The sequence below is a fragment of the Canis lupus genome, chromosome 4 (genome assembly GCF_011100685.1).
Source record: "Canis lupus familiaris isolate Mischka breed German Shepherd chromosome 4, alternate assembly UU_Cfam_GSD_1.0, whole genome shotgun sequence".
Lineage (NCBI taxonomy): Eukaryota > Metazoa > Chordata > Mammalia > Carnivora > Canidae > Canis > Canis lupus.
Window position 1 is genome coordinate 58,482,386 of NC_049225.1, and position 60,948 is coordinate 58,543,333.

At 46.8% G+C, this 60,948-nt stretch overlaps 1 protein-coding gene across 2 annotated transcripts; it reads left to right on the forward strand.

Annotated features, from left to right (window-relative positions):
• The first annotated feature begins 37,606 nt into the window (after positions 1 to 37,606).
• On the forward strand, positions 37,607 to 60,273 carry SPARC (secreted protein acidic and cysteine rich). 2 transcript variants are annotated; one of them, XM_038534972.1, is made up of 10 exons: positions 37,607 to 37,747; positions 47,816 to 47,885; positions 49,139 to 49,201; positions 49,719 to 49,806; positions 51,078 to 51,199; positions 53,024 to 53,144; positions 55,266 to 55,399; positions 56,096 to 56,244; positions 58,520 to 58,668; positions 59,079 to 60,273. In XM_038534972.1, the coding sequence occupies exons 2-10, from the start codon at positions 47,829 to 47,831 to the stop codon at positions 59,105 to 59,107; spliced, it is 912 nt and encodes a 303-aa protein (XP_038390900.1). In that variant the 5' UTR covers positions 37,607 to 37,747; positions 47,816 to 47,828; the 3' UTR covers positions 59,108 to 60,273. The 2 variants fall into 2 exon arrangements, with proteins under 2 accessions (XP_038390900.1, XP_038390901.1); XM_038534973.1 differs by lacking the exon at positions 37,607 to 37,747 and adding an exon at positions 43,327 to 43,529.
• Positions 60,274 to 60,948: the final 675 nt, after the last annotated feature.

Sequence of the window (60,948 nt, forward strand, 5' to 3'; positions counted from 1 at the left end):
GGGTGGGGAGGGTGGGTGTCTTGTGCGACTGAGGCTTTCACCTGTAGGATCTGACACTATCTCCAGAAGGATGGTGTCAGAATTGAGTTATACTGTAAGACACTCAGCTGGTGTCACAGAATTGCTTGCTGTGGGGGAAAAAAACAAAAAACACAACACCCCACTCCCTTGATGACCGGATGTGTCCAAAGTGTTCTGTGTGAAAGTAGAGAAGAAAGACACAAGAAGGGAACTAGGATTTTCCAGTACCACCATATATGGTACAATATTAAGATTCGTAAAAATTAGCAGGTAGACACAAAGTTTTTTTGTTTCATTTTGTTTTGTTTTTAAGTAGGCTCTGTACCCAGCATAGAACCCAATGCGGGGCTTGAACTCACAACCCTGAGATCAAGACCTGAGCTGAGATAGAAAGTCAGACGCTTAACCACCTGAGTGACCCAGGTGCCCCAATACAAAGATATTAACTTGAGGTGCCTGGGTGGCTCAGTTGGTTAGGCATCTGCCTTTGATTGGGGTCATAATCTCAGAGTCCTGGGATCAAATCCTGAATGAGGCTCCCTGCTTAGCAGGGACTCTGCCTCTCCCTTTGCTCCTCCCCAACAACTTGTGCCTGCACACACTCTCTCTTTCCTATCAAATGAATAAATAAAATCTTTAAAAATAAAAATAAAATAAAATAAACTCCTCTGAAAATCCATGATGAAGATGTTATATGCAATTTAATAACAAACAAGTGAAAAGAAACAAAGACATTAACTTTATTATTCTCTATACCTTCCTTGTATGCTTGAAATATTTCATAAGTTAAAAGAAAAAGCTTATATATAAAAATAGAAAATATTGCCAACAGTTCAAAAGGCTATATAATGAAAAATAAATAAATACCCGTTCATTTCAGATCTATGATCCTCCTTGGAGACTCTGATTATTATCAATTTCATATGTATCCTGCAGGAGTAGTCTGCAAAAGCAAGCTTTTTCTTTCTTTCCTTTCTTCTTTCTTTCTTTCTTTCTTTCTTTCTTTCTTTCTTTCTTTCTTTCTTTCTTCCTTTCTTCCTTCCTTCCTTCCTTCCTTCCTTCCTTCCTTCCTTCCTTCCTTCCTTCCTTCCTTCCTTCCTTCCTTTTCTTTCTTTCTTTCTTTCTTTCTTTCTTTCTTTCTTTCTTTCTTTCTTTCTTTCTTTTTGATTTAAATTCAAGTTAGTTAACATATAGTGTATTATTAGTTTCAGGAGTATGCAAATGCAAGCTTTAATGTCTGGAATTGCTGCTCCACTCGGAACCATATATACACACATACCCATGTACTTACACACCTGGATGTCTAATTCTATTCACCCATGTGGGAAGCAGGCCAACACACTGAAGCCTTCCATTTGGAAAGTCTACCTCATGACCCTTTATGTTGGACACTCACTAGAAACCACTCTTTGTTTTCTCTTTTAGTGGACCTGAACCCATCTGTGTATCTTTCCCAATTGGTGAATATATGGGCCTCTCTTATTAACTAGGGTCAACCTCTCTGGAGAATGACTGATTATCTTTCTGAAGTATCCTCCTCAGGCTCCTTAGCATGAAATTTTCGTATGCCGAACAGCTCATATTTTAAGTCAGACCATCACAAGCATGTTAGAATTTAGTAAAAATCAGTCCAGCAATTTTCTCATGATATGGTACAGAAGTAGACAAGAAGTCACAAACTTCACTTTATTACATGAATAAATCTTCCACTGCTCCCTTGCTCTGACCTTTAGGGGAAAAGAGAGAGAAAAAGAGAAAACTCACAAAATGAGAGCACACTTGGCACACTTGTTCTGTACCTTGCCTTTTTTTCCTTATTATATCTCGAGGTGGTTTTATGTTTCTTATCAATCCACACAGTTTTACTTTTGTATTTATAGTATAAATACTAGTTCAATTTCATTTGTGAACAAACTGGGATTAAAATTCATAATAAGCTTTTCTTTCTAAAATAAAGTCTTAATTTCTCTTCAGTGTAGGGTGACCAAGTCATCTTTTGGCTTGGGCTTTGCCTGGGATTTTATCATTTAAAATCCTATGTCCTGGAAAACCTCTCTTCGCGTTTGTCCTAAAATGAAATTATTAACCACATATTGTTGATTTGGAATAAGAATTTTTCCTAGGGCTTTTGCTAGTGTTGAGGGTTGCCTCACACTTTTAGGTGGCTGAGTCTATTCTAGTGTTTGACTCTATATAATTGTATTAAGCCTGCTTCCTACTAGTGGACATTTTGTCTCTTTCTAGAGTTTTGTGGGAACAAACAAGTCTTCCATAAATGTCCTCGCTTATTTGTTCTGTAAACTGGTAAATTCTGCATAATAATTTGCTTGGAAAATAAGGCTTTCCTGCTAAAAACAAAACTCAGAAAGCCACAAGATTAAAGACTCTTTCATCTTGAGCCTTCTGTGAGTCTCTTTTTCTTCAGGTGACTGACTGGGCTAAGGATGAGTTTAAAATGGGTTGGCAGCCAAGGTCTGGGAAAAAAGCCCAGGCACAGGAGAGGCTTCCTGGGGTGCATGAGGGAGAAAAACAGCCAGTGCTGTGCTTCCCAGCTCGGAGGGGGTGTTTATCAAGGCCAGTGGGAGAGGAGTTGGCCAGACTTCGAGGGGTCCAGTGTTGGCCAGGAGTAGGCCTGAGAGACTGAGGCCATTCAGCTGTGTTCCAAAATGAGCAGGGAAAGGAAGGAAAAACAAGCCCAGACACACACTGGGTGGCTGCCGGCTGGCCAGGGCTCTTGGTACAACAAGCCTGGTGCCAGGCGGTGAAGCCCCGCCAGCTATCCCCGGGAACCCACCCCAGACTGGGCAGGGTTCGGTCAGTTCCACAATTGCTTCTTGGGGCTATAAGGAGGATGGGATAATTCAGTACTTTTCCAAAGGGATCGGCTACCTGGGCCAGAAAGGTGATTTTCTAGTTACGTGGTATGTGTGATACATGTGTATTAATGCATCCTTTATCCTTCAGAGGGGCTGCAGCATCACTGGCCAACATGTTCTATGCAGGATGCTACTAGTGAAACACCAGATCCAAAAGTCAAAAAAAAGCCCTGGAAATGGCAAGTCAGTCAAAATCAAGTAAAATGCTTTACTGTGGGAATTCTCAGAGCCTTCAATATGCTAACACTGCACTTCCTGACTCTTCAAAAAGGAGATAAAGTATACATGGTTTCCTAAACATTGAGTCCTTGGAACCTCCCCTGCCCCTTCAGGGAACACGTAACAACATCTTTACTAAATGGTGCTTGCTAATTCTAGTCCACGGGAAAGCCAACAGGCCTACCTGTAAACCATCCAAGAATCTAGGACAGAGAGGGCTGTGGAATCTGGCTAATGAGGCGCTATCGGGTTCTGCTGTGTCCTACGCAAACGTGCAATGGGCATCTTTCACAAGATAAAATAACTGACTTTCATGAATGTAAAGGATTCCCCTGGAATTAAGTTAGGAGCATCTCCATGCTAGTGAGAACAGCTGAGTGAATGTGGGAGAAGAGCTCGGGCTTGCTCCAGCCTGTATCTCTGCCTCTCACTGCTGGGCCCAGAGATTCAGCATCATACTTCACCACAGTGATCTCTAGGGCTCCTGTGTGTCAGGCTTAGTGCACACAGCACCATGGGAGAGATGCCCACTTCACACTATTATCATCTCCGTTGTGTGTCCTCTGTCTGTGACTCCCACCTTTGCTGGTACATTTGTTTTTTATTATTTTATTTTATTATTATTATTATTATTTTTTACATTTGTTTTTTAGGTAAAAGGCAAAGCCATCCAGGAAAAATCACTGCCAAGTTCCTTAACAGCTTCTCTGCCCTGAGATCTATGCAGAAAGAACCAGATTCAGTGTGGGAGGATGGAACGTCCTATAGAAGAGGCTGTGTTGGCATTCTTTTCCCATCTTTCGGTCACTGGATAAGGCTGGTATCTTATATCAAGGGTCGTTTTCTCCTGGAAAGGACTAGAAAATGAAATGCTAAAGAGTTAGAGAGAACTTGAGTCTTAGTTCACTCTGCCGCTAATTTGCTGATTGATACTAGAAAGGTCTTTCCTCTCCCTGAGCCTTACATTCTTCCCCTGTAAAATGAGACGGTCAGACTTTCTCAATCATTTTCTAACTTTCTGATCAGAGGAAGACTACTGTCAAACAGTCTTAAGAGTCATCCCATGTAAAACAGATAAAAGCAGTCTTTAACCAAAGTGTTTTTAAGGTAATACTACATCATTAAATTATGGAAGTTTTTACTATAAAGGTCAGGATAGAGGTGCTTTTAGGAGCAAGTAGGTAGTTGGGATTAGGTCAAAGCACACAAAGGGCATTTGGGTGGCTACAAACTTCTTGACCTGAGTGGGAGTTACAAGTGGAAAATATTTTCCTAGAATCTTTCAGTAAACACTTAAAATATTACTAATATGTTATAAAGTCAGTCACTGAGAACACAACTGTGTTCAATTAGGTTTAGTTGCAAAAGACAAAAACTTCAAAATAAAAGTGGTTTAACAAGATAGAAGTTTGTGTTTCCTTCATGTTAATGAAGTCTGAGGTGAGCCATGTAAGGCGCTCAATGTGAACAGGTTAGAGCTCAATGATCGTCGAGGACCCGAGGCTCCTTCTCTCTCTTGTCCATCAACCTCAACACAAATTTCTAATCCAGAGCCCAAGATGGCTGACTGACCTCCACCATCACATCCACATTAGATCCAACAAGAAGAGGGATGAGAAGGGCACAGTCTCTCACTTTACCCCCTAGAAGTAGTGCTCACATCCTCAGTTTACATCCCATTGACAAAACTTAATGACAAAGCCTTACCTAGCTGCAAGGGAGGCTGGAGTGTGTAGCCTTTAATCTGGGTGGCCATGGCCCTACCCAACTGTAGTCTACAACAAAGGTAAAAAAGGAAGAGTAGATTTAGGGGACAACCAGCAGATCTGCCACAATATATTAATGGATTATGGTTTCTGATGTGTCAAAATTAATGGGTGACTAATGCGGGTGTCTTTGCTGTTTTCAGTCACAGTTGTAAATACAGCTTGAGCTATACAAAATGAGATGAATAGTAATAGTCTGTGGCACTGCAGATACACTCACAAAACACAGCTTAAATCCCCTGAACTAGAAACTCCCAAAGAGCTTTTCCAGCTTTGACCTTCTAAAATTCTATGAAAGCCCTGACCCTTGCCATGAGTTTGCAGAGGGCCTTCTCTCTGGGAACTGGCAGGGGACTTCTTGTTACCTTCAGAACTGAGAATTGTGACCATTGTTTCTTCTGAGCTGGCAACACCCTTGCCAAATATCTTGAAAAGCTGTCATTCAGCAGCCTTTCCTCTTGGGTTGGGAGTTCCCCAGAGGAAGTGTAGTTTACTGAGGCAGTGAAAAAGACTCAGCATTTCAAAGCAGGGGCTGTCTTAGCTGGGAGGAACTCAGACTTTCCGCAAGATTTTCAAGCTCTTTCCAGTAGAAGGGCCTACCTTTGGTTCAATTCTTATATTTTTCAGAAGAAGAAGCGTGGATCCAGAGAGGTTGAGAAGATTAGCTGAAGTCACTAGCAACTTACAGCAGGGCAGGGCCATGTGCTGACTTGTCCTGATGCTTTTCATCCACATTAATTGCAATAGTTTAATTTAATGTATGTGTCCTATGTGCCATGCCGTGGGTTAAGCACATGACATGCAAGATCTCATTTACACTTCATGAATACCCTGAGAGATAGGCATACTTTCTTCTTCTTCTTCTTCTTTTTTTTAAGATTGATTGATTGATTGATTGATTCATTCATTCATTCATGAGAGACACAGAAAGAGAGACAGAGACATAGGCAGAGGAAGAAGCCGGCTCCTCACAGGAAGCCTGATGTGGGACTCAATCCCAGGACCCCGGGATCACACTGTGGAGGCCGAGAAAATTAAGGCCATTCCACTTTAAGTTCAGTGTTAGCAGAAGTACAGCCATCCCAGGCCCCTGTGAATAAGAGCTGAACTTTACCTTACTTCAGTTACAGGAAGAAAACAGCTTACAGCTTAACATCCTAGAAAGCCCCATATTATTATTATTATTTTTTAAATTTTTATTTATTTATGATAGTCACAGAGAGAGAGAGAGAGGCAGAGACATAGGCAGAGGGAGAAGCAGGCTCCATGCACCGGGAGCCCTACGTGGGATTCGATCCCGGGTCTCCAGGATCGCGCCCTGGGCCAAAGGCCCGCGCCAAACCGCTGCGCCACCCAGGGATCCCGAAAGCCCCATATTAGAATAAGAACAGAGCCCAAGCCAAGGGCAGGAAGCCCCTATTAGAATAAGAACAGAGCTCAATGCCCTTGAAAGCCCCATATCATAATGTAAACAGAACTTGAGAAATTCCTCCAGCCCTTCTGGAGGTCCCCTAGACCAGCCCTTAAAACTAAGATGAAACCCACTCGGGGTCCAAGTCCCTGCTCCGCTGTGTTGGGTACACTTGGACCCAAGCTCGAGCTTGTAAATAAACCCTCGTGTGTTTGCATGTGTGTCGGCTCCTTGGTGGTTTCTCGGATTGGCAATCTTGGGCACAACAACGCCCTGAGCCAAAGGCAGACGCTCAACTGCTGAACTACCCAGGCATCCCCTTTCTTCTTTTTTTAAGTCATTTTATGGACCAGGAAGCTGCAATTTCGATTTACCCAAGACCTCACTGTTACTTGCTGTGGACCAGAACATGAACCTAGACAGTGCATCAGTGGAGACTGCACTTTGACCTCTAGGCTAAGAACGACTGCCTTCCACTAATGCTCTTGGAGTGAAGAGGACAGACCACTACGGAACAGGAGCACTTCATCACCTGGATGAAGCCAATCAGGTATCACATCCGTTCAGACCACCCTTTGCCCCAAATTTGTGCTCCATCATCAGCTGCTTGATGTCTAGTTCAAGATGTCTTTTTTTTTTAAATAAGATTTTTATTTATTTATCTGAGAGAGAGAGAGAGAGAGCGCACAAACAAGGGAAGCAGCAGAGGGAGAAGGAGGAGCAGGTTCCCCCCTGAGCAGGAGTCCTGATGCAGGGCTCTATCCCAGGACCCTGGGGTCATGACCTGAGCTGAAGGCAGACGCTTAACCCACTGAGCCACCCAGGCGCCCCTAATCCAAGATATTTTAGCACAGGGAATAATATGCCCTGAGGTGTGCATACCAAACTTTCCACTAGCGCATCTCTCAGATTTACCATGAGCACCTGCCCTATCTGCCCTACGCTATCTATGTGAGGCCATCCTCCAACAATGCAAAGATGACCAAATGGAGCATCAAAACTTGCAAATGTACTGTCCCTAGCTGTGGGGGCACATCTCACAACCTCCCCTATCTCTGGACTGTCTCTGGACCTTGCCCAAGCAGTCTGCAGCCGGTCCTCCTTTGTGACAGCTTGCTGTGTTGAATACAGTGGCACTATAGCCACAAGGCCTTTCTGCCCGCTGTCACTCACCTTTCCCCTGGGCAAAGGAGCTGAGGAATTGTCTGGCCTAATGGACAACAGGAAGCTTTCAAGACCAGGAGCATCATGAAGTTGCTGGGGAGACCTGAGCTATTTAGCTCACCCCCAGCTCTTTGGGTTTCTCCTTGTCCTCCAGCACAGGAAGCTTCTAATCTGTTCCAGAGGCCAAGGAAGGATGGGATGAGTTAATGGGCCTGAGAAACTTTATCTCAGAGAAGGTTCTAGAAAGGCCCAGGGGCCGAAGGTATTGTTTTGGTCTCTATTCTGACCACCTTTCTGAGAGGAATGTTGGTGGGGGTTGGGCATGCTGGGTAGCCCATTCAGACAGCGGGGTTGGGACAGTGAAAGGCCAACAGCATCGCTGACCTGCCTCTGTCATGAGCATAACCCTGGAAAATGCCAGAGCTTCACATGGCACAATCTGTGCAGCGTCCCAATGGAAGAAAATAAAGTCCCACCATCACAAGTCACTTTGAAGCTCTATGATCTTTACTTCATATATCTAGGAGCATTAAAAGGGACCTGATTAATAATCAATACAAAACTCTATTTCTGTCCCATCAAACTCCCTCATTTCCTCACTCCTAGTGCCTAACTGCCAGGAAACTGCAAAACCCCACAGCTAGGACCTGTGGATTTTTGTCTCTTCCTTTCTTCCTTCTTTTCTTCCTATTAATTCAAAAAACATCTCTTTAGAACTTCTTATTTTGAGCTAGCCATGGATTCACAAGAAGTTGAAAAGACAGCAGTACTCAGAGATCCCATGTACCCTTTACCCAGTCTCGCACAATGGTTACATCTTAACATAATTCTTTCCTATTACATTTTAATAGCTCATCTGATCCTTGCAACAACTCCATGAGATCACTATTCTCATGATCATTTTTCATAAGAAGAAACTGGGTCCCAGAAAAATTAAATACATTGTTCAATATCTCTAGCAATTTGGTGCAGAAATAGGACGTAGAGTCAGATTTTTTTAAAATTTATTTTATTTTATTTTACTTATTAATGATAGGCACACAGTGAGAGAGAGAGAGAGAGAGGCAGAGACACAGGCAGAGGGAGAAGCAGGCTCCATGCCGGGAGCCCGATGTGGGATTCGATCCCGGGTCTCCAGGATCGTGCTCTGGGCCAAAGGCAGGCGCCAAACTGCTGCACCACCCAGGGATCCCCTAGAGTCAGATTTCTTAATTCCAAAGTTTGTCGATGCTTACATAAATTTTTCTTTTTTCTTTTTTCTTTTTTTAGAGGGAGAGCAAGCGTGCACATGAGTGGAGTAGAGAGGGGCAGAGGGGAGAAGGGAGGGAGAGAGAGAATCTTCAGCAGGCTCCATGCTCAGCGCTGAGCTCAATTGACATGGGGGCCCAATCTCAACCACCCTGAAATCATGATCTGAGCCAAAACCAAGAGTCAGATGCTTAACAGGCTGAGCCACCCAGGCACCTCTATATTAATTCATATTCTTTCCCCATCCCCTCCCTGACCCTCTCTAGAAAAGAGGAAAAGTTCTAAGGAGGCCCAGCCCCTGGAGGAATGTAGCTCTTCACATGCCTCAGAGGAGTAAGAGCCAGAGTTTGCTGAAAGTTGGAGGAGCCTCCCCTACATAGCTTGGCTGAAGAGTCATTAAAATGATGCTTGTGACCCAGACAGCAGCTCCAGACACTGTTTCAGCCCTTTTCCAAAGCTGGAACAAATTTTCTCCTCCCCTTAAGGCTGCTCCGTGCCTGGTGTCTTTCTTCCTCTCTCCTCTGCCTGCTTTGATGTGTCTCTGGAGCCAGAGGGTTGGGTCTCCTTTGCCGTAAATGTCATGTCCTTTCTCTTATTTATTTTTTTAAAAAATTTATTTATTAATGAGAGAGACAGAGAGAGGCAGGGGAGGCAAAGACACAGGCAGAGGGAGAAACAGGCTCCATGCCGGGAGCCCGATGTGGGACTCGATCCCAGGTCTCCAGGATCAGGCCCTGGCCTGAAGGCAGCGCTAAACCGCTGAGCCACGGGAGCTGCCCATGTCCTTTCTCTTAAAGGTATGACTGTGGCTCACCTTATCTCACAGACACAAGAAATGGCTATCTGTCTGCTGCATAACCATGAGCTCTCCTCAGAGCCAGACATCTGGTTTCTTCTTCTGAAAGCAACAGAAAACCCAACCCAGAAGAACGTAAGCATAAAGGGATTAATTGGCTCCTGTTAACAAGAAGTCCAGAAGCAGGACTGTATCCACAAAAGGATTGCAATCAGCAGAAACTTGACTCCAAAAGCTTTTATCTCACATTGCAAAGCAGACTGGCCACCTTGGGATGATGTAGAGCAGAAGCCATCAATGGTGTGGCTGCATCTCTGTCAGCCTCCCCAGTTCAGCTTCCTGCTCCTGCTCCTCCACTTCTAGTCTCAGGTCTGCAATCTGAGAAGGAAGGGCAAAGCCTCTCTCCCTCCACAAGCTCCCCCAGCAGCCCCAGCCACTGACCTCTGCTGCAAGTCATTGGCCAGAACCAGGTCACACGGCCTCCCTGCACTGCCAAGGAGCCTAGGAGGCTGAACATTTGGGATTGGACATAGAGCTCCCTGAGAAAAACTGAGGGTCTGTTGATGAGTCCAAAGAGCAGACAAATAGCAGTGTCTGCCCCAGGCTGGTTCCCAGGCCAATGTCCCAGGGCCAGTCTCTGTCTTTCTCTGTCGTTCTCCTTCATGTTGGTGTCTGGCTCACGCAGGCCTCCGTGAGATGTCAGGAAGGATGCTGCTATTTTGGCTCTTACGGATGTAAGAGCCACTCCTAGTCCAGCCTGGAAGGAAAAGGCCAGATTGTGTTGAATTCCACCTCGAATTCCTCCCTGAAACGGTTCCTGGTTCCTGTGGCTGTGGAGAATGGGATGGTGGCTTAGCCTAGTCTCATGCTCTTTTTCTAAGCTGGATTTAAGAGTGCAGGAGAAGGTATTGTTGAGAAGGAAATCAAGGCATAGTTCCCCAAGAAGGGGAAAGGGGTGTTGGTGGCCCCAAATCAAACCCAACAAATCATAAACAAATATTCTACTGCTGAACCTCAGGCATCCTTACGTTCAGAGATTCTTAAGCCACAAAGGTGTGGGAGAACTTCTAAGTATTTGATTAAAATTTCAATGGTTTAGATCAGTGGTTCTCAAAATGGGATATGGGGTACCTGGAGGTCCCCTTAAGGGTCCAAACTATTTTCATGATACTACTAAGAATTGTGTTTTGCCCCCTCTTTTTTTCTTCTTTCTTTATTCTTTTCGGGAGGCGGGGGGAGGGGGAGGAGCTGGTAGGGCGAGGGAGGGGAGTGAGGGGGTGAGTTGTTTCGTTATTCGTTCGTCATTGTGTTCTTTTTTCTTATTTTTTCTTTCTGTTCTATTTTTCTCTCTTTCTTTCTTTCTTTCTTTCTTTCTTTCTTTCTTTCTTTCTTTCTTTCTTTCTTCCTTTCTTTCAGATTTTATTTATTTATTCATGAGAAACACATACACACACACACAGAGGCAGAGACAGAGGCAGAGAAGCAGGCTCCATGCAAGGAGCCCAAAGTGGGACTCCATCCCAGGACTCCAGGACCATGCCCTGGGCTGAAGGCAGACGCTAAACAGCTGAGCCATCCAGGGATCCCCTCGTTTACCTTTTTTTTTTTTTTAAATTTTTTTATTTATTTATGATAGTCACACAGAGAGAGAGAGACAGAGACACAGGCAGAGGGAGAAGCAGGCTCCATGCACCGGGAGCCCGACGTGGGATTCGATCCGGGTCTCCAGGATCGCGCCCTGGGCCAAAGGCAGGCGCTAAACCGCTGCGCCACCCAGGGATCCCTCGTTTACCTTTTTTATTTTCATTCTCTCACAAGTGTCTGGTGGAGTTTTCCAGAAGTTACATGATACGTGGCTCTGACACCTGATGAGATGTGTTTATATATTCTTATGTTTTAAAAAGGTCTTATTTTAATTTCTAATACAGTAAATACTGGTGTTTATAGCCCACTAAATAAAAGTTCTTTAAAGGCCACAGTAATTTTTAAGAAACTAAAGGGGTCCTGAGACCAAAGGTTTGAGAACCATTGTGAAGGGTAGCAGAACACACCACCCCATGTCACTTTGGCATATTTCGAAGTGGTATATTTCTGCTACTCTTTAGCTGTTTTAGATATTAAGTTTACTTGAAAATCTTAAATAAGACACTCTTAAATCTCATGTAATGTTACAGAACAAAGTTGTTGTTGTTGTTGTTGTTTTAAGATTTTATTTATTCATTAGAAACACAGAAAGACAGAGGCAGAGACACAGGCAGAGGGAGAAGCAGGCTCCATGCAGGGAGCCCTACATGGGACTCAGTCCAAGGTCTTCAGGATCACGGCCTGGGCAGAAGGCAGACCCTCAACCGCTGAGCCACCCAGGCATCCCATAACAAAGTTTTAACACATTCTAGGCCAACATCGGTTTAGCTTTTTGTATCAGACCGGTTTAACTGTGACAGAAAACCAAAAGTAACAATGTCTTATGTAAAAATTTGCTATGCTCTCCTATAAATACAATGTGGAAACAAGTTATCAAGGGCTAGGATTGTGGCTCATGATTATAAGAGACCTAGATTTAGTCAATTTTGTTGCTCTGTCACACCCAGCTTGGGGGTTAAACCTGATGTTTCAAAGAGCTGCTTAAAATGCCCACCCCAACTGCACCTGTCAGCAAGACATTTCCAGAAATTGCATTAGGCACCACTGCTTATACTCTTTTGGCCAGAACTTAGTCATATGGCCTACCTGCAAGAGAATCTGAGGAATTCAGCTTTTCAAATTCTGTTCATCATACTCAGTTAAAATCAGAGTTTTTATTCCCAAGAAAGAAAAGTATACAAAATATCAGGGGTCAGCTATTAGGCTAACTTGTTTGTGCAGACCTTGGAATAAAGTTTCTCCTTTATTCTCTGTTTCAAAGTGAGCTGTTTAAAAATGGTGACTTTACAACTATATCTCTTTAAGTTGGTATTTTTCTTAATATCAGGCAATAAATTATTGTTCAATGAATTAACGGCTGAGGCTGGTTCAAGTCTGCAATTGTCATCAAAAACCCAGTTCCAGTTTCAAATTTTTGTGATCATCAATGCCTATTCTTCTCTTTGACTGGTTTTAAAACAAAAATAAAGCAATATGTTTAAAATCAGAATATAAAGGCTCCTGGGTGGCTCTGTTAAGCATCTGCCATCAGCTCAGGTTGCAGTCTTGGGGTCTTGATATTGAGCCCTGAGTCCGGCACCCTGTGTAGCAGAAAGGCTGCCTCTACCTCCGCCCCTCCCCACTGCTTGTTCTCTCTCTCTCTCTCAAATAAATGAAATCGTTAAAAAATAAAATCATAAAATAAACTTATTTTGAAAAAACACGACTATTATTTATTTTTATAGCAGGATCTTGTGTCTAATTTCATTTCGAATTGGGGCATGTTATTATTATTATTATTATTTTAAGATTTTATTTATTCATGAGAGACACAGAGAGAGAGAGGCAGAGACACAGGCAGAGGGAGAAGCAGGCTCCATGCAGGGAGCTCGACGCAGGACCCGATCCCGGGTCTCCAGGATCACCCTCTGGGCTGAAAGCAGCGCTAAACTGCTAAGTCACCGGGGCTGCCCAAAATTGGGGGCATATTATTAAAGAAGTGGTTTTTTTTTTAAGATTTTATTTTTTTGAGAGAGAGAAAGTGATAGAGTACAAGCAGGTGAGTGGGTAGGGATAGAAGGAGAGGGAGAAGCAGACTCCTGCTGATCAGGGAGCCCAATGCAGGACTCAATCCCAGGACCCTGGGATCATGACCTGGGCCAAAAGCAGAGGCTTAACCGACTGAGCCACCCAGGTGCTCCTTAAAGAGTTTGATAACAATGATCTTCTGAAGGTCCCAAGCCAAAAGATGTATTTTGCCTGGCTATCACTGTATTCTTAAGCATTTTAAATGGCTTGAAATAACCCAGGTACTGTGCTTCACCACAGGCTCCATTCTATCCTCATAAGTTAAACTTCCTACTTCACCAAATCTTAACATTTGGCTGATTTCTGGAGAAATGCCTATCAGATTATAACACAGAAGGAAAGCACTTGCCTAAAGTCCAACAAGGAGGGGTGCCTACCTGGCTCAGTGGGTAGAGCATGTGACTCTTGATCTCAGGGTCATGAGTTCAAACCCCATAGTGAGTGCGGAGCCTACTAAGAAAAAAAAAAAGAAAAAGTTAAAGTACAACAAGGATCTGTTGAACTTGGGAGAAACCAAGAAGTGGGTGAGTGTTCTTAATAGAATTATAACTGAAAAAAAAAGAATAATAACTGAAGTATGAATCAAGCATAGGTTAAATAAAAAGATAATGGTGGAGGTTGAGGTTCAGGTGTTGGAGTCTTAGAGGTGAGCTGAGAATACTGGCCTTGACCATGTGGGTGATGGAAAACCACTGATGTTGGATTGTATTTATTTATTTATTTATTTATTTATTTATTTATTTATTTATTTATTGAGACACACACACAGAGAGAGAGAGAGGCAGAGACACAGGCAGAGGGAGAAGCAGGCTCCATGCAGAGAGCCCAGTGTGGGACTCAGTCCCGGGTCTCCAGGATCACACCCCGGGCCGCAGGCTGCACTAAACTGCTGCACCACTGGGGTTGCCCTGATGTTGGATTTTAAAGAGTTTAGAATTGTTAGGGAGTTCCTCTATAATTCCAAGGGTAAAATAATCTGTTCTGTACATGAGAGTAGAGCACTTTAAAATAAGGCAGAAAGGACCAGTTTGGGGTTAGAACTAATGGAGACAAGGGCTGGGTGTGTCTGCCAAGGGACTGGGAAAGCCTTCAAGAAAGACAAGGGGGCAGATACAGCCCAGCATTTGCTGGGATGGCCATTAATATTTTAATGAATGCACATAAACAAGAATTTGATTGATTTCTTGAGAGTTCTAAGCAAAGCTGTTTGAGCATTCAACCCAGAGAATGACTCAGGAGCCATAAGTTGAAGGAGTAAAGCCACTGTTGCATTTGCCAGATTCTATGGGGAGACTGGGAGCAGGGGTCACAGATAATGAACGAAAAGGTCACCCTCTAGGGCAAGCCAGGGAGTTGCTTTCTGGGTCTGTTGAGCTGGACTGGTGGACAAGAGGTACTGAAACAACTGCCATTTATTGAGCCTTTTTCATGTGCCAGGCATTGTGCTAGGCTATTCCTGTGAATTACCTCCCTGAGCCTTCTTAACTGCTCTATGGAGATAGATAACATTATTCCTATTCTACAGAGAAGAAAACTGAAATAGAGAGGCTAACACAGGTTTTTGGGACTGGTTCCCATTGACGGGGTTAGTTAAAAAGCACAACTAGATTTCTTTATGTTGCCTCTTCTCAGAGGAAATGGGAAAGTTCCATATATTTATTTTAGTACTTGCAGTGAGATAGGGAAGGCAGTGGCGCTGCTGCCTCTTGTCCCTCAGCATTCACTGACCTCCTCTCCAGTTATTGCACCTGAGTTTTCCCCTGGGGATCCCTCCTCCCATTCCTAGTACCTGTGAGGGGTTGGGAAGGCCCTTCCCCCGCTGGGAGACCAGAAGGGCCTCTCAGTGTGGCCAATCAGAGCATTGCTTGCTCTGGTCACGGAGGTATCAGTTGCTCCCTCCGCTGTTCTGAAGTCCAGGCAGTCTGGGAAGGCAGTCAGGACATTGAGAAGGCAGGAAATCTGGGAGGAAACTGCTTCATAGTCGTTCCAAAATGTACCACAATGCCAGTGTCTATTTTCAGAATAGTGAACATTCTCTTGGAAATGGCAGATTACAGCTAGCTCTGGGAAGGCAGGGAGTAAGTCCAGGTGCATCACAGCATGAAGCATAGTCCATAGCAGGTGTTTAGATGATTGTCGGTTGACTGGATGAGCTGTTAGGTACCTTGATCACTTACTGAATCACAGCTTGACCTGATTGGAGGGATCCCAGAGGTCTTTTAGTCTGATGCCTCCCATCTCACAGAAGAAATCAAGACAAGGGGCTTCCCGGTGAGACCAGCACCTAGTGAGTATTGGGTCCAGGACCCCCTGCCCCCCAGTCCAGGGCTGGCTTTGTAACACCAGAACTTCTCAAGGTCAGCATTTACCATGTTTTGTTCCCAAGAGTATTTTTGCATGAAATTGCACTGAATCCACAGATAAGTAAATTATCTCCTTTTAAAATTTTTGCCAAGCCCGTCCAATCACATCAAAGAGAAAGTCTTAGTTTGGAGCTATTGAGTTCCTAACACCTTTCCAGCACTTGCTAATCTTTGTTTTAACAGCAAGGGAGTCAACTTTAGGCTCAGAGCCTTCAGAAGTAACAATTTAACTTAATATTATTATCTTGAGGTTTTATAGAAATGTTCTAGCATGCTTCAAAGCAAAGAGTATAATCACTAACCTCCCACGTGCTCATCATCCAGCTTCCATGATTCTCAACATTTTATCAAGCTTATTTTACCTACCACCTCTGTCACACACTGTTTTTCAGGAGTATTTCAAAACAAATCTAATACATGGTAGCATTACACTCATAAATAGTTCAGTACGTGTAGCTAGCAGATAAGGACTTTCTTTTCAAACTAGCTATAATTCCCCAGCTCACCTAACACAGTTGAAAGTAATTTCTTAATATCACCCAAAACCCTGCCTATATTCAAAATTTCCAGATTATCTAAAAAATGTTTTATATTTGGTTGATATAATCAAGATACAAAGAAACTCACACACTACACTTTATTTTTTTTTTAATATTTTAGATAGATTTTAAATTTAAAGATTTTAAAAATATTTAGAGAGAGCATGCAAATAGAGGGAGGGACAGAGGTAGAGAGAGAGAGAGAGAGAGAGAGAATCCCAAGCAGACTTCCTGCTGAGCATGGAACCCAACTTGCGCCACCATCCCACAACCCCAAGATCATGACCTGAGCCAGAATCAAGAGTCAGTCCCTCAACCAACTGAGTTACCCAAGCACCCCTACACTTTATTCTTATGTCTCATTTAAGCTATTGAAGTTCCTCCCCACCTCCCCAAAATGTCCCCCCCTTTTCATGCTATTTATTTAATAAAGAAACTATGTTACTTATCCTGTAGAATTCCCACATTCTGGATTTGGCTGGTTGGATTCTTGTGGTGGTTGGATCTTGTGGTCATTTTATTTTATTTTTAAGTAATCTCTATACCCAATGTGGGGTTTGAACTCACAACCCTGAGACCAAGAATTGCATGCTTTACCAACTGAACCAGCCAGGTGCTCTTTGTGGTGATTTAAAAGATGTTCCTCGGGATCCCTGGGTGGCGCAGCGGTTTGGCGCCTGCCTTTGGCCCAGGGCGCGATCCTGGAGACCCGGGATCGAGTCCCACGTCGGGCTCCCGGTGCATGGAGCCTGCTTCTCCCTCTGCCTGTGTCTCTACGCCTCTCTCTCTCTCTCTGTGACTATCATAAATAAATAAAAATTAAAAAAAAATTTAAAAGATGTTCCTCTATCCCTTTGTATTTCCTCTAGAGTCAGATTCAGATTGGTACTGAAAGTGGCTCCTGAGGAACAGAATCTTAAAGATGGGTTTTCTGAGTTGATTTTCTGGTTGGATTAGATTTAAAGGCTCCTGTGACCTTGTTTCCAGTGCTAACAGGGTCACTTGCAGTCCATGGCATGTGGTGACAGAACAGTTGTTCAAACTATTAGCTATAGATTCCTGTAATCAAGTACCTCTAGAAGGCAAGACTCTGAGTGACTGAGCATTTGCTGTCCTAAAATACCTTAGAATAAGGAGTGCAATGCAGTGGATTGGTTGCTTCTAAAGGATGCTGGGAAAGGAGGGAAAGAAAATCCTGAGCTAGGGGCTGCTGAATTCCCAGCTCGATGACTGGAGTCTTTCATTTAATGTTTTTTTTTTATTTTTTAAAGATTTTATTTATTTATTCATGAGAGACACAGAGAGAGAGAGCGAAAGAGAGAGAGAGAGAGAGGCAGAGACACAGGCAGAGGGAGAAGCAGGCTCCATGCAGGGAGCCTGACCTGGGACTCAATCCCGGGTCTCCAGGATCACGCCCTGGGCTGAAGGCAGCGCTAAACCGCTGAGCCACCAGGGCTGCCCCATTTACTGTTTTATTTTAAAATCGATCTCATAGGCTGGAAGTGTTGGTTGCTAATGATATTAACAAAATTTATTTGTTTATCATATATAGTTTATCCTGTTATTTCAAAATGTTAAAATTAATACTAAGGATAAGACTTAGTGTATGGATATAGTATAGTATATACTATATCCTTAGTATATAGGATAAGACTATGTATAAATATATACATTCCTTAGTATATATCTCACTAAGGATGAATGGCTAAAACACTATTAAATGTACTTGAAATAATGATTCTCAGGATGGTTATGCCACCAACTTGGTATACAATTAGGCTCATTTACTTAGAATTAACTTTATCTCTTTGATATGCTTTAGTATTTTTAATTATGTACAACAGTTAATAGTTCCAAAGTTAGAACTGTATAACAAGGTATATTCAGAGAACTAGCTTTCACCAACAACCTTTTTCTTCTTTCCCTGTAAGGGCACTATTTCTATTAATTTTTCTTTCTTTTTGAAAATATAAGTAAATACATATACAGTTGACCCTTGAACAACGTGAAGGTTAAGGGCACCCACCCCCACACAGTCAAAAACCTGAATGTGCCTTTTGACTTCTCCCCAGATTTGACAATGAATAGCCTGCCATTAATTGGAAGCCTTACCAATAACACTAATAGTCATTCGAATAACACGTAGTTTGCATATTATGTATATTGTATACTGTATTCTTCCAATAAAGGAAGCTAGAGAAAAGAAAATGTTATGAAGAAAACAGTAAAGAAGAGAAAATACATTTACAGTGCTGTACCATATTTATCAAAAAAGAATCCATGTGTAAGTGGACCCGTGAAATTTAAACCTGTGTTTTTGAAGGTCCGACCATGCATGTTTTTATTTCTCCCTCCCTTGCATTTTAAACATTGTTCTGCAACTTGTTTTTTTGCTGTTGCTTGTTTTCCATGTAATACAAACTGAAGATCATTTTATAGCACTATGCAGAAATTCTTTGTACCTTTTTATGTTGAATTAGAATTTGATAGCATAATTTTACTAGCACTGTGTCAACTACTTTCTATTTATGAAAAATTTATCAGTCAGGTGCCTGGCAGGAGCAGATGGCACTTTCAAAATGAATAATCCGATAACTGAATCAAAGAACTATTCATAGAGATGTAGGCCCCACATAGGTAAACTACAGGGATGGTACAGTTTCTCGGGACACCAACAAATGCAAAGGGCCTGAAGGGCAAGGGAGCAAGGGGTTTTTAGAACCAGAGAGGGGCCATCAGACAGGAGTTGGGCCTTGGGGCTAAGGAGCACAGTCAGTCTGTGCTGGTCCCAGAGGAGAAGCTGGAGGTACAGATACTCCAACCACATTCTTTTTTCTCTCACTACCCAATCTCCCACTGATGCTCCCCATTGACCAATCCCAGATAGAAACAGATACCATGGGAGACCACTGATGGGGGCTTAAGGTCAGGCTCCCTATCCCACAGCAGACAGGAGTGGTGGAGAGTGGCTTTGAGGGACAAACAGGACACAGCCAGCACAGCAAGTGAAATTTTTTCCACTTAATAGTGATAAAAGCTTTCCTTGCAATTAAGTATATTTAGGTTTTAAGAGATAAATTGAAGTAAAGCAAATAATACCATAGGTGTTATGAGGCATTGGCAGTAAGGGGACTGTGGTACCAGGTGACAGACATCTGGGAAGCCCTACTCAGGACCAGACTGCTCTCTTGTATTGTAGGTAGCAGCCTCCTCTCTCTCCTGGCCCCTCCCCACCTGCCTTTCCTCTGGACCTTTGAGAGTTTGTTGAGAAACATTAGGGAAGGGATATTTTTAATTGGAAAGAGCAGGAGAGGCCCTGGGAGGTCATGAAGTGAAGGGGTTTGAGAGCCCCTGAAATGGACCCAGGCTCTCCTGGGCATTCCACCGACTGCTCCCCCCCACCTTGCAACCTACGCCCTTGGCCACCCTCCCAGGGAACACAGGGACCTCTTTCTTATTCCTTGGCCAACTGAGATGCTGCCTGTCGTCAGGGCTGAACATTTGGGTTGGAAAGTGGAGAAGGACTTTACAGGGTGGAAGAGTCCCCTGCCTGTATTCAGATCCAGCCCTCCCTGGCTCTGGCTCACAAGCCAGCCATGGCCTAAGGGCTGAGTAATGACTTCAGAGAATTTCAGTTTCTCTCCAAGAACCCAGGGAGGCAGAAAGCTGTGCAGTTGGGGGGTGGGAGGGAAGAAAAAGGCAGTTCTAAAGGGAGGCATTCCTGTTGCCTGTCCATGCCTCCATCTCTAGATACAATCACACTCGAATGAGTACCTGAACCCTTCGGTACTGGGTGCTCTCCAAATGCTAGGGACACAATGGAGACAAGGTCTGTTTCTCCCTCTCTAAACCCTGAGTACAGTGGGGGAGACAGATGTGTAAATAGTCACAGAGCCCGTAGGGGAGGTGCCTGACCCAGCAATTGGGAGGCTGGAGAATCTGGGTTATGCAGGGACTTGCAGCCACCTGATGGGGCTTGTAGGGTAGCCTGCAGGGAATGAAATGTTTAGGCAGGGGAGTGACATAATCAGATTTGTGTTCAAAAGATTCTTCACAGTACTCTAGAGATAGCTCTCAGCTTGTCCCCACATTTCTATCCTTCAGCCCCATCAAGGGCAGAGCAATAGTAAGACCTCGGCAATAGTAAGTTCTTCCTCCTGAGTCCCCCAGCATGCTCTACTTCTGCTCTAGGTAGATCTATCCTTCCCTTGTTCCTTTATCCTTCCCTCCTTCCCTCTTCCTTCCTTCCTTCCTTCCTTCCTTCCTTCCTTCCTTCCTTCCTTCCTTCCTTCCTCTCTTTTTCTTTCTTTTTCCGTTTTAGTGACATATAATTCACATACCATATGCTGTAGGCTGAATTTTGTCCCCCCAAATCCATATGTTGAAGTCCTAACCCTTAGGACGTCAGAATGTGATCTTATTTCGAGACAGAGTCTTTAAAGATGTAATTAAGTTGAAATGAGGTCATTATGATAGGCTCTAATCACACACAACTGGTGTCTTTACAAGAAGAGGAAATGTGGAGGGAAGACCAAGTGAAGGCATAGGGAGAAGAAGGCCATCTACAAGCCAAGGAGAGAGGCCTCTGAAGAAACCAACCCTGCCAATACCTCGATCTCAGATATCTAGCCTCCAGAACTAGGAGAAAATACACTTCTGTGGTTGAAGTCCCCAGTCTATGGTACTTTGCTATGGTGGCCCCGGCAAAGGAATACATCATACAACCTACCCATGTAAGGTTTATAATTCAGTGGCTATTCTCAGTTGTACAACCATTGGCACAGTCAGCTTTAGGATATTTGCTCACCCTAAAAAGAAACCCCACACCCATTAGCAGTAACTCCCCACCATCACCATCCCCAGCACCATTCCCCCCCCCCTTCCCAGGGAACCACTAACCTACTTTCTCTATATATAGATTTGCCTATTCTGGACGTTTCCCATAAATGGCATCATGGTCACATAAATGTAATATAGTCTGGTGACTGCCTCCTTCATGTAAGTGCAGTGCTTTCAAGGTCTGGTTGGACGACTTTCCTTAGTGTCTTGTTGCTATGTGTACATGTGCCTTTTCTCACCCACAAAGATCAGTTACCCATGGGCACAATTCATGTCTAAGTCGCACCTTTATGGCCCTTAGCACATGCCTGCCATAGAATGAATTCGTTTTTCCATGAAATCCCTTTCCGTGTAAATAAGGTGGAAAAAAGATACATTAAAAAATTAATGTGTTATCCTTAGAAAAGATTACATTGTGTGACCTTGCCAGTAGTTAAACATCAAAAAAAAAAAAAAAAAAAAATTCTTGGGCAGCCCCGGTGGCGCAGCGGTTTAGCGCCGCCTGCAGCCCAGGGCATGATCCTGGAGACCGTGGATCGAGTCCCATGTCGGGCTCTCTGCGTGGAGCCTGCTCCTCCCTTTGCCTGTGTCTCTGCCTCTCTCTCTCTCTGTGTGTCTCTATGAATAAATAAATAAAATCTTTAAAAAAAATTCTTGTTAAGCCTAACATTCATTAGTGTAAATTTCCTAATACTAACTGTAGCATTAAGCCTTGAACTTTCTAACCTTGGCGTCTACAAAGACTGATTTTGTCAAATGATGATAAAACAAACATAACATGAAATTCATATGGTGAGTTCCTGATAATGGAAAAGTCATCACTGTCAAACTGATGTATGTATTCTGTGAAGCACAAGGCCTATATCAGTGACCGAGACAGATAAGGTCCCTGCTCATGTGGTGCTTAGATTCTGGGGAAGGTGAGATGGAGAACTAGCCCATAAATAAATACACAAATTCATTTGATCTTGGACTGTGCTATAAAGAAAAGGCCCCAGGGTGCTATGGTAGAGTGACTGGAGTTTGTGGGTGGGTAATGAATTTTGTTGAGATTAGGTGGCTAGTGAAAGTTTCTCTCAAGAATTAGTTGAGCTGAGATCAGATGGATGGCTGGTGTGGGGTGGGGGTAGGGGTGGGGGGACAGGGTTGTAGCTTGTCTGTGAAGACCTGAGCTAGAAGCATTCCAGGCAGGGGAATAGCAAGTGTCAGGTCCCTGAGGTAGAAAAACCACCAGCATGCTTGACATAGAGAAGGTATGTAAAGAGTTTGAGCAATGGAGAGAGTAGTTGGACCTGAAGCCTGATAGCTGGGGTCAGCTTACATAAGAGAAAGCAGTTGGGTTTTATTCTAATGTAACAGGAAACACTAAGGGTAAATCAGTTAGAACTAAGTTTGGCCACATACTGAAAAAATAAAAGGTATTCAATGGCAAAGAAGAAGTCAAACTCTCCCTCTTCGCCGATGACATGATACTCTACGTGGAAAACCCAAAAGCCTCCACCCCAAGATTGCTCAAACTCATACAGCAATTTGGTAGCGTGGCAGGATACAAAATCAATGCCCAGAAATCAGTGGCATTTCTATACACTAACAATGAGACTGAAGAAAGAGAAATTAAGGAGTCAATCCCATTTACAATTGCACCCAAAAGCATAAGATACCTAGGAATAAACCTAACCAAAGAGGTAAAGCATCTATACCCTAAAAACTACAGAACACTTCAGAAAGAAATTGAGGAAGACACAAAGAGATGGAAAAATATTCCATGCTCATGGATTGGAAGAATTAATATTGTGAAAATGTCAATGTTACCCAGGGCAGTTTACACGTTTAATGCAATCCCTATCAAAATACCATGGACTTTCTTCAGAGAGTTAGAACAAATTATTTTAAGATTTGTGTGGAATCAGAAAAGACCCCGAATAGCCAGGGGAATTTTAAAAAAGAAAACCATAGCTGGGGGCATCACAATGCTAGATTTCAGGTTGTACTACAAAGCTGTGGTCATCAAGACAGTGTGGTACTGGCACAAAAACAGACACATAGATCAGTGGAACAGAATAGAGAATCCAGAAGTGGACCCTGAACTTTATGGGCAACTAATATTCGATAAAGGAGGAAAGACTATCCACTGGAAGAAAGACAGTCTCTTCAATAAATGGTGCTGGGAAAATTGGACATCCACATGCAGGAGAATGAAACTAGACCACTCTCTTGCACCATACACAAAGATAAACTCAAAATGGATGAAAGATCTAAATGTGAGACAAAAAAAAACAAAAAAAAAAAACAACAAAAAAACAAAAAACAAAAAAAAAAATGTGAGACAAGATTCCATCAAAATCCTAGAGGAGAACACAGGCAACACCCTTTTTGAACTTGGCCACAGCAACTTCCTGCAAGATACATCCATGAAGGCAAAAGAAACAAAAGCAAAAATGAATTATTGGAACTTCATCAAGATAAGAAGCTTTTGCACAGCAAAGGATACAGTCAACAAAACTCAAAGACAACCTACAGAATGGGAGAAGATATTTGCAAATGACGTATCAGATAAAGGGCTAGTTTCCAAGATCTATAAAGAACTTCTTAAACTCAACACCAAAGAAACAAACAACCCAATCATGAAATGGGCAAAAGACATGAACAGAAATCTCACAGAGTAAGACATAGACATGGCCAACATGCACATGAGAAAATGCTCTGCATCACTTGCCATCAGGGAAATACAAATCAAAACCACAATGAGATCCCACCTCACACCAGGGAGAATGGGGAAAATTAACAAGGCAGGAAACCACAAATGTTGGAGAGGACGTGGAGAAAGGGTAACCCTCTTACACTGTTTTTGGGAATGTGAACTGGTGCAGCCACTCTGGAAAACTGTGTGGAGGTTCCTCAAGGAGTTAAAAATAGATCTGCCCTTCAGCCCAGCAATTGCACTGCTGGGGATTTACCCCAAAGATACAGATGCAGTGAAATGCCGGGACACCTGCACCCCGATGTTTCTAGCAGCAATGTCCACAATAGCCAAACTGTGGAAGGAGCCTCGGTGTCCATCAAAAGATGAATGGATAAAGAAGATGTGGTCTATGTATACAATGGAATATTCCTCAGCCATTAGAAATGACAAATACCCACCATTTGCTTCGATGTGGATGGAACTGGAGGGTATTACGCTGAGTGAAGTAAGTCAATTGAAGAAGGACAAACATTATATGGTCTCATTCATTTGGGGAATATAAAAAATAGTGAAAGGGAATAAAGGGGAAAGGAGAGAAAATGAGTGGGAAATATCAGAAAGGGAGACAGAACATGAGAGACTCCTAACTCTGGGAAACGAACTAGGGGTGGCGGAAGGGGAGGTGGGTGGGGGGTGGGGGTGACTGGGTGGCGGGCACTGAGGGGGGCACTTGATGGGATGAGCACTGGGTGTTATTCTGTATGTTGACAAATTGAACACCAATAAAAATAAATTTATTTAAAAAATTAAAAAAAAACCCTCAAAAATAATAGTGACTTAAATAAGATAAAGATTATTTCTCTCTCAGGTAAAATTCCTGAAAGAGGGTTGATGAGGCACCTCCTTGGTCATCAGGCACCAAGCTGTTTTTTTCTATTCTATCACTTCAGCTAATGGTTTCCATCCTTAAGGTTGCTTTATGGTGCATAATGGCTGCTGGTATTCCAGCCATTGTGTCTGAGTTCTAGGCAGTTGGAAAAAGGAAGAAAAGAAGGGCAAAAGAGATGGACTTCCACATGCTAATCAAAGTAGTACTGCAATGAACAGTAATCCTGTCCTTTGGAGTCCTTTCTCATCCTACCAGGAGTGAGTCTCTGCCTCCTTGGGAAGGAGAAGAGATAAAGAGACCCAGCTTAGTCTGCTCTGCCTGCTAGGAGTAAACATTTGAGGGATCTGAGGAGGAGAGTCCACAATACAGGAGACATTTGGATTTAGTCACAGGCAGAACTCCTCAGGGTGTACACAGCCTTGGGCAAATTTTTTAGTGGGAGGAGTGGGCCCCTATCTATATAATTTAATTTTAAAAAAAAGAAAGAAGATGGACTTCGTAGGGGACTCAGATTCCTGAAAGGATCCCTCTCCAGCTCTACATATCTTGCTGGCTAGAAAATGGATATTGGGGGATAGGATTTTGCAAGGGTTTTAAGCAGGGCAGAGACTTGAATGATTTGGATTTTAAAAGGGTCATTCTAGGCGCATGTGTAACATGGGCAGTAATGTGGCAAAAGTGGGAAGAATATCAAAGAGGGAGTCACTGACCTGGTTCTGGGTCCTGATGCTACACAGACCAACTAGGTGACCTTGAACAAGCGTCTCCCCTGCCTGGGCCTGACTTAACTCGTTTCTTTTTTTTTTTTTTTTTTTTTTTTTTTTTTTTTTTTTTTTTCTTAACTCGTTTCTTAAATGGGGTTGGATTTGACAAGCACTCTGCTACCTTCTCCTAATGAGGCTAACCTAGAGGTGGTTGCCTGAGGGCCTGGCAGCTCTCAGAGCTGGTTCTGGTTCTGGAGAAGCATCGCCAGTTCTGGAACTTCTGAGTAGCTCTCCTATCCTCCCTCTGGCCTGAGCACCCGGGTTTTGGGAGGAGGGAGAAGGTGCGGCGCCTGCTCCTGTCTGTCCCTCCACCTACCCACCTACGGTTGGTGGGGGGCCGTTTGTCCCTGCTCTGTCTGGGTGCCCCTCAGCCTGCCTGCCCCATGTCTCTCTCCTTGGCTTCCTCTGTCTTCCTTCCTGTCTCCCACACAGACTTCTGATAGGGCCGCACTGCGCCAGCCTCCGACAGGAACCAGGTATGGTCCATGGTCCCCAACCTTAAGTGCCTCCCCCTGGAATCTGGCTTCCTCTGCTTCTCCTACTCTTTTTCTCTTCTTTTCAAGATTTTTATTTATTTCTTTGAAAGAAAGAGAGAGAGCACAAGCAGGGGGAGGTGGCTGGCAGAGGGAGCGGGAGAAGCAGGCTCCCCACCAAGCAGGGAGCCCGATGTGGGGCTCCATCCCAGGACCCCGGGATCATGACTTGAGCCCAAGGGAGATGCTTAACCTACTGAGCCACCCAGGCACTCTGCTCCTTCTCCTCTTGATGTCATCTCCCTTTGGTGGTTTCTTCTTCTCTCCCAGGCTCTTTGCCTTTCCCTCTATGTCTAATTCTATTTTGTTTTATTTTATTAAATTAATTAATTAATTATTTTTTAAAAAAAGATTTTATTTAATTATTCATAAGAGACACACAGAGAGAGGCAGAGATGTAGGCAGAGGGAGAAGCAGGCTCCCTGTAGGGAGCCTGATGTGGAACTGGATCCCAGAACCCCAGGGTCACCATATGAGCCCAAGGCAGATGCTCAACCACTGAGCCACCCAGGCGCCCTGATTCTCTATTTTATTTTATTTATTTATTTATTTATTTTTTTTATATTTTTTTCTTTATTTATTTATGATAGTCACACAGAGAGAGAGAGAGAGAGGCAGAGGGAGAAGCAGGCTCCATGCACCGGGAGCCCGATGTGGGATTCGATCCCGGGTCTCCAGGATCGCGCCCTGGGCCAAAGGCAGGCGCCAAACCGCTGTGCCACCCAGGGATCCCTGATTCTCTATTTTAAAAACATAAAATAACAGGTGATTTTAGGCTCACAAGAAGCGAGTCTGGAGGTCCCCCACATCTCTGTTCTATTCCACCCCATCCCCTCTCCAGGTGGGTGCTACCTCTGGCAATGCGTGTGCGTGTGCGTGTGTGTGTGTGTGTGTGTGTGTGGCTGCCCCTGACTTGCTGTCTGACTCTGTGTGTGGGTTTGACTGGGTCACATGCCCGCTGTTCTTCTGTCTGCGTCTCTGTCTTTTCTCCTGAGCTCTCTCAGTGTCTAGAGGCCTTCTCGCTCTCTTGTCTGTCTCATTCTATTTCTGCCAAAATATAGTTGTTGTTTTTTAAAGTTAGAAACTCTTATAACTCTTTAAAGTTAACAACTTTTATAAAGAATGAGCACATGTCGATGATTTCTTTACTCCATTAAAAAAGGGACTGAGGATGGTAAAGCTGGTTCAAAGAGAATTTAGAGGGAGATAGGTACTGCGAGGTCATCTGCAAAACTGGTGACCGTCCTTAAAGGTGCCCAAACTGTAACCTCTAAGCATCTTCCTTTAACTGCACAGAAACCTACATGTTAAGATGTACGTGCAGAGTCAGAGTCCTAATCAGTCCTAATCAATAGGTAGCAAGTCAGACAGCAATACGTCCCCAAGAGGGGAGGGTGGTCAGACCACACTCCAGCCTGACGTGGTGGGGACACGCAGTCGCCTTCCGTGTGACTGCGAAGTTTGGGTAAGTTTTCCCCACATCTGTTTCTGTGTCTCTCTTCCCTGTGTCTACCTCCTCGCCTCTGTCTCCCTCTGATCATGACACACTGTGGGTGTCTCTCTCTCTCCCTTTGGCTCTGCTTTTCTGTCTTGATCTCGCAGACTCATCTTAGCCACTTTTACCAGGGAGTCAGCTGTGTGCCAGGACGTGCACCAGCAGCTACGGCAGGAGGACAGGGCACAGGCCCACATGCCCTTGCGCTCTGTCTGCTATTTCTTTTCAGAACTGGAAGGAAATCAAGTGGAAATTCTGAGCACTCAGAGGAGAGGAGCTGAGGGTGTGGGACGTGGCGGGGAAGGGAGGGCCCGCCAGCTGCCCTGGGCTGCGAGAGAGCGCCGGGCTTCAGCTGGCTGGGGCGGAGATGATTTCACACCACAAAAATGTCTGAATCAGGAGAATAACCCAACTTGGGATGTGGCTGGGAAGCAGGCAGTGTAGTGGGGGAGTGAGGGCTGGAGATCAGTGTCGGGATCAGAGGCCAAGATAGGGTGAGCAGGCTGGCCACGGTTCATCATAGCCCTTGGGTGTCCCTCATTGTTCTGGGATTTCAGGAAAGAAAGGCTCTCTCTCTTCTTTCATGTTGCAAGTGAAATTGCAGGGCCCAGCCTCTCGAGAGATAGCAGGATAGACTCAGGGTTGCAGCCCTGGAGGATCAGAAGGCTCTGCTAGCAAACCCTAGGCTCTGAGCGAGTGATCCCAGGGAGGGAGAGAAGAGGAGGCGGAAGAGAAAGAGAAGAGGAAACACGGAATCTAAAGGCTGGAAGGCCTTCAGTTAAATGACCTAGTGAATTTCAAGTTTTATTAGCTGCAGAATCCTTTGCTCACATGAGAGGCTGCTATTAAAATAGCCAAACAACAGCTGCTTCTGAGGCTTCCAGGGGAAGAGCCTGGACTCTTGGTCCTCTTGGTCCTCATCACTCACTGTTTGGAAATTATGACCTAATCCAACACTCTCCTGTTTCAAATGAGCAAACTAAGACCCAGAAAGGGGAGAGGACTTGCCCAAGTCATTTACAGAGTGGATGAACAGCCCAGGTCTCTTGGCTCCTTGCCCAGTGCTCTTTTTATTTTATTTTATTTTTAAAGATTTTATTTATTTATTCATAGAGAGAGAGAGAGAGAGAGAGAGGCAGAGGGAGAAGCAGGCTCCATGCAGGGAGCCCGATGTGGGACTCGATCCCAGGTCTCCAGGATCACACCCCAGGCTACAGGTGGCGCCAAACTGCTGCACCACCGGGGCTGCCCCCAGTGCTCTTTTTAAAAGGATGGGAAAGACAGAAAGAGGAGGGCCCAGGCAAAAAGGAAGGAGAGAAAATATATGAGAAGATGAAAGAGAAGAGGAACAGATTAAGAAAGAGTAGGAAGCAAGAGGCTGGGTCTCTTTCAAGTTTTCCAAACCAGGAGGAGGTTAAATGCTAGCCTTTCCCCCAGAAGAATACAGAAGAGGGCTGGTTAATTCCCTTAAAGAAAGGTGAATCCAGCCCCCATAAGTAAAGGTACCAAACTGGTGGCCCAAGGGGATATTTCTCCAGCAGATGAATTTTGTTTGGAGGAGAAAACATTGAAAAGGGGGAAGAAGGTATCTGAATCCCTCTGGGTGTGGCATATCCTCTCCAGGTGGGCTCAGGCCCCCCTGGTGTAGTCCGGGTGTATTTCTTAGAAAGGATGCTCCCATCGGTCACCTGCCTGTCCCTGAAGACACTGAGCTTGCATGCCTAGTCACCCCTGGTTTGTCCTCCAGGGAGGTACTGGGCTGGTGGATGGGGAGTCCCTTCCTCCAGCTTCTGGGAGGAAGCAGGCACTACCCACCATCTGGCCAGGGTGAGCACACTGCAAGCTTCTGGGGTGTGGGTCTGCCATCTTCCGGGGCTCACACCTGGCCTTGGAAGCTGCCCCCTTCCGCTGTGTCCAGTACAGTCTGTGTTTGTGATACTCTATCCTAGGACAGATGCCCTTCTCTCTCCATGCTCATTTTATCTTCACTGGTGGAGCTGAAGATAAATTTGTGCATTTCAGGGTTTTTTCTTCTTTTTTTCTTGAGTAGTGAAATCATTTTAAGAAATGAAATCTTAGGCAAAAGTCCAAATATGCCACACATCAAACAGTTCTGATGGAAGCAGGGATGGGCCGGGGGCCTGGAGATCTGCATGGCTCCTGCATGGAGCTCCCTGAGCTGCATAGAAGGCAGTCTGAAAACCACTGATACGGAGCATCATGAAGATTCCTTACAAGAAGCTCCAGTCCGAGGAAAGGGGTCAGACTCAGGAGTGGGGAGAGAGGGCATGATAAGCAGTGCTGGCCCAGCCTCAGAAGAGGGCAATGAGGCCTCATCCCAGGAAATGGTGGAGAAAAGGAGACTACCATTGGAGAAGAGGGGTGGGGGCTCAGCCACATGGTCAAGCTCCCTTCCTCATCCCCCGAGCTGTCCCCTGGGTCGCCTGAGTCACCCTGCCACGTCGCCAGGCTGGCGGGCCCTTCTTACTCCTGGTTGTACAGCTACTAAAACCGAAAAGAGGTTTGGTTTGCAGGCCACGTCAGGCAGCATGTAAGATCTGCCACGTTGGAGGGTTGGGTTATTGGGCTTTCCCCCTCCTTCAGAAAAGACTTCCAGGCGTGTGGCGTTTCAGAAGAAAATTGGTGCCTGCGTGTGAGTGTTCCCTGGACCTGGACCAGCAGCTGCAATATGACAGAGCCAGGGATGGGTGGAGACAGAACCAATCCACCGCCGAGCTCCTCCAACCCTGCCCAGGCCAGAGGGAGCCCGCATCATCAGCCGTGGAAACAGAACCCTGGAGAAAGGCTGAAGGCCCTGCCACTTGCACACAGGCCCATACAAATCTTTAATGCTTGGGGAGTGTGTATCCGCATCAGTAGCAGAAGGCATTTTTCTCAGGGTGGTTTAATAGAAAGAGTGAGAGGCCAAAGAATTCATTAGCTCAGGTCAAGCCCCAGCTCTGCCATTTACTGGCCAGGGCAAATCACTTCACCTTCCTGGACTTCAGTTTCTTTTTAAGACAAGGGCATTGGATCCAATAAACATTTTCCGAGGAGTTCTTCACGGAACACAAGCTCTGTGGGAGGCACTCACAAGTTCACGAAAAAGAGGGCTCTATGACCGGTCAACAGAGTTCAAATGGTTTCTCTTCTGCAGAACTTCTCAGGGGCTTTAATGTTCCCATGTGCCTCAGGAGTATCTGTGAGCAAGGTGACAAACTCCACTTTACCTGAACCCACTTGAGCCAGGGTCCCCCTTCTTCCTGAGGACTAATATTTTCTGGAAGACCTTTTGGGAAGTGTTGAATAATCTCATGCTCTGATGGTAAGAGAGTGTACATTTATGGGCTGCTTAGGATATGCAACAGTGAGCCAAATGTATGACACGTATGCTCTCGTGACTCCTCACAAGGACCCTATTAAGCGGGGGCTTAGCCTGTACACTCGAGGCACTGCTGCTGGAGGTTAAATAGTGTGCCCCATGGTTCCAGAGTTCAACAGCTTGCCATAGAACCCAAGCCCAGAGATCTGACTCCAAAGCTGCACCGCTTACTGACTCTAAAACTCATGCTCGCTTGAATATTATGCTGACTTTGTACCCTGGAAGGTCAAGTGTAATCATGGTCATTTTACAGATAAGGAGAGCCAGGTGGAGAGGAGAGATGAGCTGCTCAAGGACAGACTGTGGGCAGGGCCTGAGGGCACAGATCCTCCTAAGGGCAGTATCCAACTGAGAGCTCGGGTTAGCACTTCTCCTCTCTGGTGGGTTTGTGTCAACCTAAGAAAGTGCGGCCAACACACAGTCAGCCACTTGTCGCCTCAGTGAAGAAGGGGATCTGTGACGTATGCCTCAGCAAGCTCTCCCTGGAACCCTGGGTGGAGGCAGCAGGGGCACTGGAAGGAGACTTGGGTTGCCTGTTAAGTTTGGACTTTTCATTTCAGTTCCCCCATGGGCCAGCTATGTGATCAAGGGCAAGTCCTGGAGGGACGCTGTCTGCTCAAGCCCAACATGTGCTTAGCGCATCCTGACTTTTCTACCTTACAGACTAACTGCGCCACTCAGTAAAATTATGGGTACAAAAGTCCTTTGTGGGGGCCCCTGGGGGGCTCAGTCAGTTAGGTGTCCAACTCTCGGTTTCAGCTCAGGTCGTGATCTCAGGGTCATGAAGCCCAGCTCTGCACTCAGCGGGGAGTCTGCCGGAGATTCTCTCTTCTCCCTCTGTACCTTCCCATGCTTGTGCTCTCTAAATAATCAAATGAATAAATGAATGAATGAATGAATGAATGAATGAATGAATAAAATCTTAAAAGAAGATTTAAAAGTCCCTTGTGATCTGTGAAGAGCTGACAGAAAAAATCTGAAGCTGCTCAGTTGGGAGTGTTACAAGTGGGGAGGGGACTGAAGTGAAATTTCATCGTCCTCTCTGTTTGGCCTTGCCTGGTCAGCAGCTACTCTCTGCCCAGGGGACCGAAGGCCAGATGACAATGGGGTTTTTGTGCCCTTCAGCCAATGCAGGGCCTTCCTGGGGATAGATACAGTAACAAGACAACAGGCACCCAGGCCTTGCTAGCTCCGCAACCTTGATTTTGAGCCAGACACACAAAGAGGGCATTTCAGAGTTTTCAGAGTTTTGATACATAATCTTCAGCCCAAAGGGATCAGCGGGTCCGGTCCCTGCCTCCAGAGGCTTGGAGCAGTCAGAGCTGGCCTCAGCCTGGGCCTAGAGTTGGGAGATCCGGGGCCCGAGCCTGGTTATCCACACTGTGACCTTGAGCTCTAGGATCCTCAAATTCCTTAGCCCTGTAGGGAAAGTATTAAGATTGAGTAGGGCTTATGGGCCTATCAGCTCTAAGCTTTGAAGAATAGGAGAGATTCAGTCTGATATTGAAGGATGGGTAGGTTTGGAGCAGATGTGAGAGGATGCAGCCTCTCCCAATGTGTGGCATCAGCAGAGGTGTGTGTATAGAAGCAATGGAGAGTAGGGGGTCTGAGGTTGAGCTTCTTGTGTGGATTCCTGGCTACACTACTGTGGGGCTCTGAGCAAGTGATTTTAGTTCTCTGAATCTTTGTTTCCTCATCTTTTTTTTTTTTTTTTTATTTATTTATTTTAAATTTATTTATGATAGTCACAGAGAGAGAGAGAGAGAGAGAGAGAGAGAGAGAGAGAGAGGCAGAGACACAGGCAGAGGGAGAAGCAGGCTCCATGCACCGGGAGCCTGATGTGGGATGCGATCCCGGGTCTCCAGGATCGCGCCCTGGGCCAAAGGCAGGCGCCAAACCGCTGCGCCACCCAGGGATCCCAGTTTCCTCATCTTTTAATTGGGAATGGCAATTGTACTCAATTACTATTGAGATAGACCAAATAACAACCCCTCAAGTGGGTCAAATAACAGCGCCCCAAAGGTGTCCGTGTCCCATACCCCATAACCAAAATGTTATCCTACATAGTAAAGGGACTTTGTGGATTTAGGGTTTTAAGATGGGAAGATTACCCTAGGTGATCAGATGGCCTCAGTGTAATCCTAAGTCTTTATAAGAGGGAGGCAAGAGGGTCAAAGTCCAGAAACAGATGTCATAAAGAGGCAGAAGTTGGAGCGACAGTCTTGAAAGACGAGGACAGGTCACCAGCCAAGGAATGCAAGTGGCCTCTAGAAGCTGAAAAAAGCAAAGAGTCAGTTCATCCCTCAAGCCTCCAACACCTCAATTTTAGGACCTCTGACCTCCAGAACTGTTAAAGTAATGGATGTGTGTTTTAAGTCACCAAGATAGTGGCAAATTATTACAGCATTAGGAAGAAATGAATGCACTAAGTGTGTGTTTTAAGTGAAGATGAAATGGGATAATGGATATAAAGGGTCTGGCCCAGTGTCCGCTCAGTATTACTGAAATTATTATCTTTCTTCCTAGTTTAGTCATAATTGTTCCTTCAGGACTTGGTCCCCCAGGGGTCTTCAATTCCCACACACAAAACTTGTCAATCTTCCTACCTGCCAGGCCCATTCAGGATTTATGGCCTGGAGATCTGAACCACTGAGATTCTGACACTGTTTCTGAAGTAAGGCCTCAGGGGATGTTTTTTGGCATGGCTTCTATTTCTTCAACTTTCTGCTTGGTTACTTTCCTTCTTGCCAGAAGCCAAATTAGCAGAGACACCCCGATCTGTTTCCAGAATTCAGACGTCTCACTCCATGTCCAGGTACTGCTGCCCATACATGGGAACACTGGTTGCCCACCTGGCCCTGCCTAGCTCCCCGAGATGGTCCCCCAGGTGGTTCAGGTGACAGAGACTTTTGAGTTCCCAAGCAGAAAGACAAGCAAGTTCTCAGTGGGGTTGGGAATCTGCCTCTGAGTCAGGGTTCAGGAGACCTGGCTCTGAGCCCCAGCTCCCCAAGCTGGTTGGGGCCCCAGGTTCCCCATATCTACAATACAAGTTGTAAGAGCTACCCTGACTCCCTCACCAGACTGCTCTGTCACTGACTGAGATATTACACGAGAAAATAACCTTCAAATGGCTGAAAGGGTGTAAAAATGGTAGGAATGAGGAGGAGAAAGAGGAAGGAGAAAAGGAGGAGGAACAGGAGAAGGGGGATCTCCACTGATTGGCAGTTCTGGGCACACTTTCAGTAACTTGAAGATGCCAAGCTTTCCCTGCCCCAGAGTCTTGGCACTTATTCTCTCCTCATCTGCAGTATTCCTCCTGCAGCCCTTCTCACTGACTCACCATCAACTTTTCTATCAAAGTTTGCCTCTTCTGAGAGGCCTACCCTAACTACACCGTCTAAAGTAGTAACCCCCATTACTTTTTAAAAAAGATTTTATTTATTTCAGATATATATATAGAGAGAGAATGCTCATGGGGGGGAAGGGGCAAAAGGAGAGGGAGAAGCAGACCCCACCCCCCCACACTGAGCATTGAGCCCGACTCAATCTCAGAACCCTGAGATCACGGTCTGAGCTGAAGGCAGACGCTTAACCGACTGAGCTACCCAGCACCGCCCCCGTTGCTTTTTCATTTCATTCTGTTTATCTCTTTCATAGAATTGATCACAACCTAAAAGGAGTTCATCACCTGCCTTAGCTGTTAGAGTGTCTCTGTCCTACTTACTGCCAGAGCCCCAGTGCAGTGGAGTCAATGAATGGATGAGGGAGGCAGCTGATGTTCTGGAGGTGTGGAGAGGCTGGATGCCATGCACTCGTGGACATTCCCAAGGCAGTAAAGCACCCTTGAGTTCTAAGGCTGTGGCTGGGCACTAGGGTCAGGCAGGTCAGGATCCAGGTAGAACAAGTAGTCCCTAGACGAGCATGGCTGGAGAGTGGCTGGACAGGGTGGTGGGAAGGCAGTGGGGACTTCTCATTTTACAAGCTGATGTTGGGTAAGCAGCATTCTCAACTAAGAAGAGGGGTACCAAATGGTTGTATGGTCTTGGACCCACAGATGTCAGAGCTGGAGGAAATTTTAGGAGGAGGTAGAGTGTACTGGTTGAACACCTGGGCTCTGGTGTCCCTCAACCCTGGATTCGAATCTCTGGATTGCCACGTGCTGGGTGCATGAGCTTGGGTATACTGTTGATCTGATCTGAACTTTATTTTCCATGTCTATAAAATGGCGGTAATAAAAGTTCCTATTTCATAAAGGTTAGATCTGAAAATATATGCAAAGGACTTAGCTCAGTGCTTGGCACATTGCAGGTGTTTAAAAACTTCTGGTTCTTATTGCTGCTATTACACTGTCTAATCTATTTACAGGTAGACAATTGGGGGTGGAGATGAGCCCAAAGTCACTGACTCAGTGGTAGAGCAGGGACTCACACCCCGGTCCACCACACCTGGTCCAGTTGTACTTCTTTCTCTTCCTCTAAAGCCCTTGGTGGTGGCAAGAGGACCAGTCCCAGTCCTAACAGTTTCCCTTCTTAGGTCAAAGTCACTCTTGGTTCAGAGGCTCCTGCTTCCCCGAAGGTGCTCTTAGCCTAGATATGAAATCTACCTAGCTTTCCTTGGAGGGATCCTGGCTCAAGTTATCCCCACCAGGGCCTTTGAGCGGCCCCTGGATGGGACCTCTGTCCCAGAGTGTTACCTTAGTTCCAGCGAGCTTTCCAATTCCTGAAGCAAAGGCCACATGAGAGTGGTTCCATTGGCTCATTCTCATCAGAAACATTATCTTAGTTTAAAAAGAAATGACAGCACTTAAGTTAATTTTAGTCCCCATGATGCCTGGGAGCTATAGCAACCAATCCTATAAAAATGTGCATCTGTCCAGATGGTGAAACATATCTGAGGAATCCGCCAGCAGCCTGTATTGAACACCAAGGCTGAGCATCAGCTCTTCGCCCCTGGAGCAGGGAGAGGCCTTGGGGAGCATGTGGAGTAGAGGTCCTTTCTTGGATTCCCCACTAGAGTCTTTGAGAACTTGATGAAAGCCATGAGCCTTCTCTACAGAAAGATGCACAGACACCCAAACTTTTACAATCAATTTTTGTAGGTTTAGGGTCTCTGGAAGACAAGTGTTGGGCACTATTCCAGGCTGGAATGCTATTAAAAGACAACCCTCACTGAGTGAATGCCAGCTCAGTGTTGGCCACTGTTCTAGACATTTAGAGCATTGCAGCAAACATGACATGTGAAACCCCTGCCTCCCCTTGTGGGGGAGACAAATAATTTCTGATAATGACAAATGATAGGAGGGAAAAAAGACAGGGTAAGTTGGTGTGAAATATGCCTGTGAGAGAGGCAAGGAGGCTGGTTTCGGTGGGTGGTCGGGGGCAGGGGGGTCTCTTCTAGGAGATGACATGATAACGGACCTGAAGGGTGAGGAGAGTTCAGGCACAGGAAATTCAGACAGGCGACTGGCCCTGGCAGAGGTAAGAGCAAGTGCAAAGAACCAGGGATGGGAACAATGCTAGGGTCCATGAAGAACTGAGGCCAGTGTCCTCGAGTAGAGTAAGTAAGAAGGAGAGGATGGCAAGAGAGGCAAAGGCCATATCATGTAGAAGTTTATGAGAGTGTTCTCTGTCTTCTCCCTTTCCATGTTATTCAAGCCAAATCCATGCTCCCAGAGGCACCTATTCCAGCAAGCCTTCTCCAATCCAGGGATCCCTCCACTCTGAACCCCCAGAGTCTGTATCACTCATGTGAGTGGACTAATGCATAAGGCATGCCCTCTTAGCAAGACCCAAAACTCCTGCAGGACAACGACCAGATATCCATTCTTACATCACTCAAAGTTCCAGGAACGCTAGTTCCTGGAACTCACAAACAGTCATACATTCATCAACATTCTCATAAATTTTCTTTTTTTAAAAAATATTTTATTTATTTATTCACGAGAGACATAGAGAGAGGCAGAGACATAGGCAGAGGGAGAAGCAGGCTTCATGCAAGGATGTGGGACTCGATCTGGGACTCCAGGATCCCGCCCTGGCCCAAGACAGGCGCTAAACCGCTGAGCCACCCAGGGGTCCCAATATTCTCATAAATGTTCAACCAAGACCTGTTGCACTGAGAAGTTCATGTAGCATAAGAATGAACCAAATTGAATTGTGATGGACTTAGCCTCCCCAGACCATTTTAAACCTGGTGATCTTAGGCAAGTGACTTAGCTGCTTTGAGCCTCTGTTTCATTATTAGTAAAATGGGCACAATAACAATACCTAGTCAAGGACTCGCTGGTGAAGATTATTAAGTCTCAGTAAGCCGTGGCTATTGCCACTTCTATGATCATTATCATCAGTCACCTTCTCTATTCTATACTGATGACACAGATTCCCCAGCTAGAAAGCAAATCTCTTATATGTCTATTTGTGGTGCAACTAGAGTCAGAGTTGTTATTTTTAGATCATACCCCCAATCATCAGCGATGATGCCACCAGAGGCTGCTTCTCTTGTCTGCACAGAGGCCAGTCCTGGCTTTGCCTTTGTCACAGATACAGCCCCCTGGAATTGCAATGCCCTCGTTGGCATTGCCTAATCTTGGAAAGATCACTGGTCATGAAGTTGGGACACTTGGGCCCGGCTCTGCCCCTGGGAGCCTTTGGGTAATCCCTTGCCCCTTCCAAGCCTCAGTTCCCCTTGGAACAAGGAGAAGATTGTTCCAGATGATTCCTGTGGACCCTTCCAGCCCTGGCACTCCATGAGTCTGTGTAGGTAGCAGCCCCAGAGCCCCTGAGGCAGCCAGGGTTGGGGAGCCTAGACAGGACAGCACACCAGAAGAAGAGGAGGAGAGAAATGGAAGATCTGGCTGGCTTTGGCTGTGGCAGGGAGGGGGAGAAGGAGGAGACAGAGGAGGAGGAGGAGGGACCAAGGGGTGGAGGGGAGACAGACCCAGCCCAGAGCTGCGAGTGGCTTCCTGTTGCCTGGCTCTAAACCCTCCACATTCCTGCAGACCTTCACACTGCCCAGAGCGCACTCCGCCAGCTGCCTGCCTGCCACTGAGGTACGCACGACCCTGCCTGGCCTCTCCCTTCTCTGGTTGCTCCACCCTGACACCCTAGCTCACTCCTGCAGTTTGGGTACAGAAAGAGGAGAAGTGCTGGGAGGTCTGTGGGTCAGGGACAGGGTGTGCTTCTCCTTCAGGGCTCCATCACCACTCCCGCTAAGGGCAGGGGCCACGGACTCACTGCCTGTTGCTTTTCAGGTGGCATAACTTGGTCTCTCTTTTAGGTGTGCGGTACATTATCTCACTGTGTCTTTGAGAGTGGTTTTCTCTTTCTCTGTCTTTCTCTGTGCCTGCCTCTCTGGTGTCAGAGGCTGCCTGCTTAACCTCTGTGCTCCCTTCGCAAATGTGGCAGCCTGTGTTCCTAGGAATCTGATCTGGTCACAGCTGCATGGGGACGTCTGCCCTGCTCCCTCATTCCAGGAGAAGACACTTCCTAGACTTGGTTCTCGGGAGGGGTTCTGTTTTCCAAAAGGAATCTGCATCAACGATACATTGATCTCTGGAGGGCAAATAGTGGTGGTGGTGGTGGTGGGGTCTCTACCTTTACTCAGCACCTCTGAGAAGGCTTCTGTTTCCCTGGAATCCTCCCCCACAGACCCCTCCCCCCCAACACACGCACTCTGAAATAGCACCGTCAGACAGTCACTTCTGGGTTAGGCTTTGTTCCCATCCTGGGCTGCCTGGGTGTAAGCACAGAAACTCACTGGCTGGAGCCCTTAGTCTGTGTAGATCTGAAGACCCCAGGCATCTGATATCATCCAACCAAGGCTCTCCATCCTGTGGGAGGCTGGGTGTGGTGAAAGATGTTCCAAGAAGGGGAGGAGGGGGAACGAAAGATAGAGAGTCCCGGGCAACCTTCTCACACCTCCTTGTTTAGAAAGCCCAAACTCTATATGGAAATGGTATCTTGCCTTTTAGGATATTAAGTCCTCTTTGGACATACTCTTTCCTGTATTTCCTTGGTTAGCTTCATTGGCTGGCTGGTGAGTGGACTTCCTTGGGTCTGAGGGACACCAAGGGAAAAGGGTACACTGAGATGAGGCATGTCTTCAAGAAAGCCCAGTTTGCCCAAGAGAGAACAGAAAGACACACATTTTCCCCCAGAAAGGACAGCATTCTACACAGAACACAGAGAGGATATTTTCACTAGCAATTCCCCGGGGTTAAATTTCTATCTCATCCAAGTGCTGATAGTAGAGGGAGAAGCAAATAAGTAGGTTGGCAGACTTAAGGCGCACATCCTATGTGCTGTCTTAGGTAAGTCCTTTGGACTTAGTTTCCCTATCTATAAAGTAAGAAGGTTGGACTTGATGGTCTTTGACATCATCTGGAACTTTCAAGGAAAAGTCTCTTAAATTGAAATCCACGGACTGGCCTTTGAATGAGCTTAAAGACATCTGCAAGCCACTTAAAATTGTTTGTATGGTAGTGTGTGTGTGTGTGTGTGAGAGAGAGAGAGAGAGAGAACGAGAACAAGAAGTGTTCACAGCCTTTACTCTTAAGATATCCTCAAATGGATGTACTACTTCCCAAATAGCCAGAGGGCATGATGATGTGGGAGATGGAGTGTGGGACTGGAAGCAGATGTATATTTGCGGGAGGATAAACAATTTTGAAAGGGAGTGGTTGGGGGAAGAGAGGGTTAACTCACAGTGCTCAGCTGCCACATCGACAAAGCCTGGAGCAAAGGGAGGGGGGAGGGGGAAGGGATGCCTGGAGAAGAAATCAACTTTTGAAACTTTCTCCAAGTCCCACCCACAGAAAGGCTCTTCTTTGCCATGACTCATTCTGGGAGGAATGTGAGTTGCCACGGTAACCTTTTTTTCAGGGTCTCTGCCTGCTGGCTGGGAGGGGACACTGAAACACTCAGAACATCAGGCTCGGTCTGAATGTCCCCCACTCCACTCAGTCCCCAAATACCAGGACTGCAAACTCTAGGTCCTGCCCTGCTGATCTCCCAGGATCCTAGAGCAGCTGTGGGGCTGTGATAAACCTCCCTGACCCGAGGTTTGAAGACTTGAGTTTTAGTTCCACTGCTGTCAGAAGGTGTCATTTGACCTTGAACTAATTAATTCTCCTCCGTTCTGAGCCCCAGTTTCTTCCTTGGTTAGAGAGCAATAACAACAATCACCTCAAAAGGGATACTGCGCAGAAGAAAGGATGAGACACAGGAAACACTTGGTAAACTGTGGCGCCTCCATGCCCCCCCATGCATTGGGTTTTTAGAACTGATAAACTTATGGCATCCAAAGACTTGGTGAACTCATTTCCAGCTTTTTGGTCCAGCAGCTCCATAATCTCAGGGTTGTGTATAACTTCTCTTTATCAAAAATGCTAACAGGCACGTTTAAGCAAAGTAAATATTGTTTAAATCCATTTTGATTTGGGCACCTTCGTATTTCCCAAGAGTGTTGTACCCTCCAGTGTGAAAAAAGCATTGGCCAAGGCGGTGGTAGAGACAAGTCATAACTCACAGTGAGTGACATTAGGTAAGACCGTTCCCTTCTCTGGGTCTCCGCTTCCTAATTTGTTAAATGGGGAATCTAGATGGTCTCTAGGGGCCCTTCCAGATCTGAAGTCCTGCAAACGTAAATCCCAGAGGTTGCTTTCATGAGAAGAAATAGCTGGCCTACGTTTTTAACCCCTATCCCCCTAGTTGAAAAGAGGAGAGGAGGGCTAAGGGATCTTGGGTAACAGTCCTGTTAAAATCTTCATCCATCTGTAGAGACTTGTCAACCAATAGCATGGCTGGGGTCTGTTATTTACAAGAGCAGTTTTCCTTGCTAAAATAAGCTATAAATAGGAAAGGATGGTGGAGAAAAGACAAGAACTCAGGATGTGAGGTAAACCGGAGAATACTTGGCTTTTGAGGTTATTTAGATAGGTAGCCAAGGGTAGAGATAAACATGGACAGACACAAATGAAGATGTAGACTGCAACATGGATTTTACCAAAAGACACCCACGGGCACAGCTAAAAATAAATGCCTGCACACATGTGCAAACACAGAAGGTCATACTCTCACATGCCTCCCCCTGAATGATATGTTGAGTCACAGACAAGTTCCAGGTATACATCTTGGTGCACATACAAACCCTGGCCCTGAGCTACACGGGCCAAAACGGACCGATGCTTCACCTAGAGGTCCTCAAGGCCATAGATAATTTATATATACAACATGTCAGGGTTGTAGATGCTACTGCCATCTGTAGCCACATGCAGATGTGCAGAGCCAGACAGAACTACAGGTTATGACAAGTAGGTAGACACGTTAACACATACGATACCAAATCACTGCTATTCTCTATCTTCACAGATAATGAGGATCAGAGGATCAGAGAAGGAAGATAATTACTGAAGGTCACATGGCCAACTGATGTCTGAGCCTAACTTTTCTTTTTCTTTTTTCTTTTTTTTCGGGTTGGTTTTCATCTGCTCAGTTTGGTTTCACACCTGTGCACCTCCCTCCATAGGCAACAAGCCCTGTGGATGATGAGTGACAGGGGTACTTTCTCCCTCTTTGCTGGCCAGTGTGGCCTATCCCAGCCTGCAGGGCTTTGCCATTTGGGCAGTATGATGCATCCAGTAGGTGGCTGCTCATTTGCTTCATGCTGGCTCTTTGCCTGATCCATCTTTAAAGGAGGAAAGAGAGAGTTGGAGCTGAGCTTTCAGCCTAACCTGGGAATTAATGAAGCTACTTTCCTCTACAGCACGGAGCCTGGATCTTGACCCCAACCCTGAACTCAGGGAGGCTGGGCTGAGCAGAGCCAGAGCCAGCAAGTAGTAACTTGGCAAAATTATTTAGAAAAGCCACCTCCTCTTATCTAGGTCAGAGCTGTCTGAGACAGGAAATTAGCTCTACCCTCACTCTCAAGACATACAGCTTGGTGTCTACTGAAAAAATATGGATGGTGATACCAACTCTGTCCAGAATGGGGTTCTTTCAGACACTCGATATTAACCTATCTCATCTGGGGATCCCTCTGGGTCATCTTATCTTAGTCATGACATTAGAATCCCAGACTGATCAGAGGAAAAAAGAAACAATGCAAAACAAGGTGAACATCTGGATGGTTCTAAACATCTGGAAGTTTAGCATCGGTACCAGCCTGCCGTGTGACCCTCGAGAGAGTTGTTTTCCCTCTTTGAGCCTCAATTCCTCTATCTCTAAAACCAGGAGCATGGCAAAGAGGTTTCACATGGCTTGACGACACTAATCCATTGGTACTGGCAGCCAGAGAATGCTCAGGATTCAGATGCCACTCTGCACTTTAGGGGAAAAGGTCATGTGATCGATTAGTAATGTCTGCCACAGGCACTAGAGGAGCAGGTGGAGACATACTCACCATGTATTTGCTATCTTTGGTATGTGACAGCCTGGATTCTGATGTTCTTTCTCACCTCCATTTGTGGTCACCCGGATGCAGCAGTGGCCCCTAGAGGGAGCCAAGGAGGAAAGCCTGAAGCCCCACCCTGGGCCTCTCCTAACCACCACGCAACAGAGAAACGTGGCATCTTAGGTGCGTTTATGGAATCTCTGTTAGGCTGATTCTAGTCCCAAACTCCAGGGCTGCTTTGGAGTTGCCCCAGAACCTCTTCACTCCTAGGCTTGAGCACCCATAACACCCTAAAAATTTCCCTTAGCTTCTTCCCTTCCAGCAAGAAATATTAAAATTAGAAGCAGAGTCAAGGGACAGGTTGGGAGGGTTGATGCTCTGAAAGGCTTCTATCTGAGCCCACTTAGAACATCAGGGCTGAAAGAATCCTTAAGGACGACCTTGCCCCAGGGTTTTCCAACTGTACCCACGGGAGAACCCAGAGATGCTCCAAGGGGTGTCTGAGCGTGGAGGACTTTCAGCCCCATCTCAACTCCACTTGCAACCCAGAGATGCTCCAAGGGGTGTCTGAGCGTGGAGGACTTTCAGCCCCATCTCAACTCCACTTGCACCCGCTTTTGTTTTTTTAATTCCAAACTGATTTGTTGACCAGATCATAATATATCCATGTTTCAACAAATGCAAAAGCCTTTAGCTGCTTCAAATATTGGACTTCGCAGAAGACCTCATTGAAAGAGAGGGCTTACATAATTTTGAACACCACTGATCTGAAACAATCTCCTCATTGTGCAGATGAGCAGGGCCAGGTGTGGTCCAGGGAGTAGAGGAGCCCTCCGTAAGTTTGCGCAGTGAGCCGGGAGCAGCATTGCCAAGACTGCATCCTAGGACTCACGACTTCCATGTCACGAGACCACCTCCGAGAGGCTGTGCTTGCTCCCTGGCATTGAGTCTAGTGAGGTCCGACCGACTCTGGCGGCGCCTCTCTGGCCTGGCTCGGACCGCCTTCCAAGTCCCAGCTCCCTGGCGGGCTTGGCTCACAGAGGGGGTCCCTTTATTAGCCTCCAGACTTGTTTTTCTCTCTTGGGGCTTGTTTACCAGGAACGTGTGTTTTTTGGAACCCTTGTTTCCAAGCCAAACAGTGGGCGAGAGATGCTTGGTTTGCGTCAGCAGCCCAACTAAGAGGCCAGCCGGGGGCCCAGGCTTCTTCACTGTGTTCTCTGGAAGCTGGGCTGGTGTCCCCTTGACCAAGAGGAGCAGTGTCTCCTTTGTTCCACTTCGGCACCATTTCTCCTTGGGAGAAACACAAAGAGCCGGGGTTCTTGCCCTGGATTTTTTTTGAGGGGGATGGAGATTCTGGGATCCTTGGATTTTTAAGATGCTCTTCCAAGCAACATTGCTTACTCCTCGTATTCTCTCATATGAATCGTCCTGAGCCTTTCAAGGTAGGTGTATTATTTCTGTTTTACAGATGGAGAAATGAGTTGAGGCCCCGAGAGGGAAAGTCACTTTCTGAATGTCACACAGCTGCTAAGTGGCCGATTGGGGATTTGAACCCATGAGTTCTATCTCCAGAGCCGATGTGCTTACCTTTATGGTACGCTGCATAACCCGTGGTTACCTGTATAACCACCCTGATGTGGTAGCCAGAATCAACATGTGGCTACTCAAATTTAATAATTGAAATGAAGTAGAATGAAAAATTCAGTTCATTTACACTAGCAATATTTCAAGTGTTTGGCAACCACATGTGGCCAATAGCTACCATGTTGGACAATGCAGATATAGAAAAATTTCATCATCTCCAAAGGGTTCTATTGGGCTGCACTGCTCCATAAACCTCTTTCTACTCAAATCGAACTCAGATTCTGTGCTCCACGTTCTTAAGAGCCTACAATTCCAAGACTGCAATCTAAAATTCCATGATTCTCAGATGTCCCCCGGTTCTGACATTCAGGGATTTTTCAGTGTCCAGGGAGAGCCTGGATGAGGCCCTTTATATCTTGAGGGAGATGAACTGGGGGGCTGGCTGTACTTTTCCATCCCCAGAGTCTTTCTAAAGAGAGAAGTGACCTCAGCTTCGGGTCCCGCTGGCAGCTGAAGACGGGTTTTCAGCCGTCTCCAGAGCAAATAAAGGCAAAAGGAAGGGACTTGATGTACGGAACAGGGGGAGGAGGCAGCTGTGGGGTGGGGGTGAGCAGTGTCCGCATTTGATGACCACCAAGCCAAGGGAAACACACCTCCTGTTCCTCCCCTGGCCCAGTCTACTTTCCCTGTACCTCGGGCCAGTTCACAGCCCAGCCGGGCTCCATTCAGGTGAGCACCTGGGTGGGACCAGCTGCCAAGAGAAACTGTGTGAGGTGAAGAGCTGGCCAGTGGTGGAGCGGGGCTGCTTGGGCCCTCGTTCAGCCCTGCCACTCACTCCCTGGGGCTCTTGGAAGATTCCTTCCCCTCTCTGGGCCTCAGTCTTCTCACCTGTACTATGGGACAGCAAGATATGCCTTAAGCCTCCAGTAGGATGCTCCGAGACACTTTGGAAAGGACAGATATAGACATCATCACAAAGGAGGGAGTTTTCATTTAAAACTAGTCATTTCTACAAAGCTGTTTATATTTTCACTGGGAATACCAGATCTAGGTTTGATTGACAACGTATGTGTTCTAAATGTTGGGGTTTGACTCTGTCTGACCTCCCCAGGGTTACTGTGGCACCCCATTAGCTGTGTAAGATGGGTGCCAGACCTGTTTCAGAGAGGCTCAGGGAGGGATCTTGTGTGTGTGTAGGAAGTATGGCTGTGTGGGAAGAACAGTCCAGCTGTTCTCCTTCCCTCTCATCCTATTATCTGGAGGGAAAGGGTTCTGGGATTGGTGATAAAGCATCTGGAGAGAAAGGGTTCTGGGATTGGTGATAAAGAACCCCAAACTTGGAAAAAAAACTCTTTCTCCAAGATTTAGGGTCATTTTCTTAACACTGTCACTTCCTGCCTTTCTCCTCTACTCCCACAGTGGACTGAACGTAGTCCCTATTAGGCTTAGCCCAACTCCATGAGAAGGGACGTTGTCAAGGCAGTTTGACTTGCAAGAGGCCTGAATGTTGCATGATTTCCCACTCTCACCACAGGCTCATCAGGAAAGTGGGACTAGGAGCCTACCCATGCCTTGTCCACCAGTGCGTCATAGATTCCATACAAGTGAGGCCTTTAGACACTAAATACACTATAAGATTTAGAATTATTTTTTGGTTCTGGCTGCAAAGCCAGCAGCAGGAAGGGTGAGTGTGCCACTGGCAAAGAAGCATAGGAAGGGGGTGAGGCAGGAAGGACAGACAAAAAAGTTGACCAACAAACCTTTCCCTGGTCAGAGAGGGGAGCACAGCTGCTTTCTCTGCTCAGATGAAGGACACAGATTCTGAGGATGTTGGTCTTCTTGGCTCTTCAACCAGAAGCTTATTACATGTCCAGTCCTAGCTAGGGTATCTCTCCAATGACATGACTTCTGTAGCTGGAGCCCAAACAACATCTTTTTGTGTTTCTAGCTACTGGTCTCACTTTGACCCTTTGACTTCAAACAGGCTCAGACAAGTCATCCATTGATGCTTTCTCTCCTGTTCCATTCATAAAATCGTATGCAGGGGTTGTCTTGCTTGTATCTTCCAAATGGGAAAGCAAGCAGGGAGATTTTTCCACCTTAGGCCTGGGGGAAACAAGCATACAACTGTGTGGGGCAGGAACATTCTAACAACTGCCTGGAAAGACTGGACGCCTCTGAGAGTTGAGCCAGGGTGAAGCAATGCCAGGCCTCCTGGAGGATCCCATTAAATTTCTGTTAGTTTTATTTCATACACACATCATGAAATAGGAGATGAGGTTTTGTGTCTATTTTAATACAATAAAGGGCCATTATGAAGTCTGCTCCTCCTCGCCTGTTTCTACTGTTCAAATGCTATAACCCAAGTGAAGAAGGGTTATACCGCAGGTGACAACACATGCCAAGACCATTGTGTACCTGCAGCATTTTGAGGGCATTTCAAGAATCCAGCCTATGACCTCTAAGCTTACCTAGTCCTACCCTTACAACCGATGGAAGGGGGAACAGAGTCTGGAGAGGACAAGCAATTTAACCAATACACCAGTATACTTTTGAGGCAGATCAAGGACCCCTGGCATTTAATTCAAACCGAGTATTTTTTTTTCCATGATGCCAGGCTACCTCCAAGGTACTCTGTCAGTTGAAAAGTCTTGGAAAGAGCTAGGGATAATGAGCCCAATACAGAAGTCTGTGGGGGCAAAAGAGGGAAGACATGGCCACTGCTCATGTCTCCTAAAATCTACTGGGGGGCGGAGGGAGCACTCCTGTTTCATGTAGGCATAGGAGGAACAGAGTAGACCAAAGTTAGAGGGAGGTAAATTTAAATCCATCTAAAGAAGAGCTTTCTAAAGCCATTTGGAAATGAAGTCCATCTAGTGAGAACAAGAAATAAATTGACCTTCTTACAGTTCCTCTATGAGGGATGGCATTTTGGCAGTGAACCATCAGAGAAGATTCTGCTCCCAAATCCCTGGGCATCCTGAGATTTTTGGAGTGAAGAGGTTAGCATTTAGAGAGTGACGTCTTAGCAGTTACCAGGGCAGGAACATGTTTCAGATCTTAGCTAACATTCTTCAGCTGTGAAGAGGAAAGAGGAGACAACATGAACACATGCAAATATGTGGTTAGTTTCCCTAGGGGACAGAGAAGTGCTGTGCCTTCTGGGTAGAGTGGAGAAAAATGTGGCTACCCTCAAGCTCCCACTGGTCACACTCTAAGACTATTGTTTTCTGTTTTAGAAGGTAGATCTCATTGTCTCAAATTGGCAGGGGGTTTCTGCCTATTAATTTCCCACCCTTTCAAAAGGAGTAGGAAGGAGGAGGAAAAGAAAGAGGAGGAAGGTTATGGGAATAGGAAAAAAAAAAAAAAAGAATCCTGGAACATCAAGGATTTAAGGGTCCTTGAAGATGGTCTGGCTCAGTATCTCCCAAACTTGACTAGTTAGCCAACCACCTTTGTGGAAATACTCTTTAAAAACTTCAGTAAATGTGGGCAGCCCGGGTGGCTCGGCAGTTTAGTGCCGCCTTCATCCCAGGGTGTGATCCTGGAGACCCGGAATCAAGTCCCATGTCGGGCTCCCTGCATGGAGCCTGCTTCTCCCTCTGCCTTGTGTTTCTGCCTCTCTCTCTCTCTCTCTCTCTCTGTGTGTCTCTCATGGATAAATAAATAAAATCTTTAAAAAACAAAAAAAAAACTTCAGTAAATGTACAGACAAAAGAGACTTTATATCTTTACCATAAATGGAGAAATCTTTGTCTTTTGTCATAAATGGGAGGAAACAATAAAAATAAACACAAAGAAGACAAAACAACTTTGTTGAATTCCAGCTGGATATAGTTTCCTGCGGAGGCTCTGAGCCAGAACCTGCTCTCTGTTACAAAGGAGATAGATGAGTGCTAGAAAGGTATGAGACATCTTAGCACCACACTGAGTGAAACACTGTGAAACACTGAGAGTTTCTCTTCATATTGTTGGGATTGGAAGAGAATTGAGTGGAAGCAGATTTCTCTTCCATCTTTTACTATAACTTAATACACACCTCTAAAATTACCCTGCGTCTCACAGGAATTCAGTGTCAGAAGGAGCTCCCCCATCAAGAAGCCCTCCTCCACTCACTCAGCTCTCAATCTCTGTCTCCCCACAGGGTTCCCAGCACCATGAGGGCCTGGATCTTCTTTCTCCTTTGCCTGGCCGGGAGGGCCTTGGCAGCCCCTGTAAGTACCCAAAGAGCATATTTGCTTGGTCTTCCTCACACCACCAGCTCAGTGGCACCAAATCTGCTAGCTCTGGATGCTTGGGGGTGCTCAGGGACTTCCCTGTCTATCTCATTATTTGCCTTATTTTTTAAAAAGATTTTTTTTCTTACACTAATAAGCACAGGAGAAAAATTGAGATGAGGACTGTTGGATGGAGAATCCAGGGAAGAGATATTTCCATGTAAGGAGAAGGTGAACTTATAGCAGCCACAGAGAGGGTTGGCTAGTTTCCAGATCACTTGATGGCAAGCAACAGGCTCCAATCTGGCCAAATTGGGGGTGAGGAGATACAGTTGTAAATCATAAAATCAAAGATGTTAGGGAAGACTGGAAAAGGGCAGGTTCAGGATCTGAGAGGTAAGAACAAGTAGATGGTCTTGGAGATGCTGCTCTCTGAATGGATCTGCTCCAGTAGTATCTTGAGAAAACGTGCCAAGAAGATTTAAAAACAATTCAAGGAGAGCCAGTCTAGTTGAGCTTGAGTCCTGGCCCTGCTTCTTGGCCAGGAGGGTGTGGAGCACCCTGACAGACACTCCCGCCAAGACCTGCTTGCAGGGGGCTAGTAGTAGTCATCCAAAGCTAAACTGGAAGCCAATAGCGGAAGACGGAGGAAGAAGCATGCGGCCGGCCGACAGCTTCTCTCAACCCCTGATTCCCTCATCCTCTCTCCACTAGGAGGTGTGAGTGATGGTGGGCTCTGGCAGGTCCATTTTGCCAGAAGATTTGGCAGGGTTAGCATTACTTTCAGAAGAAGGCCTAGCCAGCCAGGCTCCTCTTGCTGCTTCCCACTCCCAAGTTGACATGGCAAGAAGGAATCACCAAATCATCATAATAATATCACACTCCTGGGGAAGCTAATGACATCTGTTAAAACGCATGATGTTCATGCCTCGTGGGTCTCCGTTGTCCCACTCTAAGATGAAAGGAGTTGGTCTGCATCAGTGGTTTTCAGATTCATAGGGGTTCAAAGCAATGGAAATGCTTTCCCAAGCTAAATCTTCGATAGATGGCCCAGATATAAAATATATAAAGGTGGGTGCTCCAGAGTTCCAATGAGCCCTGTGTTTGGCTTCTCGTTCGCCCTCATCACCCCACCCAGGGCAGTCCCTGAGGCATAACCTTGGGGATCTCCAGTGAGCTGCTCTCCTAGCTCCTCTGGCTGGAGACACATCGTTCTGACCTCTCTGAACCCCATTTTTTCTTCTCAACAGCAACAGGAAGCCCTGCCTGATGAGACAGAGGTGGTAGAGGAAACCGTGGCTGAGGTGGCAGAGGTAGGTGGGTGGGGACCCCAGACCTCTACATTCATTCCCTGGAATGGGCGTTTGGCCCTTCCCATGTGCATACACAGCACAGATGTGAATCCTGTGTATCCCCCAATCCTGACGCATTCCTGAATGCTTCCCAAACCTTCCATGGCACACTAGAGTTGGAAGCTATGATTTTGAAATTTTTTATTTTTAAGCTATGGAACAATTTTTCTTAGGTGAACACCCACTGTCTCCCCATACATTAAACATAAAGGGGGCTTTGCGATGTGGCTGGCGGGGGTGGCGGGCTTGGTACCCCTCCTGTTCCAACACCTCTGCCAGCCTCTGAGGCATCTCGGTGGGTCTGTAAGAGCCCATCCAAATTCTGGACCCTGACATCATGTGCTTCCTGTGCCCTGGGCCTGCACACCTTTCCAGCTTGTCTCTCCTTTCGTGGGACCCGAAGCTTCAAGGAAATCCCCTCCAGCATTTACCTCTGAGGGTAGGAGCCATTTAACTCACCCTTCTCCCTCTACCCCAGGGACCTGTGGGAGCCAACCCCGTGCAGGTGGAAGTAGGAGAATTTGATGAAGGTGCTGAGGAAACTGAAGAGGAGGTGGTGGCTGAAAGTAGGTCCCTTTCTTGTGTCTTGTCATGACCAGTCTTTGTCTTCTGATGCTTGAGCCCAGGGCATGGGGACAGCCTACATGAGGTTCTTTCCCAAGGAAATTCAGGGTGGGCTGTGGAGGAGAAACTGTTGACTCAAAGGTTAGGAATATTCTCTGGAATCTAGGAATGATCTATGTATAGCCAGTCTGTCAATTCTGTGAGTGTCAGGAAGGGATGTTCCCAAGCTGGAAATGGCCTTCCCCCCTCACAGCTATTTGCCCTGATTCCAAAGTTGGGTTTCACGACATAGCTCATATAATACTACCCTTGGAGTAGGTGCCAGAAAGAGAGAAATGTCCTTCATCTCCAGCCCACCATGCTGGCATCTCCTTCCCACAGAGTACAGAGGCATCATACCCAAGGGGTTAAAGCAAGGACCTGGGAGGCAACCAACCTAGGTTTGCCTCTAAACTTGTTGACTCATGCTGAGAGTGCCTTCCGACAGCCTGCTTAGCTCCTCTGAGCCCAGCTTCCTCATCTCTAATGCAGGAATGATGAAGACCCTCACCATACAGCTGCTGGAGGATTACAAGATGAGGCACCAGAGCACTTGGCTCAGTGCCTGGGAGGGCAAGCATCCAATAAAGAATGACTAAAATACCCCAAATCATGTATCAGGAGGAAACGGCTAGATTGAGCTGTCATCCTGAAGGCACAGAGTTTTTGTTGGAGTAGAGGGGCATCTACTGAGTCTGTTCCTCCCCTCCTCCAGGCCCACCCTCATCCGGTGTTTACCAGACACAGCTGGGCTCTATTGTTCAGTGTGGGCCTCAGGGCTCTTCTCCCTCTTCCTTTATGGCCACTCAAGTCTGTTTTGCTTGGCCTCACGGCTCCTTGGCACCCTGACAACAGCCGATTTTCCAAGTCATTCTTGAAAGGTTATTTTATAATACCCAAATGCCTCACTATCACTGAGGAACAGAGAGCTGAGAACACAGTGGTTATTTCAATCCTCAAGGGAGTTACATGGTATCCAGTGCTCCTAGGTCCCAGATTAAGCCTGCAACTCCCCAAAAAGTACCTGACCCTGACCTCACACTGAATCTCTAATCCCCAGACGGAGCCAATTTCTCCCTTAAATGCCGATCGCTGGGCTCAGCAGAAGAGAAAGGACTCAGGATTGTCCAAAGCCCAGAGTGGGGGCCATGGGCGACAGTTTTACCCAAGGATCAGTCTGGTTGGGCTGGGGTGGACCCGGTGGTGCTAACTACATGTCCTTGTACTCCACCAGACCCCTGCCAGAACCACCACTGCAAACATGGCAAAGTGTGTGAGCTGGATGAGAACAATACTCCCATGTGTGTGTGCCAGGACCCTACCAGCTGCCCTGGTCCCATTGGCGACTTTGAGAAGGTAAGGGTAGGGGGTTGGGGGATCAAGCCCTTGCAAACATGGAGTGGCTGCCCAGAACACTAGTGGCTTGGTGGCTCTATGGGGCAGCTCTAGTCTCAAAAGTTCCTTTGCCATGTAGTCACAAAGTGGAAGTAAGGCTCTGAAGCCTCTGCCTGTCACTGGGTCTTTCCAGCAACCAGCAAGAATTTATGTGGCACCAACAGGTTCCCAGCTCCTCACCAGATCTAGAAAGGAATATATCAAGAGTATCAGACACTGAGATAGGGGCTTTCTCTGCTTGGGAGTAGCCTAGCAAAGCATCAGGCCCAAAAATATGGGTTCTGGGGTCAGACTGAAGGTTGACTTCAAACCTCATTGCCACCCTTTTAACTTAGCTGTTAGATCTTAACTAAGTGCAGAACTTTCCCAAGTCTCGGCTTTCTCATCTCTAAAGTGGGTGTAGAAATAGGCTTTATTTCATAGGGCTATTGTGTGGATTTGTTAGGAAGTACTTAGTACCCAACATATGCTATATAAAAAAATCTTTCAAACCCATCCATTCTGCCTCCAATCGGACTCATTTATCCAACCATCCATTCATCCATCCATATGATTATTTGTTGAGTGCCCACTCAAGACAACCAATGTGCTAGTGATGGCCTAGCTCAGGATAGCAAATCTGGTATCAACGTTATTCCCATAACCTCCTATCTGGGTTCTCCATCTTTAGTCTCTCCCCAGTACAACTTCTCCTATGGGCCCCAACGTTTAGCATCCTTGCCAACTCTTCCCTCCTCTTCACCCCTTTTCCTCCCATCCCACTGGTCTCCAGTGCCCATCAACTCTCCCTCTGCAGTGATATATAAGCAATTTTGAGTGAGCACATACAGGAGGTTTGACACAAGGCTCCCAGCCTCCTGACAGAGATAGTGCCACTGTCCTTGTTCTGCCCTCAGCACCTCTGCTCAGCCACCCCCATGTACAGAGATTCATTAGGAGGACTCGCATGCCTCAATGTACAGTTGTACTCACAGTGAAGACTTACTGCAGTGGCATGTTAAAGACACATAGCTAAAAAATACTGGAACAAGACATAGGGAGAGTCTGGAGGAACCCACGTACAGGCTTGCTTCCTTTCTCCACCTGCATGAGGGGTCTTACAAAATGCACTCTTTCCTCAGCTACAAAGATACTGGCACATGGGAGCAATGTTTCTGCTCAAGGAAATCCATTAGTGACTTAGCACTCAAAGTTTTCATTGAGGACTGGTCACGTAGGCACCCTCTGCCTAGCACATACCCAAATTCCAGACTCCCAGAAGGAAAGCAGACGTTCAGCATAAACCGAATTGTTTGTACAAGCAGTCTAGGCACAGTGAGGCGTCCTTATCTTCTATGGAAAGTTTTATGGCAGTACAGGGACTTGTTTACCAGCCAAGTTCTTGGATGCCAGCCAAGGGCCAACATCGCAAGCAGGCCTTTCTAAGCATAGCAATCCCAGGCTCTCTGTGGTAACTTTCTCCTGTACCCTCTGCCTTTTTTGCCATCTGCATCTTTAACTCATCCTTTCCAGATCTGCCAGATTTGTTTTCCCATGTCTCAGCCTGATTCTGTTGTAGCTCTGCTCGGAGACCACCTGTGGCTCTCAGCAGGGGCTGAACATCGCCCGGGAGCCCAAAGAGCGGGTTCTTATTGCAGCCCCACCACTAAGTCACTGCTTGGCCTTGGGCTCATTGCATTCCTCGCCTGGCCCTTTGTGTCTCCACCTCTGAAATGGGCAAAGATGGTGGTGCCAGCGAAGGGCTTTGGAAGTGAAGACGAGGTGCTCTGTGCTTTTTGCCGACAGGTATGCAGCAACGACAACAAGACCTTTGACTCTTCCTGCCACTTCTTTGCCACCAAGTGCACCCTGGAAGGCACCAAGAAAGGCCACAAACTCCACCTGGACTACATTGGGCCTTGCAAATGTGAGTCTGTCCTGGTGGCTCTTCCAGGCTCCCATCTCTCAGAAGAGCCCTGATCTGGTGCTGACACAGGCTCTGCCGCCCCATGCTAGGTGACATTGGGCAAGTCTCTTCCACTCTCTGAGCCTCAGGATTGCCATTTATAAAAGGAGAGGATTGTCTACGAGTAGCTTCCTCTGGGCTCTGCATTTAGGACGCCTCCCAGGAAGGACTGAGCAATTGTGGAAGCACAAGGTCAGGGTGGATTTTTGGAGCCTCTTGCTGGCATCCAACACACCGCATTCTTCTTCTCTAATGATGAGGATGCTCTTCTATAGGGCTAACCCAAATCTTTACTGCTTCAATATTGTAAGGCAAAAATTATGTTCTCTCTGGGCCTATAACAGATTTTTGTTTCATTTACAATTTTTAAAAAAATTTAAGTAATCTCTTGCATTACACAACCTCAAACTCACAACTCTGAGATCAAAAGTCACATGCTCTTCTAACTGAGCCAGCCAGGCACCCTGGGCCTATAAAGTGTTTTGAAAATATTTGAATTTGAATGCTTTAAAATATGGGGCATGCCTGTCAGTTCCCTTTAGGCCCTGTTACTCGGTGTTGCCATATCCTCGGCATTTTCACTCCATCACATTCCTAACTGCCCACTTGAAAAAGATGAACCATCCTCTTCTAGAAACCTGGGAGTTAGGTATTTGGGGGAAAGAATGCCAGGATATGGTCTAGCTTTTTTTTTTTTTTTAAGATTTTATTTATTCATTTGACAGAGAGAGAGGGGGAGAGAAAGAGAGAAAAAGAGAGAGAGAGAGAGAGAGAGAGAAAGAGCACAAGTAAGGGGAGCAGGAGATAGAGTGAGAGGGAGAAGCAAGCTCCCTGCTAAATAGGGAGCCCAATGCAGGGCTCAATCCCAGGGTCCTGGGATCGTGACCTGAGCCAAAGGCAGATTCTTAACCAACTGAGCTACCCAGGTCCCCTTTGTCCAGCTTTTTGTTAGTGATTCCAGGTGCAGATTTCACTGGCCTAGGTGTCTCCCGGGTACATCTGGTCCTCCTCCAAGATAACACCCATGTTGTGTTGTGTGCCTGGTATATTCTGGTATTACATGCCATGGGGGAAGGCCACTCACCTGCCTCAGGTATACAGAGTGCACAAAGGTGGAGAAGAAAACCAGGTTCTCCTGTGGTCAGCCCCACTTTCCCAGTTCTGGGACCCAGGGCATGAAATGAGAAGGCACAGGAAGGAGGCAGGGGGAGGGGAAGGAGGACTGGGGAAGGAGTGTTGATGGGAATCTGGGCAGTGAGACTGAGGAGTGTGCCAAGGGGCCTTTCACCAAGTGGCTTTTACTGTCCTCTGGGGCATATTGTTCACTTGCTCCAACTCCTAGTGTGTCCACTACAGATGTTCCCGTCTACTCCTCAGCTGGTGGTGGAGAAGGTAGTGCTTCTAACCACAGAGGGAACTTGCCCTAGACTTAGGATGAGGGAAAGATAGGCCTCTAAGCCCCAGGACAACCATATGCCCTGGATGGTGGATAAGGTTCTGATCATGTGGCCTTGAGCAAGCTCCTTCTCCCCATGCTAACCAATAAGACCAATAAGAGGGTGGACTTGGTCTGACATTCTGGTATTCTAAGTTCCAAAGATCAGGATAGAATCATTATCATGAAGAATGTTCTGGTGGGTAAGCATTACTGACCTCCCCACCCCAGCTAACCTGGGCTTATGGATAGACGTTATTCCTCAGCCTCTCAGCTTCAAACCTCTCCCAATGGTTGGAATCACCAGTGTGGGACCTGGGCCTCTGTCTTTCAGGCCCCATCATACAGAAAGGTGCAAGAGTCACTGGAGTGACCCGTTTACCTTAGCAGATCAGATTAGGCCAAGGGAACAGCAGGCATGTCTTTGTGTCTCCATTTGCAGAGCATTCTTCCCTCCACACGGTCTCCTTTGCTCACTAGGGTGAAGAAACTGGCCCAGAAAGGCCGAATCGCCCACTGAGCCGAGGTCGCTGATGGAGCTAGCTATAGGAGGGGCCCGGGGTGGGAAGCTTGGCCTAGCTGGCACGTCGGCCCCCAGGCATGCAGGGTCAGGGGCTGTGCTGGCAACTCCTGTGTTTTGAACCTAGACATCCCCCCCTGCCTGGACTCCGAGCTGACTGAATTCCCTCTGCGCATGCGGGACTGGCTCAAGAACGTTCTGGTCACTCTGTACGAAAGGGATGAGGACAACAACCTTCTGACCGAGAAGCAGAAGCTGCGAGTAAGTGCCCCCTTTCTGGCCTGTCCCAGGCCTCTGCCCAGCTCTGAGCCAGATGGCTCCTGGCCCCACGCTTGCTGAGATCCACAAGGTCCCAATCTTAAAACTAGGCCCCCAGGTGGGAGCCTCAACCCCTGCTCTGACGAGTGCCCTCATTCTGGGTGCTGGGACACAGACGTCTCACGGCCTCTGGAGGCCCACTGTATGCGTTCACTTCTTAAGGACCCTGAGAAGTCTTGTAATCAAGAGACCTGCTCAGTTCATTGGTTTAGCCCAGTGTTAAACACAAAGGGACACAGACAGCCCTAAGCTTTTCTCCTTCGGAGTCTGTGGATCTTATGCTTTATTGGATCTATGGAGCACTTGGAGTACTGATAAAGTACAGATTCCTGAACCCTACCTCATGCCTATAGAATCAGGGTCTCTGTGAAACCAGGTCCAGGAAGCTGCATTTTAACACACTCCCCAGATGAGTTTGATGGGGCAGCTCTATGGAGATAGACTCCTTTGAGATCAGCCCAGGCCTCCGCTTTTGTGGATGAGATACTGGCACCCATCTCTGCCTCTTTCTTCCCTCATTTTGAACCTTGGCCTTAGCTGGCCTCTTCTGGCTCTGGCCTGCTGTCAGGAGTGGAGAGGCCCTGACTGGCCTGGACTGTCTCCGCTGGACCCTTTGTCACGCAGCGTCTGCTCTCACAGGTGAAGAAGATCCACGAGAACGAGAAGCGCCTGGAGGCTGGAGACCACCCCGTGGAGCTGCTGGCCCGGGACTTTGAGAAGAACTACAACATGTACATCTTCCCTGTGCACTGGCAGTTTGGCCAGCTGGACCAGCACCCCATTGACGGGTAAGGCCTCCGGCCCTTGGATCCCTTGGCGCTGGTATAGACAGTGTCACAGGTCAGGGCTGGCAGGTGCACTGGGTCTGGTCAGAAACCCTCTCGGCCGTCTCTGCTGCTCCCAGCCCTGCAGCCCACAGTTTGTTTGCGCAGGGGCCGAGGCAAGGAGGAGCAGGCATAGGAGAAAACACGCAGGACCGAGGGGAAGAAAGCCAAATACGTTTTCATGCCAGAAGAAGTGGAAGTCCGAGGGAACTGAAAATCCCTCCTTACCCCTGTGCATGCTGGCCTTGCGTCTCCGTTAGTTGAGGGAGAGTGAGCTAGGGAGGCGCTCAGACTCCCTGGGCCAGCGCGGCGGAGGTGGGGCAGCCTGCGTGCTCACAGTCCCTCAGCAGGACCTGAGACCCGGCCCCGATAGGGCAACATCCACGGAGCCAATCCCATCCACGTTGCAAGCCTTGGTTTAATTGTTCTTGCTTCTTGTCCAAATGTGAAGAGCCGTGCAAGTCCACCACAGAGCAGTCAGGCAGCTGTCAGCAAACACTTACTGAGCGTCTGTTATGTGCTCAGCGCTATTCCAGGCAGGAGCTTTAACAGTAATCAGAACCGACATGGTCCCTGACCCCGGGAAGCTCACGCTGTGGGTGATGATGGGCTTCTGACGATCGAAGAAACAAGTAAAAAGGCTCCCAGAAGGTGCAGGTGGAGGCCTGCTGCACGTGAGGCCGAGTAGTGATTGTCAGACCCTCGGCACAGCTTTCTGGTCTCCTTTTGCCGGGTGTTCTTGGGGGGGCAGAGAAGGATGGGGCATGCTGTTGACATGCCTGGGGGAGCACACTCTGTACAGGGGTGCTCCTTACTGGAGGCTCACCCCTGGTTCTCCGTGCAGGCTGTGTGCCTGGAGTCCGCCCACCTTGTCGGCCATCCCCTGCGGCCGGGGTCTCCTGAGCTCTGGGAAACTCCCTGCTGCTTCTCTCCCAGGCTCTTTCCATGGCTGGGATCCAACTGAGTCACTCACGGTGGAGGGGGAGGGAAAAGTCAGGAGGACATCTGGAACTCAGGCTGAGCATCTGGATTCCACCACCATGAAAGGACCAGGAGAAGAGACTTCCAGCTGGGGCGATGGGGGCGGTGCATCTGGGAAAGTGCTCCAGCCTGGGCCAGGGGATCCAGCCGTCCCCTCTTCTCATCCCAGAGCTGCGTGGTGACCTTGCCCGAGCCCCTGCTTCCCTTAGGGCCTTGATTTTCCGACCGATAGACTATGTAAGAGGAGGGAGTCTTCCTTCCCATTCGAACACATTGTGTGATTCCTTCTGAGTTGGGAGGGGCGAGAGGGTCTGGGGGTTAGAGAGAAAATTGGAATCACAGTGCGGCCCCTTGGGGAAGAATATTTTGAGGACAACTAGTTGAGGGCTCTGGGAAATAAGGAGAAAATTCATACATGGGCTCTGGAGTCCAGGCTGGCCGGAGGAGTAGGAATGGAGGACGGTGGGAGAGAAACGAGAAGGCCTCCTTCTCACACATTATGATATACAAAAAACTAAAGCTCCATGAAGGTTACGGTTCTTTAGACCCTCCTGCCAATCCCAGTCCCTTCCCACTTCTCCCCAGAAGGCAGCACTGTTACCATTTTGATATATCTCTTTTTAGACTTTATTTTTAAAAGGGAGGGGAGGGGGCGCAGTGTGGAGGGGCAGAGGGAGAGAGAATCTTAAGCAGGTTCCATGCCCAGGCACAGAGCCCGACGTGGGGCTCTATCTCACGACCCTGAGATCACGACCTGAGCTGAAATCAAGAGTCGGAGAGCTTACCCGGCTGAGCCACTCAAGCACACTTAGACTCTTTCCTATGCATTTGTAGCTACACAAATGTGTGTCCACCAGAAACACACATTGTGGTTTCATACCAGATTCTGGCCTACCAATAGCAGAATATTTTCATTTTAAGTTTCTTTGCCCCAGTTCTCAGCCAATTAGGAAATAGTTAAATGCACCGAGAGGCCTTTGTTACGAATCCATGGGATCTCAGAACGGGAAGGGCTCTTAGACATTATGGTCAACTCTCCCCGCTTCGATGGAGGAGAAACAGGCTCAGAGGGGGACAGTGCCTGCTCTAAGCCCCACCGCAGGTCCGGGGTACGGCGAGGGGTAGCCCAGGATCCCGGCTTCCTGTTCTGCTTGCACACCCCTTCCTTCTGCTCTGTGGGGCAGGCTCGCTCTCCCCTGGCTCTCGTGGAATGGGGGGGCTTTCCCATGCCTCAGGCCCTCTAACCTCTTGCCCGCAGGTACCTGTCCCACACGGAGCTGGCCCCACTGCGTGCACCCCTCATCCCCATGGAGCACTGCACCACCCGCTTCTTTGAGACCTGTGACCTGGACAATGACAAGTACATCGCCCTGGACGAGTGGGCGGGCTGCTTCGGCATCAAGGAGCGTGAGTGTCTGAGCAAAGGGGCCACTGTCCTGTGCCCTCTCTGTGCCTCGTTAACTCCTTTTTCTGCTCTTCCCGTCCGGGTGGGCCTTGCTTTCTCGGGCGCCTTCTGGTCCATCCCCTTTCTCTTTCTCTTCCTCAAGGGCAGCACTCGGTCTGTGCCTCGCACTATTTTGGTAGCTGGCAGGCACCTAGAGAGGGGATAGGAAGTGTCACTTGGCAGCGGGTGTGAGTGACAGGAACAGGCCGGGGTCAGGGAGACCACAGTTCTCAGTCTTCAACCTCCTGGGTGACCTTGGGCTGGTCCCCCGACCGCTGGCCTGGGGTGGGGGGGACCCACCGACTGCTGGGGAAGCCGTCTTCCCCTGTTCAGGGCCTCACTTCTAATTCTGTTTTCTCATCTTGCTTTGCAGAGGATATTGACAAGGATCTGGTGATCTAAATCCACGCCTCCTTCCGCAGTCCCGGATCCTCCCTCTTTGATCTTTCCCTTCCTGTTTCCCCCAATGTTTAAAATGTTTGGATGGTCTGTTGTTCTGCCTGGGGACAAGGTGCTAATATAGATTTAAGCGAATACATTAACGGTGCTAAAAATGAAAATTGTAACCCAAGTCATGACATTCTTAGTCATCACACGGCTGTCGACGCCTCTTGCTCACCCACTAACGGTCCCCTTCTCTTGCCATTTGCTGCGCTGCCTCGTGTCCTAGTGGCGTAGGGGTGGGAACTTTGATCTGCTCGCGTCTGCCTTCGACACATTGCATCTTCAGATTTTCTCTCTGTTTCTCAGTTTGAGACTAATGCTCACCAAGTTAGTCTTTGTGTTCGTTTTATTTCAGGGTATTGGCTGCTGGGGGTTCGCCCTCATGTGGCCTGAAGGTGGGCGAAGGGAAGTAGCAGGCACGTGATGCTGGCAAGGATGTTTCTGGGGCTGGGGAACTAGTGGGAGAAAGTCCTGCAGAGCCCAGCAGCCAGAGCCGCAGATGACAAGGCGGTCACTCACAGCCAGGACCTGAGTCTGTGTTAGGAAAACATATTAATTCTCATATAAACCCAGTTCCTCACCATTTTCCTCTCATCTTTCAGTGCCATTTCTCTTCATGTTAGGCTGTTTGTACAAACTTTTGGGAGCCGGGGTGGTACATCAGTTCTCTGGAATCCGCCAGGCCGCTGGGGGGTGGATCACCACACCCTGTAGGGCTTCTCCCCTCCTAGCTGTCTTTGGGAAACGCAGGACTGGGAGGCTGTTTTGACCAGAGAGGCCAAGGTCAAGAGCAAGGTGTAGAAAAATTGTAAAATAGAAAAAGTGGTGTTGGTGAATTGGTTTTGTTTTGTTTTGTTTTGTTTTCACATTTGGATAGCTGTCACAAGAGGTCTTTCCCTCAGTTTCCAGCATGTTCTTCCTTTTCTCCCTTTCTCACGTTTTTCCTCCTATTAATCAAGAGAAACTTCAAAGTCCATGGGATGGTCGGATCTCACAGGCTGAGAACTCGTTCACCTCCAAGCATTTCATGAAAAAGCTGCTTCTTATTAATCGTGCAAACTCTTGCCACGATGTGGGGAGTTTGACAAATCTTTCAAAATAAAAAGTAATGACTTAGAAACTGCCTTCCTGAGTGATTTTGCATGTGTCTCAGTCTTAGACATCTCTAATTAGCCTGACACACAGGCACACGGATGGACGTGTCTGCACACAACGGCACAACCGCAAACCTTTGCAAACACACTACTATGCCTTGATGTACACACAGGCTTCTTTATATACCACGGATGTATTTGTACACAGGGAATGTACAGTTCCTATAAGCACAAATCTAGCTTACTTTTAAGATTTTATTAATTTGTTTATTGAAAGAGAGAGAGAGCAGGGGGAGGGGCTGAGGGAGAGGGAGAGAGAATCTTAAGCAAACTCCCAACTGAGCGCAGAGCCTGACACAGGGCTTGATCTCAGGACCCTGAGATCATGACCCGAGCCAAAACCAAGAGTAGGACGCTTAACCGACTGAGCCACCCAGGCACCCCAAACTTTTCTTTCTTTCTTTCTTTCTTTCTTTCTTTCTTTCTTTCTTTCTTTCTTTCTTTCTTTCTTTCTTTCTTTCTTCCTTTCTTTTTTTCTTTCCCTTCCTTCCTTCCTTTTTCAATTTTATTTAAATTCAATTTGCCAACATATAGCTAAGCTTACTTTTGATTTTATGAACGGTGTGCTGAACTTTTCTCATTACTGTACTTTATTATAGAAGCACCAGGCTAAGCAACTATATTCACCCACTATCCATCCATCCT

Coding starts and splice junctions, on each gene's coding strand:
- SPARC (XM_038534972.1), top strand. CDS start 47,829: ATGAGGGCCTGGATCTTCTTTCTCCTTTGCCTGGCCGGGAGGGCCTTG. Junction 47,886..49,138: donor GGAGGGCCTTGGCAGCCCCT/GTAAGTACCCAA, acceptor TCTTCTCAACAG/CAACAGGAAGCCCTGCCTGA. Junction 53,145..55,265: donor CTACATTGGGCCTTGCAAAT/GTGAGTCTGTCC, acceptor TTTTGAACCTAG/ACATCCCCCCCTGCCTGGAC.